Below are 72,089 nucleotides of genomic sequence, written 5' to 3' on the forward strand. Positions count from 1 at the left end.
ATGAAAAATAACAATTTGCTATTTTCTTCTCCATCATTACTCAAAGCTACTCTGGTGAGAATGCTCTTCTTTCAAAGAATCTTCAGATGTAGCCTTAAATGATTCAGTTTGCCCTTCTTCTGCAGCGGAGGGTCATTCCTTTGCCCCACCTCCTTTTCAGAGGTTTTCTAGTTAAGAGGAGAAATGAAGCAAAACAGCTCCCACCTTCACTCTTCTTGGTGTGCCTTACTTGGTAGACAATGTTTTACTAAACTCTGTGTGTCCAGTTACTTGAGGTTGCTTTAGCAATATTTTTTTTTTTTTTTTGCATGTGCAGGCACCTATCTCATCCTGAATCATACTTCAAAGAGAACCTGGTGAGCAGATTTAGCTGCAAGGACAGCTGGCCTGGCTCCTCTGTATGCATTTGGAGTGCTGAAAAACCTCTCACACACACCCCCAACCCATGTTCAAAAGGTTTTGTTTTCTTTGTTACCAGCTATCATGTGATGCAAACACTGCCTGCAGCAGTTGATTGACTAAGCTGGTGCTGTCACACCGAAAACAAAGAAGGGGCTTTGCAGTGATAGGGAACTGGCTCATATAGCACAAAAGGCTGGCAACGGCATATATAAACAAACAAAGGCATCCCCCCCCCAGCCCGCCCCCTTTCATTAATTAGATTCAAGCAGAGAAAGATTTTAAAATGTTTCTGGGTTGAGATGGAAATGGTGAGCTAATTTTAATTCTTGAGGTCCTTTATTCTCCCGTTCCCATCTTTATTGGACTCAGTGCGAGAACTCAGAAAACCTTCCCACTTGGTCTTCAGGAAGGGTTAGAGTGACATTAGATTGGTGCAAAGGAGAAGATTGTTTGGGAGAAGCTTTGCATTTAAAAAGGGATCAAGAAAAGCAAAGAAGTCTCAGAAAAGCTCTATGATGCTCTGGGAATTCCTTAGAAACTTGGAATTATTCTTCATTAGATTTTTGGTTAAACATTAATCTTTTGGGGAACACACTGAAGTTTTCAGTGACAGAAAGAAGTCAAAGTTTTAAAAAAGGGAATAAAAAGGTCTAGCACAGCTATAATAATCTGGATATTAAAGATGAGATGTGCCACAGGTTCCTTTGTCTGGTCTTGGAAATGAATTCTCTCTTTCCTTCTATGATATTTAATCCAATGAGATAAACTTAACCAAGCACGTTAGGATTTACTAGCCAGTTTTAAATCATGGTTTAAAGCTATCTTGGCTAGACATACTTTGAAAAGCAGGTTTCATGTAGATGAACTGTTATCACAAATTATAAGTAAAGCAATCCACAGAAGAGTGGGGGAATGACTTATCGCCAAAGTAGAGAATGAAAAGTTTGGCATTGCCTACTGAAGCACAACACCATAAAATTAGTTGTTACTCAAGAATTTTCAGCTGACATATCACTCATACTTAGGAAATGCCATAGTTGAGCTCACCTATTTACATAGGTGAATACAAATCAGAAGCACACAATCTGTGGTTGCTCAAACTTTTGCTGAAACTCTCATAACTCTTCCATAAAACTCCTGTTGAATTCTTATTTTAATGTGGTTCAGGGAATAAACATTTTAACTATATTTAATGATTAAATAAATCTTATTTTTTGTTATGGCCCTGCAATACAAATTGTAAAATTTAGTGTTCTTCAGGTTCAAAAATTGTATAACTCTGATAAGTATATAGCGCTCCAAGCAAAAATATGGTAGAAGAGAATCTTATTGATATTTTTTTTTAAAAAAAAATCTCCTTCCCTCCCTCCCTTCCTTCTCCTGCTGTTCTCCTAGGGTTTAAAATACTGTATATTCCTTAATTTTACTCCTCTAAAAATTTGTGAAATTGGCTAATTTGACTGATAATCAGAGTTTTTCATGACTGAATATGAATTTGAAACTGGATGTCTCTCATTTAGTCTAATACCCTAATCACTAAATCACATTGAGTCTCAGATTTCTTCTTTTCCAGAGCGCCTCACCTTTATATCAGTATACTCACAGACACTTTGGAACAGAGCTCTGAAATATTCAACAGATAGATTTATGGAATGTAGTCCATATCTATTCTTTTTTTACATCTACATTCCAAAAAGTTGATAGACATGGAGCAAGCAGAAGGAAGTCAATGTCTTGTTTCTTTGTACTACTATTTGGGTCTCAGATAACTGAGACATTTAGAATAAGACCGCTAAGCTGATATTTACATAAATTATAACTTCATATTCATAACTCCTGGTTTCTATAGAGATAGACTTGCCAGCTGCCTTTTAATTCTGGTTAACGAAAGTACCATTTTCTCTTTGCTATTGGATGATATGGTAGCAGCTGGCATTAAAACAAATGGGACCCAAGTGTATAACATCTGGAGGGATTAAGTTGGCTACCATAAGCAGTTGGTTCCGAAATGTGAATATTCCAAAATTTGAACTCAGTTTGAACTCTTGGTGGATCGAAGCATCTTATTTTGTAAGTTACTATAAGAAATGCTTTTACAGACCCTGAGGAAATAAAGCAGTGATGTAGTTAAAAAAAAGAGAAAGGTTTCCACCATTTAAAGCGCCCCATAAATGCCAAGCAAGAAGAAACAATTCAAGCACTTATTCTATATCTTTATGAGGCATTTGGTTATACATCTTCAGTTAGAATTTTACCAAAGTTGCAGTGTTATGTATTTTATTGGGAGTAGATAGGTCTCTTTGAAAGAAATCTCCTTCTTCTGTTTTGCCTGAAAGGAAAAAATGGAAGTTACTTGTGTCATTGCCAAATCTGTATCAAATGTAAAAATAAAGAATTGGATAATTTAAATCTTGGTACCTACTACTTCATGCTGTCATGTTTGTTTATTTTCAGCATGTTTCTTGACCTGAATAATTTCAACAATGCCCTTGACTAATAGAAACTTTTCTGTTATAGTTATTTCCTTCCTCAATTTTATATACAGATAAGGTATCCACAGCCACATAAATAGTGATGAAATTGGTAGCATACAATTAGAGCATATTATAGATCAGGGCTTTTCAACCTTTTCACCCACTGTACCACTTTTAGGATATGGCAACATCCAAGTATCACCAGTCGCCTAGCAAGGTGTCAAAAACTTGATGACAAAAAAAAGGAAAAAAGTGATAAAGTACAGGTAGTCCTTGACTTACAACAGTTCGCTTAGTGACTGTTCAAAGTTACAATGGCACTGAAAAAAGTGCCCCCCAAGCTACAGCTGAGCAAGACAGTGCCCGGCGGCGCTCTTCCTCCTGTCCAAGGTTTTCATTGTTGTGAGCATTTCTGTTGAGGATTGGCAGTGGGGGTGGGGTGGGGGGTGTTTGGTTTTTATTCCCCCCCCCGTCTGCTGGGTGGTTGCAGCAGGTTTTGGTCACTTCACATGACCCTAGGACACTGTGACTGTCATAAATATGAATCAGTTGCCAGGCATCTGAATGTAAATCACAAGACCCTGGAGATGCTGCAACATTCCAGCTGATCGGCGCTTCTTCTGGGCTCAGAAGTGCCAGGATCAGTGCTGCTTTCCAGCTGATTTAGGGCTCAGCAGAAGCACCAGGATCAGCACCGAGCTCCAGGTGGAGCCTGGCGCTGATCCTGGCGCTTCCACTGAGTCCCGACAGCCCCAAAGAAGCACTGATCAGCTGGAAAGCGGCACTGATCCTGGCGCTTCCACTGAGCCCTGACAGCCCTGCATCTCCAGCCATCTCTCACTCAGGCTTGTGCAGTGCTGCCACCGGTTCAGCTCATTCCCCTCCCCGCTACCACTTTTCTAGGATGGTCACGTACCACCTGCCAGGTGCCAATGTACCATAGGTGGTACCGGTACCACTGGTTGAAAAGCCCTGCTCTAGGATGCTGTAACCATCGCAAATATATGCTGCTTGCCAAGCACCTGAATTTTGACAATGGGGATGCTGAGATGCTTGTGTGTGGATCAGTTGTAAGTCACTTTTTTCAGTGCTGTTATAATGTCCAACAATCGCTAAATGAATGTTAGTAAGTCAAGAACTTCCTGTATTCCTCAAGAGCCCCCAAATAAACCAGGGCAATTTTGGTGCTTCACAAATATAATGTACAACTTAGTAGCAGATTGCATTCTGTTAGTAATCACAAACATGGCCCACGTATTTAGGTTTCATACACCTACTGAGAAAAAAGCAAGTGTCTCCTGGGCTCTGGTGCATCACTTAAGTGAGATGGGCAGTGTAGAAATTTAATAAATAAAATAAAAAATGTTAAAAGCCTTTCCATTGCAGATTTCTATTAGAATGAGGTTTATTCAAAGTTTAATAATTTGTGTGCAACCTATTCCTTAAAAGCTAATATATCTAGATTATAACCAGTGTCAGAGTAGTAGCACATATGGATATCAGCTTGAATGTTTCTCTAGAACACTAACCTAGGGATCTTCTGAATATATTTACAGCCAGACCTTTCAACAAAACTGCAGTTTAATTTCAGAAAGTGTTAAAATATATTGTACATCAACTTCTGACATACTACGTTAGTATATACAAATGGTCTCTTGAAACTGTATTTATGAAATGTACATTTTAATTTAAATACTCAGTATACACTGCACTTAATCTGCATGTTGCATTTATTAAATACATTAAAATCTGCAATGTAACAAAACGTTTTCTGCATACGAAATTCAAAACACCATTTTAAATGAACAAAAGATGGCTCACTTCATTTTTTTAAACTAGTGCATAACACACCAGCTCAGCTCCACCACACTAGCTGTTCTTTCTTTTTTTAATTTGACATTGTTCACAGACTATTACATATCACAATAAGAGTGCTGGATAAAACATGAGGTACGAAAGTGGTTCAAAGATTATAGGTCATGCAGATCATGCTAGACAGCAAAGAAAATGTGAATGAGAACACTAAATAAAAATACATAAAGAATGTGCATTATAAAATAAAAACTCAATTACACAGCTTTGCTTCTTTGGTTACAAAGTAGGTTGAACAATTTCACAGCTTTTTATTCCCCCCCACCCCCCAAAAAAATCATACGAAATGTCAAAAAGCAGAGGAATCATGGCAATTTCTCTATTAGAAAGTAGAAACAGAAATGAGCAAAGTTTTCTTCATCAAAATAGCCCATCAATTATTATATCACAATGACTGGCGACTACCTGTACAGATGCACTATGGTCTTCATACTTACACTATACAAAAATTTACATTCAAGCTGGATCTTAACTACTGAAAATAAATACCAAAAGGTAAATTGCCATTAGTGTTAGAAATAGGCCAGGATTCTTTTGTTCAATTATTGCCTAAACATTTTTCTATTAAACTCAATCCTGTCTATCAAGTTTTACTGATACTTACATTTATTTTTTAAAAAATTAAAAGTTCTGTGACATTGTTCATGTACATTATGAATAGCAGCCCTGTAATAAATAAAACAAATAAATGAAACTAATGTAGGCAAATGTTTCTTGTCATTGAAAGAACAGTGGCTCTAAAGATGGGGTTGTTACTGTGTGAAAATCCAAGGCTCAAAGTAATCCATGAGTAACGGAAACCTTGAAGAGCCTTACTAAAGCTCTTAAAGACCTCCACTCATGTGCATCAAACAAATGCAGATTTTTGCATTATAACTCCTTCTACATTTTCCCTTGTGCACTGATGGCATAATTGGACACCAACTGTGTTGTATGACATCTCAGTGAGGGAAAGCGCTTGCAGAATGATTGTCTAATACTGAAAAGGCCAAAACACACAACTGAAGCATGGCTACCTGCTTTCATATAAAGTGGAAAGAAGACCAGTGGCACACAAGGACAGATTGCTTTCAGTTCTTAATGAGGCAAGAAAGCTTTATGCTGAGGAGACATTCGGCTGCTGTGGAGGTTGCGTTGGCTGTGGAGGCTGTGCTATCACTGTTTGCTGTTGAGAAGTGCTACTTGGATTGGCCTGTTGGGTTGAGAGTTGTGATAACTGATCATTGTTTGAAAGAGATTTTAACAGTGCATTTTCCCGTTCAAGTAAAGAGTTTCTTTCAACCAATTCTTTTATTTGTTCCTTCAGTACTTCCACTTCTTCTCTGACTGCATACATCAAATGGCTTTTCACCAGATCCTGTAAAAGGCAAACCAATAATTAGAGAATTCCATATCAAGCTATTATTTAACTCCAAATAGTTGAATAAAACTCCATTATGAGCTTAAATAAGAAAAATAAAAATATCAAGAAATCTTACGTACACACATACCATTATATATAACAGTATATATTTAATACTGTTAAATATATAAAGTAAAATATCTTGTTTTGGGGGGAAAATAACTATTCTTAAAATCAAGCTACATATTAAACCAAATATGTTTATTTTTATTTTACTCAAAAGGAATCATGGCTCAATTGGGATAGAATCCATGGTGAGACGTTATGATATCTCTGAAAACATAGCCTATGCGTTTTGCTAATAGTTAACATCTCCATAGATATGAATGGGAACTCTTCACTGATTCTTAGCTACTATTATGAGTAGGGGAAATTCAAGAATGTGCTTATTTTTCTCAATGCACTGCTTTTTGATCTGAATTAAACTCCTCAGGTTTACTTTTGAAGAAATGAAAATAATAAATTAATGTTATATACGTAGCGTAAGTTGCTGGCTTTTTACAGGTAGTCCACAACTTACGATGGGTCACTTAGCAACTGTTACAATATAACTTTTAAAATTTAACAACATACAAATAATTACAATAATAATAAAGTTTAAAGTATATGGATATCCTTCTAAAAAAATGTGCCATGATTTCAATTAGGCCTTTATTTCATAGGAGCCTTCCTATGGAATTCTTTCAATGTGGCTATCAGTAACATGTTAAAATATTTTAATCTCATAGTTCTGTATTTTGAAATTTCAATTTGATTCAAGAATCTAACTGTACCAAATCTAATACACTGATTCCCTAAGTGAGTTCCTCTTGGAAGACAAGTCTGAAAATTTTGCTCATCATTTGTTTGTCTGTCCTTCTTATATTTTTATAAATATTAATCAGCAATCATAAGTATAGAAACTGTTTATTAATAACAATATATAATAATATTCTAATCTACCCAAAGTGTACTATTTTTCAGTATGAAAGGTTACTTTGATTTCTACTACTTTGTAGTACAAATAGAGAAAAATATACTGGACATCTTTTTTTGTATTTATTTATTTATTTTCTGTACAACCTGGCTGTCAGAGAAGCAAGAAAATGTAGTTTTTGGAAATGTAACCCTGTCGATCTATATGTTTAAAACTAAAAAAACTTATCTTAAATTTTTATAAACGAAAAGTAATTATTTTAGTAATCATATTTATATACAAATATTCTTACTCTTGAACTAGGTAACACATAGAGAATTTAGTCTTTTCAAAAGCAATTATTTTAATCATTTATTTTTTTTATATTTTATGTAAATATTAGTACCAAAGAGCTGACTAACAAATTAAAGAATTTAGTCTCTGGAGATGTAACTGTTGCCATGCTCTCTACATGGGGCTGCCCTTGAAGAACATTTGGAAGTTTTAGCTGGTGCAGAATGCAGCGGCCCAGACAATTAATGGCATTGGTTTTTCAGCACATGTGACACTACTGGCTTGTGAGCTGCAATGGTTTCCATTGTGTTTCCAGGTGCAATTCAAGGTGTTGACCAACACTGAGCAAAGGGACTGGGCTATTTATAGGATTATTTCTTCCCAATTGTTTCTACTTATCCCACCGAGTCTGGCAGGAGGAGAATGCTCTAGGTGTCATCGGCTAATCCAGGGGTAGGCAACCTTGGCTCTTTTATGATTCTTGGACTTCAACTCCCAGAATTCCTGAGCCAGCATAGCTGGCTCAAGAATTTTGGGAGTTGGTCCATGAGTCATAAAAGAGCCAAGGTTGCCTACCCCTGGGCTAATCAGTGAGAGCTGGAATGGTCCAGGAAGAGGTCATTTTCTGTTGTGGTGTAATCTCAACCACTTGAGATTAAGTTAGTTGTAACATTGCTTGTCTTTTGTAAAGCCCTAAAAACTTGGTTTTGTGCCAGGCCCGGAAGTGTGATAGAGCCCATCTCTTGGCTTTGTGGATGGTTATTTTATAAAGCTCAGCTGTCATGTGTTTTTATTTTATATTATATATATTTATTTGTTTTTATCCATTTTGCTGTATGTCGTATACAGTCACATATGTGAGATGGGTAGGTACATAAATAAATAAAGAAACAATGTCTATAACAACTTGAACACTAATGAATATAATTTGTAAGTTCACAAACCAAATAGTTAAATGCCTTCTATTTTCAAAAGTAATTATATTTAAATATAAATAATATCCTTATTAAAAATATGGCTAACAAATTAGGGAATTTTAAACAGAATTTCAATAGTACAATAATATTTTAGATGAAATAACAAATAATTCTGCCACAGAATTCAAACTGTATTTGTCCAGTTAAAATATTCAGAATGTGAATATTAATTACACAGCAGCAAGTATTAGAATGGATAGTTTTATTGCTAAATTTTTTACAAAAGCTCCAAATTATTTCAGCATTGGTGCTATTTTGCTTATCACAAAATTGCTAAATGCAGGTAACCATAAAACTAGTGCAAACCATAATCTGTGCTGCACTATGCTATTCTTTTGTAATTATTATTCTCTACCTATTAAGAATTTGGGACAAAATAGCTATTTATATTAAAATCTCCAAATAATACTCTTACAGTCAGAGACTATGATCAACACTGTAAGCAAAATAAAGTTGTTCAGAGTGAGTGACCGGCCCATAAATTTAATAAATAAATAAATTCCTTACTTACCATTGCCTGTTCTATTTTGTTATCAATGGCCACAACACTCCCACCAGATGCACTGTTCAAAAGAAAAGCAAAGAAAAGTCACATATGAGATTTGAGATCACTGAAATGCTATTCAGCAAAAGTGATGGAAAGGCAAAGTGTTCCATTATAGTTTCACAAGTCAGCACTTTTACAGCACTTTGCATTCAATGTTCTCCTATATTTTAGTGATCATTACAAACCTCTAAGATTGGCGAGTGTTAATTCCATATGCTCAGGAACAAGGAAGTGTGGTATCTTCAAATCATAGGCATTATATCCCAGAGAAAGTGAGACATATTTAAATCTCATCAAAATCGATGGGAACTGAGAATACTAAAGTTTTCAATAGAACTTAGACATAACTAGTTCATGCTAGTTTGGGCCCAAGATATTTATGCCAGTTTCTGGCCCTTGTGGAAACTGAGCACAGACCTCCTGAGAGTTTAAGAAAAAAAATATTGCCCACATCCTATTGGCTGTTATGAGCTCCCATATTTGAGCACATTAATATGCAACTGAAATAGTTCATAATCATAACCAAGTCAACCACTGTGTGTTTGAAAGTGACATTTTGATGCAAGTCTGCTAGATCAGTATGAAAATATGTAAAAGCACTTTAGTGGAAAAAAATAAACCAATTCTTTTACAATAAAATGACACAAAACTGATTGTTAGGAGAGTTCCAACTCATTGTAGAATACCTACAAAAGATAGTTGGCTTGATTAGCATGATCCAACACTTTAGCCTTCTGTTCAAGATATATGTTTGGAGGTAGTTCCAGATCATCATTGCTATCAGACATTTTACAGTATATAGAACCCAGGTTCAGTTCTAGTTAGCACTAATTATGTTTGCGTCATCCTGTGCCATGCTGATCAAAATGTCATCTCCATATGGTTTAGATTTTTAGAACATTTAATAAATATGCTATAGAAAAAAACCACGGTATTTGGCATATTTTTCAGAAAAGTATTCTGCATTCTCTACTACAAAGTTAGTTATTTTTCATTTCTTAATCTATTATTAGCCAAGGAACTTGGTTTACATGTAATTATTCATGGTTTTATAATCCAGCATGAAAATAAGGCAAATTCAGTGCTCTCAACTGGATATTAAAAAAGCTTCCTTCCATATTGATTTTATTTTTAATAATTATGTGATTTTTAAATAAACAATATATAATGCAAAATCTACCAACATTTCATGATCTTCATACTTTAATAGTTAATTACAAAAATAATCAGCACTGGTATAACTTCAAGTATTAATATTTCATTCTTTTATATATATGTATACTACAATGTCTCCTATGACAAACTATTGGCATTATTAAAAAAAGAACAATAACCATTGTAATAATTAAAACACATCTTTCTATAAATAAATTAAATTAACCTCAAAGGATTTGACTTTTTTCTTGATGTTCCTCACAGTAATATCAAAAGTGGCTTTTAATATTTGCCAACATTTAACTTCAACTTAGCTTCAGTGTAATAAACAATAATCAGTCTTATGTGAAGTACCATGTGCCTTGAGAATCTTTAGCCAATTTCAAAAGTAAGAGCATTGTCAAATTGTGATTAATCAGGTGTCTGGGAGCTATTGCTGAGTTGTGAGCTGGCACATACTAAAACTTAATTCAATTTTTTCAAAAGTTTAAGGAATATCAAAGAAACACCTGACTGCCAAACAACGTATCACTTTAAAGCAGAAATATGCAATTGTGCTTTGTATTTACTCTTGCTAAAAATCTGTGAAATCACTTCCAAATTTCTCAGATCCATAAGAAACATAGAGCACATAAAGATAAACGATATAAGACTGAAATGACTAAGGCATCATTAAGAACTTTCAGCACAGTACGTTTAATACTTGAATAATATATTTGTTCTCTCTATGAATCAGTACAGTTGCTCCAGGTGAATCTACACAAATTCTTAATATAAATGTTCAACATGAAAAGGTATAACATGTCAATTAACATGCACTCCATTTTCCATTGTTTCTCCCTTTCTATCATATAAATATTTACATTTTCTCTATTTATACTGTAATTGGGAGCCACCTCAAAACTCCTTGGTGAGATAGAATAGAAATATACTATACCAGTGGTGGCGAACCTATGGCACGTGCGCCGTCGCCCCAGTCCTAGGCCTTTAGCTGGGTTTTATAAAACCTTTTCGCTTTAGGCCTCCACCGCTGTGTACAAAAAATAAGGTTCAATCAATCAGTCAATTTCAACTTCTCGCGGGGAAAAAAAAGATCTTGCAAAGTTGGAATTGATTGATTGAACTTTTTAGTCCCACCCAGTCTGCTGTTACCACTGCAGCCACGCCCACCCAATGGGCCATGCCCACCCAATGGGCCACACCCACCCGGCACCTGACGATGCATAAGTGGGTTTTGGGTTGCAGTTTGGGCACTCAGTCTCTAAAAGGTTCGCCATCACTGGTATATGCGGTCACACAAGAGGATATATTTTACAATATATTTCTATCATATAGGAAAAGAGTAACTCAAATTCAAGACTAACCGGAACAGCAGTGGAATAACCCACACATTTGTAAAGAGTGTGACAAAAACAAGTCAAAGTGTGCCTTTTCTCTTGAAACGATCTCTCTATATTACATGTAAGAACTATTACAACTTAATGAATTGACTCATTTATTCCTAGCTCTGGCTTTCTAAACATGTAGTACGACTACTAAACTTCATTAGGACATTTAACCCCCCCCATTTTCCCCAATTTATATCAACTTTTTGTTTCTTTGTTTCACTTTTCAACCATTGCTTAATGACGTGATACATAAATTCAATAAATAATAATAATAATAATAATAATAATAATAATCTGAAGCTGGAGAAGCAGATCTTTTTTTCATCTTTTTATTTCACAAATTTACCTATCTTCTCTCTATATACATACGTAAGATGTTTTTCAAACACCTATAGAAACAATCATGTTTCTGGACTGTTCCATGATTCTTTGAAATAACCATCTAAGTTCAATATTGGAATACTTAAGAATCAAATGGCAAAACACTACATCCAATAGCATTATTAGGTAGACAACTGAACACATTACTTCTACATAGGGATGGATGGATGGATATATGATAGATCTGTGCAAAGATTTAAAGGCAATTTAATGTACGATTTTAAATTATTTGGATAGCATTTTTGATGTACTGAATCAGATATTTAAGATTCAAGGGCAGTTTGTAACTTTGAAGATTTTAGATTTAGTCTGAGCTCTCCATTGCAGCTTTCCTTTCATATATAGATAAAGCAGAGGTTTGACTGGCTTTTTAGCACTAATATAAGTAGTTTGCTGTTGAGTTTTTCTCTCATTCATAATCTGTCCCTATGACAATCTTTGAAGAAGTACTGTTCTGTCTGTGTCTCATTCTGATAGAATTTTAGAAAAATTTGCTGGGAGATACAGAAAGAAAAATATTTCTATTGAAAATCCTATTTTTTTTGTGACCCCCACCCATACATTTTTATCCTTCTTTGCCCTTAATACTCAAATTATTTGCTTGCGCTACAGCAGGGGTGTCAAACTCAATTTCACTGAAGGCCGCATCAGCATTGCGGTTGCCCTGAGGGGGCCGGGTGGGTGTGGCCAGTTCTACATAATTCGCATCAAGGGTGCCTATTGGGGCCTGGGTAGGAGTGGGACAGATCTGAGGGTCTCTGGCAGAAGGGGGTGGGACCAGGGGCAAGTGCCAAGGCATGGTCCACCGGGGCAAGTGCCAAGATGGCCACCACAAAATTGTACATTGGCTCCCGGCTGGCCTGGGCCAGGGCCAAGGCAGCAGGGGCCGTTCCCTCACTGTTTCCAGGATGGCTTCGCGGGCCACATGAAACCACTTCGCGGGCAGCATCCGGCCCCCGGGCCTTGTGTTTGACATGTCTGCGCTACAGTATGATCCCCCACTGGTCTCAGTGTCTGGTACTTTCTATTTTCCATTTCATTCTTCTCACTCCCATTAACCACAGCAGCAGCAGCAGTAATAACAGTTACATTTCTGCCACTTGTCACACTCTTTTGGTTGGATTAAGTGAGCCAGAGATAATGCACTTGTTGGAGCATCACAATACAACATTTTAATATTAGGCATGTGTTTGCGTACACGCAATATATGGTAACATAACACTTTTTAATTTATTTTAATGGTTGCCCAAACAGCTCCTTACTAGAATTAATAACCTAGCCAAGCCAGAAAAACTGCAAGTAAGAGTGATAAGACACTTTAGAAAGACCTTTCATTTTTATTCTAGTTTTTAACTTTTATTTTTATACTGCACTATGATACTTCCTGCACTTATACAGAACAACTTCTCTATAGGTATTGGATCACAGTTTTGGACACCATGACTTTGGAATAGTTAATATTTTTCAGGACAGTCTATGTCACAGGATTGGTTTTTTTGAATATAAAATTGGAGAGTGAAGTACCATACAAATTTCTTTACTTCCAAGAAGAAAGATATAATATTTCTAAATTGGTGGCATCTGAAGGCTACATTATTTTCCCTTTTTCATTCCCACTGTTTTTACCCTAAAAAAAATAATCAGAGAAAGTCTTTTTATAGATAGCTATGGTGAAATGCTTGACTATATTGGGCTGATACTTTGCAAACCATATCTACCATTGTCAGACCATTTTTGCCAAAGTTAAGTAGGTAAAGAAATTTATAGTAATTTTATAGTTAAATGTTTTATTAAACTGAACATCAAACCTTTTAAATCAATTATTAAATTCATTTATTACTGATTCATACATCCTTGGGTACTATCTAATAATCATCCAACTATTCAGTGAAATGGGAAAGTAGATGAACAAAAAAGTTTAAAACAAAAAATAATTAGTCCGAATGAATATATTAGTGGTAAATAGTAAAGGTTTAACATGGTAAAATGATGTAAGATATTAACTGATGAGAAACTTTCTTTGAAAGGGACATTTTACAGTCTTATTTTTAGAATTGCTACTGCCAATAAAACATTTGTATTACTAAGTGAATACATCTGAAACAGAACATGCTGGTGCACACAAACATTCTAGAACAGGCATGTCAAACTGCCGGCCCGTGGGCTGGATGCGTCACACCAAAACTGTGCCCACCCCATTGCCGGCAATGGGGAAAAAGTCACGATATGTCGTGCGACATCACATAATGTCACGAGTTTGACATGCCTGTTCTAGAACATCTGTTAAATACTACATGCTAATTTGGAGAAGTTCAGAATGTAAAGTGGTTCAGTAAGTACAAATCTGATCAGTTCATTTCCGAATACAAACTGAATGAAATGCTGAGTTGTACCGATTGGAAATGACCACTGGTTCAGAATTCTAGAGGCAGCATTTTCAACATACAATATGGCTAATCGCAAAGCAAAGAGCTATGACTAAATAGAATTGTCAGTACTAATGGACAGAATTTACTTCCCATTTTCTTGCATCTATCGCAAAGTCAGAATATACTAGGCCAAGCAGCAGTTTGATTGCTCCCTGGTGTGTCCTTTTAAAAGCTACTCCACAATCTCTTACTCTGAATAATTAAAGTAGTGAAAGGCTCCTGAGGTTACTGCACCTAGCAACAAGTGTTCAAGTTGTAAGAAAAAACATGGTGTCTTCCCAAAGGAAGCTTCAACCTGGCCATGGTGTTTAAGTCTTAAAACAATAATGTAAAATATATAAGATAGAAAGGTTTCTTCAAATGCCTAGCTGCCCAAGAACAAATATTTAGAGATGGCCTAACCCAGGAGTATAGTTATCTGTCAAAATCACATGCAGTTAGAGTCACAATGTGATCAGCAACTGATTTTACCAGCTGATCATCTCCAATATGGCAAGTAACAGCATATTCACATTGTAGATATGTAATCCGAATAAAATCATTATTTTCAGATGAGTCCACAAATTCACTTATTATGCTAGGGAGTCATGGCATCAAAAATTTTGAGAACCTCTGCACTACAATATAGCCTAATCTGACCCTATTCACATCTCCCTCTTGTCCATGAATACTACTAAACTGTATATATAAGTATTGACTTCTAATCAGAATTTCAAAGAAAAAAAACGCTTATATTAAATTAAAAGCAATTTTTATATTCCTGAGGATTGCTTTAATATGAAGCATCTGGACAGACAGTTGTGAATCAATGCTACTTAGATAAAACATTTTGGCACTAGAAGTGAGGTGGGCTCCCATTCTGCTGGTTTTCTGGAAGAAGAATGTCAAGGCCTGGCTTTGGCAACTGGCATGAGGATCAAGAGTGATATGTTGATAAATGAAAACAAATAAAAAAAGAGTGACATATAACCCTTGGGATAGTTGGTGGCATGAGGACACCCCCTCCACATTTTTAACCTTTTAAAATTATTTTTACTCCTGTTTTTAACTTTGTTTTAATCTGTATCTCTTTTTATGGCTGTATGGATCCAATCTGGGTTGGTCCCCAGGACCAGAAGTTTAGTCTTCCAAGATTTTGGACTTGTGCTGGAGCTCATCCTCAGGGAAGTTCTCTCCCACTAGAATGTGTCCCTTAAATGTGATAGTTGGTGCATACATTTGATAAAAAAATGATAAATAAAAACATCACAGAATTCTGAGTTATGGATACATCCACTACACTACAATGTAGTTAGATTCAAAGGTCAATGAATTAAGATTCAGAGTTTGCTTCCAGTGTCGTTCAGTGTAATTCAGCTGCATTCCCTCAGAAAGTCTTGTTTGGTTGAAACTCTTCTCCTAAAACTCCACATGATCAGGAGATTCCTAAACTTCCAAAATAAAGTTGAAGGGACACAGAGGTGTACCAATGATGGGAAAGGAAAAGTTGTTCTTTCTTCATTCCACCAGCGCCTTTATGGACTGAAGGAGCCTATCAGTTCACAAAATGCAACATTTGCACTCAAGCCATAAATTACAAAATAGTATGAACAGAAATGTCTGAAAAAATGAGCATTTAATAAGATTATAGTCCAGTGATAGCGAAGCTTTTAGAGACAGAGTGCCCAAAAACCGCCCCCCCTCCGTCCCTGCTCTGCCCTGCCCGCTGGGCCACCCACCACCTCCACGGCCCGCCACAGGCACGCCCTCCGCCCGTGCCCTCCAGCATCATCTGCGTGTTACGTCCCCACTGCCCGGTTACCATGTCCTTGGCTGCGCTGCTTTGCGTGGGCCGTGCCTGGGGGTGACTCTCCTCCGGGGGGGGCTGCTGGTGAGGGGGCCCTGAGAGGCAGGGCTAGGGCAACGGTGCATGTGCCCACAGAGAGGGCTCTGAGTGCCGCCTCTGGCATGTGTGCCATAGGTTCGCCGCCACTGTTACAGTCTATGATCAATTTTTCCTCTTTAACTGTCACATTCATGTTTTCTATATTTATCAATTTCAGATTAAAGAAATCTGATTCCTATCTTAGCATATGATATGCAAAGCAATAAAAATATCATATACTGTACACAGCAATATATGATGTCCACCTCCCATGTGAAAGAGGAAAAAAAATCTGCCATGAAAAGCATTTATTAAAAAGACTATGAATTTCCTCATGAAATCCTGAGTTCTTGATAGCTCTCAAGGAGTTTTTGAGATACTAATGTTGCCTCAGTGGAGCAAGACAAGATCTTCACAAGTTTTGAAAGAACAACCTGCTACTGAGCATAAGTATGAATCTGTCTTCAACCAGTTCCATCTATTCCAACATTAGCACAGAATTGGAAGAGATACTTAGACCAACTCCCTACTCAGTGTAAAATTTGCTAAATTATTTTAGACAGATCTCTAACAGACGGTTTATTCCATAGTTTGACCACACTGTCCTTTTTTGCAGGCTATATATATCCAGTGCCTTTAATAGTTCCTCTTAGAACTTAGTTTAAATTGCCTTACCATCTTGGTAGCCCTCCTCTGAACTCAGTTTATTCTTTCCTTACAGAGACATTTGCTTTCCTCCAGTCTTCTGAGTTCTTGCTAGATCTTCAGGAGTTCACAACAATTATTCAGAGTTAATGTAATAACCTCAATATGTAACTCATCTAGTCTTTGATATTTGAGTTCATTTAAAGTGGGTAAGTGTTCTTTTACCCTCATCTCGCCTAGCTTGTGTTGCAGCTTCTTCCTTGCATTAGTGGCACAAAAGTGGTCAAGCAGGGCTTTATTTCCTTTCAGAAAAAAAGCATTGAAAATAATTATGATATTCTGCATTCTCATCTACTATTATTCCATTCCTTCTTCCCCATAACAATTCTACATCCTGTTTGCTTTACTTTTTGTTTCTGACATACTCAAGAAGGCTCTTTTTCACTCTTTGGACATTTCTGACTTCAGCACCTCCCAAGTTTTAATCTTTCTTATACCATCTTCATATTTTTAGGATCCTCCTTTATCCTTCTTTGGTTACATGTTCTTTTTCCAATCTCCTATTGTACTATATTTTGTTTTTTTGTTTTGTTTTTTTTAATACACTAGCAATGCCTTTTTTTCTATTTGTGGTAGAATACCAGAAATTGAATCAAGCTTCTATCAGTCATGTCCACTTTGGTTCAAATTTGCAATGAGTGAAACTGATAGGTAGCAATATTAGGAAATTTCATTTTGCTTGCAAAACTGAATCAGAGAGATGAATATTACTGGATTCCTCTTTGACCCCTATATTGCTCATTGTCTTCATGCAGCTAGTAGATTTGAGACCCAACACCCAAAACCACAGAATTATCTTTTTCTCCTTAATCGTATGGCACGTTGAAACCCCCAAATGTGGAAATAAGCTATTTAAGAGTACTTCAGGATTTCAATCTCAATATTGAAAACAATAGCTTTGTAAGCTCTTTTGTTATAACTCTATCAGTTATTCAGATTATTGTGATTTAAATTCTGTATTTTTTAACCTAAAATGTGTTCTTTAAAATGTTGAAATCAGCAAGCACATGAATTGAGCAAGCTTTAAGAAAAGCCATTCAGTTTTCTTTGCTTCAATACCACAAATGCAAACAATGATGCTTAATGTTCAATTAGCAGTAGAAAATATAAAACAGACAAGAACACCATAAGCCTGAAAAGCCAAGATTCCAATCTTTTAATATTGGAATTACTAATATTGTGAGAAAGCAAATTGCAGCTGTTGAATTAGTAACACAACTTTGACAAGTGATATCCTCAAAGTTGAATTAGTTGCAGTTTCTCGCCAATTGCCTGGTTGTAATTGAATGATCTTTTAATGCTTTTATTTATCCATGACTCAATTTGTAGATTCATGTATAATTGTTATTTTGTCCAATCAATATAGATCCCATATTTACTGTTCTTAACTCTGAAATTTAAAAGATTTTGATTTTTTTTTTAAAAAAAAAACCCCATTAGTCAGGCAATTATTACTGATAGTTTTCAAAAATTAAGTTTGAACTGTTGGTAGCTACAACTGATAGAAGTTCTCATTCTAATATCAGTGAACATCTAATTTAAAAATACTCTTCTCCCAGAAAAAGCTTGTGATATATGATATGGAGCAAGATTTCACACGGCCCAGAAGAGAACAGTTATATAACTGAGAAATTTTGGGATACTTTATTTCCCTACTTGGCAAATAAACAAGGAAAAGAAGATACTAAAATGAAGATATTACTTGATGACGAGAAACCTGCACAATGCAAAGCTCTTCATGCATACTTAAGCATGTATGCTTTCCATACTTAAATATTCATACCTATCCCAGAGGTTCTTTGATTCCTGTAACTTGTTCGAATGAAACACTTGGTAGAAAGTAGTTGAAGGATTCCTATGAGAGCCAGGAAATGAAACAAGATTGAAAATGAACAATCTGTTTTGAGTAAAATAATGTGTTCTAGGTTTAAACATTTAGATAAGCTAGGTTCACAGTTTAGCAGATATGTAATAGATAATAGAGAAACAGAGAGTGTGTACAAAATATATTTCTTAGGGAATCTTTTTCCTTACATCATTTTTAAAATGCGTCAATCAAATGCATCTAGGATGCTTATAAGCAGAATACAATGATAGTTTTTATGATTCACCTAGCCCTGATATTTAAATGGCACTATCTTCTAAATGGAGTGTTGTCTTTTATCACCATGCACTGATAATATGAGTACGAAAGACAGATCATGCTATAGAAATGTGAACAAGGTAGTTTCTACAACTTTTAAACAATGAATTTAAAGACACACAGAGGAATGGGAATCCAAACATAAAATCTTATGCCATTAACCAGAACAGTTCATATTTGCCAAGCAAGTTATTCATGTGTGATTACCTAGAATAAAACCACATCCACCTTTCCCAATAAGTAATTTTCTCAAATTATCAAGCTCAGTCTTAAAAAAAAAAAGAGGGAAGTCTAAAAAAATAAGTTCTAAACTGTGATCATTCAGCCAACTGGTGCTATGTGAGCAAAAATGAGATAGCACAGAAAAAAAACTGACAACCTCCATGCTTCTAAATACAGAAGCTGGATTAGGAATAAACTCCCTTTACCTGAAGATAAAGATGAGAGGCACACATCCTTCACAGAACTTTGATCACAAAAACAGGACAACACTGTATTAGAAAGGCAAGAATACTGTATAACTATTTAGGAATTAATTTTATATGCATTTCAGCTTGCAGAATGATGGGTTTAAATGGACTGCCAAAATCTGAAATAATTTTCAGATAGATAGCAGAAGTGTTTTATCAGTAATTCTCATAATATCTGTACTTAACGGAGTCAGGGCAAGGAACTCTTTTCTTAACCATTTACTATCCCATAAGGCAGACATGTCAAACACAAGGCCCGGGGGCCGGATGCGGTTTCATGTGGCCCGCGAAGCCATCCTGGAAACAGTGAAGGAACGGCCCCCACTGTCATGGCCCTGGCTCAGGCCGGCCGGGAGCCAACGTACAATTTTGTGGTGGCCATCTATGCTGAAACGCATTCAGTCTTAGCTCCAGAAGGCCGTCTGGAAACAGCGAGGAACCAGCCCCTGCCGCATTGGCCGCAACGCCTGGGTGCATGCTGGGGAGGTGTCACCCTTTCTGAGAAATGAAGAAATGCACCATCGCCTGGAAGTGGCCAGCAAATGGCCCTTGTCTACTTCACATATCCGGCTTGATGGGCTCCAGGGGAGGGGTTTTGGCAGGCAGTGGAGCGCTCTCCTCACAGCGCAGAGAGCTGAGCCGGGTGGCGCAAATCTGATGAGAAGTGCAATGCTGCCTAGCCCCCAGCCTGCCCAGTTTCAGCAGGCAGCAAGGTGCAAAGCTGGCGAGCTTCGCACCGCCCGGCTCAACCTCTCGGTGCTGTGAGGAAAACACCCCACTGCTGCTGAAACCGGGCAGGCTGTGGGCTGGCCAGCATGGCGCAGGTAATGTTGACTCTCACGCTGCTCATGGCATCCCCTCCCCCAGAGCCCACCATGCCAGATATGTGAAGTAGATGAGGGCCATGTGCTGGCCACTTCCAGGCGATGGTGCATTTCTTCATTCCTCACGAAGGGTGACACCTCCCCAGCTGCGTTTCTTGCCTGTTTTTCTCTCTCCCTCATCTCAAATATTTTCCTACCACTCTATACTTAGGAAGGAAGGAAAGAAGGAGAGGGAGGGTCTGAGGGAAGTCCTGCCTTAGTCCTGCCCTGCTGCCCTTTCACCATCCCCTTGCCCCCTCCTCCTGGCCTATCCCGGGGGTCTCCCATCCTATTGCTAAGGAAGCATTGGATAGAAAGCTGGGTGTCTCCTCCCATGGAGAGGGAATGGCCTCCCTCTGACTTTGCCCTCATACCCATCATGAGCAACCTGGGTAAGGAGAGCAAGCATAGCAGCAGCAGCCTTGAGGAGGAGGTAAGTGCAGCTGGGCCCTCCCTTGGGGAAGTGGGGCTGGGCTTGGTGCTGCGGGTGCTCAAGGGCCAGGCTGGGCATTTGACCTCTGCTGCCCAAGGCTCCGGGCAGCCCGTGCCACCATCCAGGCCCCCCCTCATGGACTGAGAGGAACAGTGAGACTCTTCCAGTGGACCATGCCTTGGCACTTGCCCTGGTCCCACCCCCTTCTGCCAGAGACCCTCAGATCTGTCCCACTGCTGCCCAGGCCACCACAGGCACCCTTGACGCGAACGATGTAGAGCTGGCCACACCCACTCCATCCACGCCCACCCAGTAGGCCACACCCAGCCGGCCCCCCGAGGGCAACCGCAATGCTGATGCGGCCCTCAGTGAAACTGAGTTTGACATCCCTGCCATAAGGGAAATCTATATTTTCAGCTGTAATCTGAGAAACAGAAACCTTAGCTTAAAAAATATCCTACCTTACTTATGAAAAATCACACAGAGAAAAGAACTGTTTTTCAATAGACAAATTTTCAGTGGGCTGATATATTAAATTACTGATTAAAATTACATTATGTTGCAAAAACTAAATCTTGAATTTGCATAATTCTTTGATCAGATGTTGAGGATTCTCCATTTTCAATTCCTGCAGCCTCTAGAATTACCGACAAATTGGTACTACTGATAGCCATGGTTTGTGAAAACAGAAAATTTCTGACTATAAATCTATATAAATAAAAATGTAAATGTTCGTTTGTTCAAAATCTTAAATCTCCGAAAGTTCTTCACCGATTGCTTTGAAATTTTGACACAACGTTGCATTCGAATACGCGCGTGTTTTTATATACCTACTATTATATAGATGTCACACCTGTGACAGGTAAAAACATGCTTTTTAAAAAAAAAACAACGCCATCTGTTGGACGTAAACATATTACAAACGTGCGCTTTCTCTTTTCTTTCTTTTCCATTTAACCAGACTGAGCCACAGCAACGCGTGGCTGGGTACAGCTAGTTGTGAAATAAATTTATTAATTTATTTCCATCATTATACTTTAGAATTTACATGCAGTACATGTAAAATAGAAAGGAAGCAGGCACACAAGAACCTGCTGGAGCTTGCTCTTGTAATACTAAATCGTAATTTCATATTATATTTTAATGTTGACATAATTGAATACCTAGCCATACTTAAGGAAATATCACATACAAAATTCAAGATAATCATCATACAAACCAAATGCAAAATAGAAACTATTATAAATCTCACAAATGCAATTTATGTCATATAATGGAATGTTGCCATTTTTAATTAACAAGGACTACATATGTATTTTCTCAGGAAATACTAGTTTGCAACAGAATCATTAGCATCTTTCTACAGTTTTCCTAGACAACTGCAGTATTTGGTTAATATGATGTAAGTGTAATTTAATGAATTAAATTCAGATTAAAAATAATTCCTCTCTCTCGTCCACAGTAGTATTATTCTACATTATGGGTATCCTTTTGACTTGCCTGAACTTGCATTGCGTGAATGTATATAAATCACACAATAATGCTAAAAGTTTACAATCTTGTGGGGCTACATGCAGTTTGTGGGCTGTGGGCTGCACATGTCTGTTCTACATAATCAATAAATATTATTTGTTTGAGAAAGTAAAATCTATAAATTAAACCTTATCAATATATTCTGATAAAATCTTGGTTAGGTAATATTAGATAAAGAGAAAACTAAATTTGATAAATTAAATAAAAATATTAAACACAGAAAATAAATTAGGGTTAGTTTACTTCAAAAGAGAATTATAGGATGACTGAGATTTGTAGTACTGTATAACTTAGCTGCACATAGCTAAAATTAACCAAGACACTAAGCTTCTTAACAAGAAGAAAACCTCACTGTGTAAATATAGTAAAACACTCATGGAACTAAAACAATGAACAAAAACTATATAACATTATGGTACATATTTTCTTACAGAGACACCGATTTTCTGGAAAAAAAAAGAATCTGAACATTTTGTATTTATGTAGTATTCTTACGTTATATTCTGTGGGAAAGAGCAGACATTTTAAAGTATTGTATAAATCTATTTTTTTACATTTCCAAAACAGTTTAATTGGAGTATTCAACTAAGAAATATTAGGTTTAGTTTAATATGAAGGCATAGAACATCATCTTTTCATTAGCATCTAAGATATTTGCACCTAAATGTGTTCTTTGGAATCATGATTTGCTAACTTTTTGAATACAATGTCTTGCAACTGAGTAAGATAAACACCAAGGAACAGGGTGGTAAAGTATAACAGATATAGGACACTTGAAAATAAAGTTAATATTCCAGTAGCACAGTAAAAAGTTATTGCTTCAAGGATATGAAGATTTTTTTCTTAAGACAAAAAAATGTCCAACTACTATGAACAGAAGGAAGTTTATTCAAGCAGTATTTGTTCACTCTTTTAATCCACAAAATGTATCTTCAATGTAGGAAGCATGGAGATACTCAGAATGGATGACTCAATTACCCATAATCTCTCCAAGGGCCATTGTAAAGTTCTATCACACTCAAACAAGGGGTATCTCCCCAATTTGGGACAATTCTGTTCCCATCAGTTCCAGAGGGCTATTTGTGAAAAAGGCAAGTGTCCTTACATTAACTTTTATCTGTCTAATCAATTATAGTAAATTTGTTACTATTTTTAAAATGCATGGCATATAATTACACAGAAACATTTAGGCACCCCTCCTGAAGAAGGCATAAAGAATGACTGAAAGACAGCGGGGAAAATATGTTACCAAGGCAATGATCAGACAAGCATGACTTGAGCCCATTCCACGAAATAAACATAAGAAACTCATCAGATAGACCATTTCCTAATTCACATGAAGATAAAGTGTGAGAAGAGGGAAGCACATTTACACTTGCAAGATTCTACAGTATTACTATGGCTATTCTAATAAAAGTAGTTTTAGACCTATATGGCATTGGTTTCCTAGTTTGGTCTACCCTACTGGGCTGGGATCAATGTTGAAAGTCTCTTATTCTTTCTAGGGAGGCAGTAGATCTCAGTATTATTCCTGGAGATAGTTTCCAATTCTTAAGGTACACCACTATCAGCCAGGCAGCATACAAAATGCCATGATGCAGCTAACACAACATTTGGACAGAATTTACCTCAACCTGCAGCAGCCTGCAGCACAACCAGTATTTCTGCATTCTCATGAGAACTTGCCAGAAAAATTTAGGGGAAACCAGGATTGATTCCTGACTTTCCCAACTCAAATATGAACTATTTATGGCTGGCAACACACAGAGTTGCTCAAAAAGTGTACCAAGATCACTTCTGTGCTGAATTTATTATAAGTAACAACTACAGCTGGCAACGGGAGCATATACATGGACCACAGACATGCAGGTAAAAGCGGGCTAGAGTTTGTGTGGCTTTCTACAGAATTTCTGCTGTCTCCCTGATCTTCAAAGAAACTTGACTTGAAGTTTATTGGCCCCTTTCCAGCTAAACGTGTGACCACTGATGTGTTAGCCTCAATGAAGATTCTGTTTTCCATCAGTCTTTGATTATGAGAGAGGCACCTACCCACCCTATGCATATCTATTAGGATGACTCCAGCTTCTATCATACTGGTATATGGAGAAGAGTACGAAGTGGAGGCTATTTTGGACTCTGAGACAAGGGCAAATATTTAAATACCTGATCCAGTGGAAAGGCTACCCAAAGTAAGAGAGATTGCAGGAGACTGTGATAGATGGGGCGTTGTCTTACCTGAACGCCTATTCTCAGCACGGAGATGGAGAATCCACCAATGGGTTAGCTCTGTCTTCCTGCCCATTAGACCAAGTCAGCCAAACTTGCCATGCCCCTCCTGGGCTAGGACACACCCAGTATTGACGAGGGCGAAAGGGACTGACGACAGTCCGACGTGATGGCTCCCAGACCCCTAACACTGGCCTGACGGACCCTAAGGGATGGGAGTGGATTCTCCATCTCCGTGCTAAGAACAGGCGTTCAGGTAAGACAACGCCCCTTCTCCAGCACAGGAGATGGAGAATCCATCAATGGGACATACCAAAGCCCTACTGGGAGGGAAGCAGTCAAGGCTGGACTCACGTCCCTAGATACTACCTGCTGAAGGACCCTCCGTCCAAAGGAGGCGTCTGCAGATGCAAACCAGTCTAACTTATAATGCCTGACAAATGGGGAAGGCGAAGACCACATTGCTGCCTTACAAACCTCCTCGATGAACGCTTGTGTGGCCACGCTGCGAAGATCGCAGCACTGCGAGTGGAATGTGCCGTGACATGACTTGGGACTGACAGGGAAAGCGACTGGTACGCCTCCGCAATGCAAGTCCTGATCCATCTGCCTATAAGTTGAGGCAGACACCTTCTGTCCCAGAGAGGCATGGTGAAAGGAAGAAGAGTGCTTCAGATTTGCGGAAGGACGCCGTTCGCTTGATATAATAGCGTAACGCCCTGCAGACGTCCAGTGTGTGCCACTGTCGTTCCAAGTCATGGGACGAGTTTGGGCAAAAATCCGGTAAGACAATCTCCTGGGCCCTATGAAAAAGGGTGTTGACTGTGGGAATGAATGTAGGGTCCAATCGAAGGACCACCCGGTCCCGGTGAAAGATACAAAAGTCATCCCTGACCGACAGAGCCGCAAGCTCAGAGATTCGCCTGGCTGACGTGATAGCGACGAGGAAGGTGACCTTGAGAGACAAGGACCACAGAGCATAAGTTAGGAGAGGCTCAAATGGTGGCTTGGTAAGGGTCCGTAGTACCTGCGGTAATTCCCAAGAGGGATACCTATGTACTACGGGCGGTTTTGTGTTGGTGGCGCCCTTGAGAAAGGAGCGTAACCTGGGATGCTGGGGCAAAGGAAGCGAACTGGCACAAGAAAGTAAGGTCAATAAGGCCGCAACCTGCCTGCGGATGGTATTAGGCGCTAAGCCCTTATCAAGGCCTTCGAGCAAGTACTCCAAAATCTGTGGAATCGTCAATTCTAAGATATCCAGTTGCCGCCGTTTGCACCAATGGCAAAAATTCCTCCATGTGGAGTCATAGATGCGATTTGTTGCCGGCCATCGGGAGGCCTGAATCATGGAAATCACTCCCGATGAATATGATTCCCGGGTCAGGATCCGGCGTTCAAGTGCCAGGCGGCTAATTGCAGCCACTGGGGTTCTGGGTGTTGTAGAACCCCCTGGTGGAGAGACATGCGATCTGGGGGAATCCTCCATGAGGGAGAGCGGGAGAGGTTCACAAGGTCGGCGAACCATGAGTTATCACCCCCACTTGCTCCTGCAGCAGTTTGCAAATAGCTTCCGGGATCAGAGGGAGAGGGGGAAACGCGTAAAGCAGGCCCCCTGGCCAAGGAGCTCGAAGAGCATCCACTCTCTCTGCCCCTGGGGATGTGAACCGGGAGAAAAATCTCAGAAGCTGGGAGTTCGCGGGAGAAGCGAACAAGTCTATGACCAGTTGTCCGAACCGCTGCGCTATCTCTGCGAAGAGGTCCGGGTGCAGACGCCATTCGGAATGATCCACGGTCGACCTGCTTAGAAAATCCGCCTGCCGGTTTGCCTCCCCTGAGATGTATTCGGCCGAGGGAGTACAGGTTGGTCTCTGTCCAGGAGCCCAACAACTGGGCCTCGGCCATGAGGGCCCTGGACTGGGTACCCCCTTGCCGGTTCACGTGGGCCTTTGCCGCCACGTTGTCCGTAAGGACTAGCACGTGTTGCCTCGCAACCTTGTGGAAGTGGCGGCGAGCCAGATGGATGGCTCTGAGCTCCAACCAATTGATATTGTGTCTCATGTCTGCTCGGGACCATTGGTCCTGGGCGAACTGAGACTGAAGGTGTGCTCCCCAGCCGAACAGCCTGGCGTCCGTCGTAAGCGTGAGCCGGACAGGTTCCTTGAAGAATGACCCTCTGGCTACCGCTGGCGAGGACCACCATCGGAGGGACCGCAGGGTCTGAGTAGGGACCCTTACCCTTTGGTTGGAGGAGCTGGTGCCCGACCTTTGGAAGGGGAGCAGGAACCATTGGAGGTTCCTGGAATGCAGTCTGGCCCAAGGCACTATCGCTATGCATGAAGACATCGTTCCCAAGAGTTGGGAAAGCAGGGCCAGCATCACTACGCGCTCCCTGCATATCTTGAGGACCAGGATCCGGATGCTGTCCCGACGTTCCTGGGATAGGTAGACCTGGCAACTGACTGTGTCTATGATGGCGCCCAGGTGCAGGAGTCGGGTCGAGGGGACCGTCTGGCTCTTTTGAAAGTTCACCGAGAACCCGTGCTCTTGGAGGACCTTGATCAACAATGCCAGGTCCAACTGGGTCGCTAGAAGGGAGGACGACTGGATGAGAATGTCGTCCAGGTAGCATTGAATGCGTACCGGCACCAGTCTCAGGTATGTGGCGAGCACCGCCAGGATTTTGGTGAACACCCTCGGAGCCGACGAAAGGCCATACGGCAGGGCCCTGTATTGGTAGTGATGGCCCATATAACAGAACCTGAAGAACTGCCGGTGGTCGGGGACGATGGGGATGTGGAAATACACTTCTGTGAGGTCTATGGACATCAGGAAGTCCCCGTTTCTGACACTGCTTAAGATGGCGTTTGCATCTTGAATTTCCGGTATGCAATGTGGGAATTCAGACCTTTAAGGTCCAGAATCGCCCTCCATCCTCCCGAGGCCTTGGGAACCACAAAGAGGATGGAATAGAATCCCCTGCCCTGTTGACCAGCCGGCATCAGTTCTATGGCTCTTATGTCTAAAAGATGACGGACGGCCTCTTGCATGAGGACCCTTTTGACTGGGTTCGTTGACAGGGGGCAAGAAATGAAGTGCCTTGGCAGACTGGACACAAATTCTAGGGACAGGCGTGTTGGATGGTTTGGAGGACCCAGGAGTATGTGGTGGTAACTTCACACTGGTGGACAAAGAGGGATAGCCTGCCACTTATGGGAGGGGCAGCCCAGGAGTCACTTGGACCTTCTAAAAGGGCGCCCCCCCCCGAAAGGGCCGCTTGCCCTGATACTGCTGCCTGGGTCTGGGACCCAATCTGTCAGACGGACGATCCTGTCTGGCCGTGAAGGGACGGGGAGGTTGTGCGGACCCAGAGCCCGTTCCTGACCGAAAGGACTGCCTGCGTGTGTACGGGTTAGCATGCCTGTCGGCCCACCTGGTGAGGTGGATCAGCACCTTCCGCTTGTCCTTATTCTCAGTCAAATAAAGTGCTAGGGCCTCCCCAAACAGCTGACCTCCCTGATAAGGGGCCGCAGCCAGATGCTACTTGATTTGGCGTCAGCTTGCCAATGCTTGAGCCATAGCATCCGCCGTGCTGTGACATTGGATACTATGGTCCTGGAGGAAAAGCTGGCCACATGCAATATTGCATCAGAGACATACTCCGTCGCTGCAACCAGTTTGCTCAGGTCTTGATAAGTGTGTACCTCCTCCAGAGGGAGCCTGGCTTGGAGTTGGCGGAGCCAGAGGAGAGAGGTCCTGGCAAAAAAGGATACGCAAGTGGCCACTCCTACCGCCCATGCCGCCGCCTGGTGAGTCCTGTGAAAGGTCAATTCCCATCTCCTGTCCTTAGACCTCAGCGCCTCTGCCATATCCCCCGACACTGTGGATGAGGACAAGAGAGGGGCCAAGAGTTCATCCATCGTTGGCACAAGGTGTCCGCCAAGTCTGATGCTACGCTAAACAATTTCCTGTCCATACCTGCCAGGGGAGGGAAGGTGCCCAGAGAGACCCATTGCTTCCGAACAGTGTTCAAGAAGAGAGATGGACAAGGAACATGGTGCTGAGCTACGACAGGCTCAAAAAACACCGGATTCGGATCTGAACGGGGAGAAGGGTCTGGCTGAGGGACCCGATCAGGACCTATGTTGGCTGTCGTGCTGGCCTTACAAAGCAGTGGCAAAAAGAGGGCCGGGTTAAAGAGACCTCCAAATGGGGGAGGATCTGGGGAGAGGTCCTCCTCCAACCATGGAATGTCTGGTTGGTCGTACTCCGCAGGAGAAGCCCTGCTATAAGAGGAACGGGAAGGTGAGGGAGGACCATGGTACCCAGATGCATCCAATTGGGGAAGATGAGATGGTATTGATGCCATTGACTCGGCCCTGGGCATGTGGTAAGACCTGGCGGCAAATGCCCGGTCAATCGCCTGAGAGGATCAGGACCTGAAGGCGATCGTCGGAAGTGGCGCCTTCGGTCTCAGTTACCCTGAACCCAGCGGCTGTGGGAGTGAAGGTGGCCTCTGGGCCCGAATGTGTGGCTCGTGGTGCCAATGGTGGTTGGTGGATGGTTGGATCTTGGTCCACCTCAGAAGAAGAGAGGTGTGTGAGGATTCCCTTCGGGGACCAGACCCCTTGGGCGGAGGGTGAGGGCCCCAGGAGAAGGTCAAAACCCGAAGCCTCTATCCGTTCCTCCTCTGCCCTGGCCAGCCTCTGCGCTTTGGAGAATTCCTTCTCCAAAGCCTGGTGTCTCCTGCTAGCCTGTTTTTCCGCCAATTTGGAAGGCTTCCTTGCAGAAATGGTCTTTGCCTTGGCCTTGATCCTGCCTGCCGCCTCCTATTTGGAGGACTTGTGCCTTTTACGGCTAGTTGATGGGGAGGTGTCCTTGGGTTGGGGCACTGTGGAGTCCTCCATCCTTAGGTGAGCTATCTCAGGAAGTGCCGAAAGGGAGCTCTGGCAGTGGATCAATTGACGGATTAGGCTAAAGCAGTTGTAGCAGGGGATGATATTACTAGGTTCACCCTGCTCCCCTGGCCACCTGACCGGTAGTTGAGGAAGTCTGCTACCCCGAGGGGTCCGATCGTGCCTACGTCCGCGGCAAAATCACCTGCGTGATGAAAGCCTGCTTGCTCGTAGAGCGCTGGTAGCAACGAGGTAATTTAATCAGCACGCTCGCCGGGTGGGTTGGATCTACAGTAGCGGCATAACCACAGCTGTGGTGACAGCCAGCTGATGCGTAGCCTGCTAACTGGTGTCCAGGTCAAATAATTGTTCGCCAGTTAGGCCTGAGGCTAGGTACAGAGTGGACTTTGTTGCTTAATCTGTTGTCTCAGTCCCCGATGGGATGGGGTTGGAACAGAAGAATGACCAAGAGAGCAACTGCAGCGGCCCGCCACGTGTTCAAAATGTAGTCGCGCGGCATGGAATAGTACAGGCCTGGCCTGGCTGGCGGCGGCCAAAATGGGGGCCATGCCGATGTTATTGGCGCCTATGCAACTACGAGGGAGGAGTACAGGCCAGGCAAGCGGCAGCCAAAATTGCGGCCGCACCACTGATAGGAGTCTTCGGCCTGTGCAACAATGGAGGCCTGACGTTCCCGGCTTCCATGAGGCGTGGCCAAAATGGCGGTCGCGCCTATCGGCTGCCGTAGAAAGGCGCGAAAAACCCAACAACAATGGCTCCATGGCAAATGCGTGAGCCCTTTGCTGCCTTCGGAGGAGAGGCGCGAAACTGCCGCCGATGGATCTGCGGTAATCGCGTGAGCCCTTTGTTGCCTTCGGAGGGAAGAGGCGCGAAAACTGCCACCGATGGCTCCGCAGCAATCACGTGAGCTTTCCCTTCCCTTGGATGGGCGCTCAAGAGTGCAGCCTCGAAAAATGCCCTCCCCCCGGGTGTCCGATTGGCAGCCGCGCTCGCCCACAGTAGGCAAATTGGCGGCCGGAACGATTCAACGCTAAGCCAGAAGGAAAACCTCTTGCAGCGTCCCTGGGGAGTTGGGGAGAGATTGGGCTGCAGCGCTGAGCCCAGCGCTGAGCAGCCGAAAGGGAAAAGCTCACTTAGGGGGGAGCTGAAGCCTCAGCAATAGCCCCAGAGCCCTGGGGAAAAACCACCCCTAAGCTTCCAACAGACGATCTCAAACAGCGCTGATTCTTTTAGCGTGAATGCTAAAAGAAAAGATAGAATCCACCAATGGAATTAAGCTCTATTACCTGCAGCTAGATTGGGAGCCAAACTTGTCACATCCGTTTGGGCTGGAGACCAAGTCAATACTGGGTATGTCCTAGCCCAGGATGGGCGTGGCAAGTTTGGCTGACTTGGTCTAATGGGCAGGAAGACAGAGCTAACCCATTGATGGATTCTCCATCTCCTGTGCTGGAGAAATGCATATTCCATAACTAGTATGCAAATCGTACTGAAGATATGAACTGTCTTCCATTACAAGAATGGGCAAATCAGAATAGGCAAAGTCTCACTTCTATGAGTTATAGTGGGCCATAGAAATGACAAGTAGGAGAAAGGTAAAATATCTCAGTTGTATCTACATTCATGATGAAAGAATGGAAAGGGGAGGGAACAATTAGCAGAACAGGAAGATGAAGAACAGCCTGTGCAACAGGAAGGGGAGGGAAGTCAGGGCACAAATGAGTAACAGAATTTGTTAAGTGATCTGGAACAACTGCTGGCAGAGAAGGGAACAGCACACCTGCATTTCATTCTCATGGCTCGACTCTGGAAATGTGGAAAGAGGACTAAGGCTGACAAGAGAAGGGATGTAGAGGGCAGACAGAATGGTCCTGAAGGACAGTGGGAAGATGTGTTACCAAGGCAACAATGAAACAAATGTGGCTTGAGCCCATTCCAAAAAACAAATTTAAGAAAACACTTTGGACAGGCCCCTCCTTAAATCCCACCAAAAAAAGTGAGGAAGAAAGCACAGACTTGCAAGATACTGTTACTATAGTTGTTCTAATAGCAAAAATCCAGAGGACCACAAGATAGCAATAGCACTTAGACCAGTGGTTCTCAACCTTTTTAATGCCGTGACCCCAACCGGTCGTAAGTCGAGGACTAAACCGGTCGTAAGTCAAAGACTAAACCGGTTGTAAGTCGAGGACTAAACCGGTCGTAAGTCGAGGACTTTCCCTGCCTGGGAGCACCGCGCATGCGTGGTTCCGCCCCCTGCGCCGGCCGAGGCGTAGCTGGCAAGCGGCAGAGACAGAGCAGGCCGACCACCAGCTGGCCCAGCCCAAGGGAGGTAAGGCACCCACCGGAAAAGGAGGAAAAAAATGGTGGACAAAAAAAATGGTGGACAAAAAAAATGGCGGACAGCCTTGCTTTGCGACCCCCATGAAATGGTCGATCAACCCCAAATGGGGTCCCGACCCACAGGTTGAGAACCACTGACTTAGACTTATATACCACTTCATAGCGCTTTATAGCCTTTTCTAAGTGGTTTACAGTCAGCATATTGCCCCCAACAATCTGGATCCTCATTTTAGCGACCTTGGAAAGATGGAAAGTCTGAGTCAACCTTGAGCCAGTCAGAATCAAACTCCTGGAAGTGAGCAGTGAGTTAGCCTGCAATATGCATTCTAACCACTGCGCCACCATGCTCTTAAGAGTAGTTATGAGACCTATATGGCATTAGTTTCTTAGCTAGGTCTACCCTATAGCACTGGCATTGTAGGTTTCAATGAATCTGTAACTGAACAGAAGTTGACACAATAATATACTATACTATGCATATTTGCTCATTGAATTGTCTTTAGAATTATATATTTTATATCAAATTCAACTAATTTGTATACCATAACTTAGTATTGTTATATCTACTACTATTCCTCTAAAATACTTTTTCAAATTTTATCTTATTAGTGGCCCCAGAGATTATCTGATCTTATTTATTATTTATTGAGCGTGTGGCATCTACAGGTCATGCAATCACTGATATACAACACTATACTCATTATACAGTGATACAAATATAAGTTTAAACTATGCATCAGCTATACACACACACAAGAATATATATGCATATGCACACATACACACATCTTTACGACCCTGTAATCCAGGCATGTCAAACTCGCGACGTCATGTGATGTCGCGTGACATACCGTGACTTTTCCCCCATTACCGGCAATGGGGTGGGCGCTGTTTCGGTGTGACACATCTGGTCCACGGGCCGGCAGTTTGATATGTCTGCTGTAATCCCTTAATTCAGGGTAGAGTCAGGGCGACTGGATGAAGCTGAGCATTCACTGGCCGGATGACCTTCCTGAAACCACACAGAGTTCGCAGCAGATATTTTCTCTTTGAACCCTGAGAAACATCTGCTGCTACCTAGGATTGAACTCTCAAGCTTCCGAGTGGGAGGCAAGCATCTTCACCACTAGGCCACCACGGCTGAGTATGCGTGTGTATATGTGTGCATATACCTATATACATATACATATGGTATATCTATATCTATATAGAGAGAATGTGCACAATACAATATTCAGGATAAAATATTAAATTAAGGTAAAACCATAATAAAGTCACCATAATATAGCCCCATAGTCACAGTAGGATGGATGTTACAATTCAATATATAAGGAAACAAACCATCTAACTGCTTCTGGTGTGGCTATGATGAGACTATCCAAGGTGCCTTGCAATTTCTGGAGGGGACTTCTCAAACTATATGTATGTTCTGATAATATTAGGGGGTACACTACTTCCACGACGATACACCGTGAGTAGCTTTCTGTTTTAATGGAGCAGCTAAGAGTCTACACACACGGCAACCAAACTGGATATTCCATCTCTCACAGCCAAAAACTACAGTCTCAGCAATTAGATTATCTGAGCTAAAATAATGACTGCCCCAAATCTTCTATGGAGGGTCCATAGTAATTTTTTTCCATTTCTAACTTCCTGAAAATCTAGACTCTGTAATCAAAGCAGATTCTTTATCACTTGGCTAAATATTTATTTCTTTGAAATCATAATTCAAGATGCCAGATATTCATTGTCCCCTTTTAATTTGGAAAGGGGACTTCTATGAATAATCCTATGAAAGTATTTTACTGAAAAGAAAATATCCACTGAAAATAACAGCAAAAAAGACTTTCAAATTTCAAGAAAAAGAAATCTTGCATATATGAAGGATGATAGTAGCTCAAGTGGAAAATTATAAACATTTTCCATTCAGAAAACTTGGCCTGCCTATTGCTGATTTTTCACAGAAAGGTAGCATGTTGTTTCAATATGCCTTCTCTATTTGGACTAAAAGTAATTTTATTTGGGTTCTGCTGGAACCCATGAGTGGTTTCTTTTTCAAATTTGATATTTATCAAATAACATTTAAGCATTTTTCTTCCACCATCTTACATAGAAAAATATTCAAGAATTGGTTTTACTGTGCTGAATCAAGCATTTATTTTCTAAATCAACTAAGACGCCATTTATTTCTTTCCACTTTTCTAAAAATCTACTAAGCAACACTACCTTATTGTTGTTGCAGCTTTATCATATCAGTCAAGTTTTAAAAGGATAAATAATGTGAAAAATCTTCAGTAAGTTCTTATATCTCAAATGTTGTTTAAAATTTTCATGGCAAAAAAATTTAAGGGTATAGTTTTCACATCTGAAGTTCTAGGTGACTTGGCAATGTATGTTTCAATTCTCTATTTCTCCAACTAATTGGCAAATATAAGATTTACACATGATGGAATTTTCCTGTGAGATCTGGTAAAGTTGGAATGTAGATCTCCTTTTGTTTTTAGAGGCTAGAGCTAAACATAATATTTGTCCTATTAGATTAAGTTATCTAACATCAGTTATGTGGATCAATTTAGCTACAAAACACTTACAAAGCTAATAATTCTTATTCTAAATGTCTATTTCAACACTATTGTTAATCTAAAGAAATAATTTTAATGACTTTCTTCTCTCATTGCAGTAATCTCTAAATGTTCAAAACAGGGTAGTTAAGTTGGAAAAGAAAAGTAAAAATGGGACAAACTCTGAATGTCCACTTAAATACATTTGTTCAGCAAACCTGAGACTGAATTTTTTCTTACTAACTATATAGAACATGATATGAACAAGACTCTGAGTTTTAGATCTCCCTTAGGCATGAAAACTGGGAGACTTTGGATCAGTCACTCTCTCAGCCCAACCTACCTCACAGGGTTGTTGTGATGAAAATAGAAAGTAGGAGTATTAAACATTTGCCACACGCACTCTCTCTCATATCTATCTACCGGTATCTATCTATCTATCTGTCTGTCTGTCTATCTGTCTACAGATAAAAATATAATTATGAATTCTGATTTTTTTAAATTCAAAGTTACAAGAGAGATATTAGCTGAAAACTGAAGTGCAAGTTTATAAAATGATTCCCATATCATAAATTAATGACATAAGAAAGATAGGGTACGATATCCTTTTCTGCTGGAACATGAAAGCTTGTTATTCTGTTGGAAGATAAAGCATCATCTGGAAAAGCTCTCCAACTAAAATGATGGCTTACCTCCAAACTATCCCAGTCTCGTTATAGAATAAATACAAGGAGACTTCTTGTGAACTGAACTGTATGATAAGCATTTTGTTAATCCATATGAACTAATACGGGCTTATTAGCCATATTAAATATATATTGCTGTATTTCAAAATTACATTTTCCTAATTTTAAGTGTTAGAAGTCTGGTCCTTTTTTAACAAGAGGAGAAAATTCAAAGTGGCTAGACTTATGTTTTTCAAATAAAGACTTTTAGAATAATTTTTAAAAGGTAAACTATTAAGATATCTGATCCAGTCATAATAGTCTCAGCTTTAATGGGGATAAATATTTCTAACTTATGGCAACATTCAATCAGATCACAAAGATTTTTGGATGTCACTAAATAGACAGCTTTACTCCATTCAACAAACTTAAAATCCTAAAAAATTTACTGCACTTATGGACTGGAAGTTTCTTTAAGTCTGACTATTTCAAATGCTTATGCCAGCTACTTCAGAAATGGGACTATATAAATATTATACTTTTTCCTTCATTTCATTTGCTAATATTGAATCTACAATCATCATTGCCTTTTCAATGCCATGTCATTTCTCTGCTACAATCTCAATATATTCTAAATTTATTTTTCATTTGGGATGATTCTAGTTCAGTCATCACCATCTACAGGCTGAAGTAAATGAACATAAAATAATAGAGATCCCATTTTTCATCAGTGCAGTAAGTCTATTAGGACTTGATTATTGATATTTATTCCATGGAATCTCTTCATGGGTATAAAGAGAACTTCTCTGATCAATTATGGCAACACAAGGTCTTTAGAGATAAATACCAAGCTCAATCTAGCTCTGTAACTCGGTACCCAAAAAATCCACTGTATAATAGAAATAGGGAAATTTGCTTATCAAATGAAACCATATTAGAAAAAACTAACATTTTTAAAAAACCTTTATGAAAAATATTAAGTATGTATCAAAAGTCAAAATATTTAATATAATGGTTTGTTTAGAAGAGAGAGGATACATACTGATATTAAAAATTATTATTTTGGCTAAATAAGACTTGAGGTATGTTATTCTAATAAATAAATGGAGGCAATTTTAGAAATTTTAAAATTACTAAAAAGAATGTCTAGAAGATGGTCATCCAATCTTTTGACCTATTGCCTTGGGCAGCATAAAAATATAATACAGTTAGTGTACATAAATAACAAACTTTTTTATTTGTATTTTTTATCTTGTGGAGTTGCATTAATAACTGTCAAGGGCCACATGTGGCCTATGGGCTGTGGGCTAGACACATCTGTTCTAGAAAGATAATTATACAAGTTTAATAATATGCCAGGTACAGTAACTGCCACTAAAATTTAGGACAATCTAATAAACTATTCCTTGCATTCAGTTTCTCCTTTAACTATATCCCAAGAATTGAGGTTTCAATTCCCGAACATTTTAGACCATTATGTTTAATAATGTAAAATATCAAGTCTATAGTTACAGCATGTTTGGCGTATATTATGAATGTAATAGATTTAGAAAGGATTGGAATGAACTTTAACTCCCACATATTTTCATGAATGTATAAGAAAATACATTGTTGTTATTCCATACAGTTAATTATATAGAACTACAGTGAATCTCAAAGGATGCATATAAGCCTTGAACTGGGTTCATAGCAAAAACCAATTTTAGAGAATGAAAACTTGATGGTTATACCTGCTAGTAAGCTCAAGAAACAACTAGGAGGGAGAAATCAATAATAACAGGATGTGAATAAAGCCTAGAGCCTACTATTTTCAGTTTGTACAATCATTTGTAAATCTAGCCTTCAAATAGCATATATAAATGCTATGAACGATGGATTAAGAAACCATCATCAATATTAAAGCGAAGTTAAGTTTTTCTTCCATGAAGAAAAAATCCTCAAAAGGTTAGTTTTACCTTTATAATATTTTATCACCAATTTGGACACTAGAAAAATACATTTTAAATATAACACAAGGATAGTTTGTGAAGAAATTCTTGCAAATTTTCAATCATCTAGTGCAGGGGTGTCAAATTGCCGACCCGTGGGCCGGATGTGTCACGTCAAAACCGCGCCACCCCATTGCCGGCAATGGGGAAAAAGTCACGAGTTTGACACCCGTGATCTAGTGGGTAACTGCTGAAAGTTCACATTGCAGACATTCATTAAATTCTGGGTTGTAGCTCATGCAGTTCTATATTGATTAACTAAATCTTTCCATCCAGTCTATGGTATTATTACACCATGTATCTACCAATTCAAAAATAAGAATTTAAAATAAGTTTTCACAAGAGCCAAAAGTATAATAGTGAGTTAGTTATATTTCTTAAAAAGTCTCTGGATTTAAAAGAATATAACTTTAGCAATCTAATATATGCTAATTTGTTTAAAACAATTTTTATTTGAATGCTATGAAGCATTTACTAATTTAAAAACTAAAAATGTAGCTTCATAATTTATTAATTTAGTATATCCCATAGAGGACATTTATTAAACCAAAGTAGAAAAAGTATGTCAGCTTTGGAGCAAGCAGATCAATCTATTTTTCAACTATATTTTTTCAGATTTAGAATATTTGCATATTACCAATTCAATACCACATACTGAGATCAATTAACTGAATGTTAAGATTCAATTATGTCATAATCTGTTAAACAAAGTTTCCTCTGTTCACATGACACTAAGCCAAAACTAAGCAATTGCTTAGAATGTATGAATCCAGTGATTATGTAATTTTTCTGCTGATGAATATGAGACCCACCCAGAATTCTGAAGACCATCGATCAGAAGAGACATTATTTCCAATGCAGTTTTAAACAACCTTGATAATGGGTTACAATAGCACAGAAACTATAATAGTTTAATAAGTAACAAAACAATGTTATCAACAGGATCTGTGCTTTGAAATCCCTCATATTAAACAAGACTTCATTTTGAAGTTCCTACCTATCCTATATCTTTCAAAAAACAAATAAACAGTATTGGAATACCTATAAATTGCTTCAGAACTAATTCCAGAATTGATTTGTAGTAGTATTTTACTTTAATAGGATAGTTTAAAAACTGATATTTTGATTACACTGCTGAGTTATTTTGTTATAGAACTTCTTTGCCTCAAAATTTAACTGTAATAGTAGCTAAGCAGCATAATGTAAGTACACAGAAATAAGTAATTACCTGCTAAAAATAACAGGCTTCTCCTGAGCATCCCACACTGTAATATCTTTAATATTTAATGCAAACCAATTAACTGGAAGAATCTTAAGTTATAGTAACCATATAATTTTTAAACCAAGCAAAATGCTACATCTTTTAATTACATTATTAAAAAAAACCATTTCTCCCTATTTTTTTTTACAATTTATTTCTTGCTTTCCCACACAAAAATCATGCTTCTGCTGTAGTGGAAATTGCATCATAGAAAGGAGGGAAGAGAAAGAGAATATGTTTGAACATTATGTACATATGAGTACACTATTAACATACTGTCAGTTTTGAGATAAGGGCTGTGTAAAACAGCAATTTCATTTTCATTTGGGTATACACACATGACCAGAGATTATTTAGAAATGAATGAATTATACTATAAGAATAATCAGAAAATGAAATGGAATCAATTCAAAAATAGGCATTACATATACATTATTCCAAGATACCATGAACACAGGACTTTGACAAGCACAATTCAACTGGAGAATCAAAACTGTAAGCTTACAATGATGTGAAAATTCAGTGAAATTTGCTTAGACTTGTCCTGCATGTAAATCAGGGGTCTTCAAATTCGGCCCTTTTATGACTCATGGACTTCAACTCCCAGAATTCCTCAGCCAGCATGCCTGGCTGAGGAATTCTGGGAGTTGAAGTCCATGAGTCATAAAAGGGCCGAGTTTGAAAACCCCTGATGTATATTAAAGCATTTTATATTGATACATTAATCCATTAATGCTTAAACCTTGTGGATATTAATAGCAAAGTTGCCATGGGATTTATCTTTTATTGACTTCAAGTTATGGAAATAAGACCAGAAGTTAGAATAAGGATGCATAATAATACAAATACTCTATTATTGGATGGTTTATCTTTTATAAACCACAGCAATCATGAATTATATGTAATATTCAACTGATGATAGACTTGTCAATTGCTCTAAACTACAAAAGTCTCTTGTTGCATTTAAAGGTAAATAGATTTGTTGACAAGATTTCATAAATATAGTTTGCTATTTTTCCAAGTGGAGAATTTTTATTTCATGCTTACAACTTAAATGGAACAGAATATCCTGGTATAGATCACAATGCTGCATGACTGAAAGTTTTTTTCTTCTAGAAATAAATATTTTAGGGAAAGTTATTGTATATTTTTAAAGAAACCCAACAGAGCAAACCTATACATATTAACTGAGAAATCCTGAAACATATTTCCAAAGTGATTTTAGGATTGTAAATTTAGATACAAACTATTTCTTGCTCTACATTTTTAGGTTTACTTACATTAACTTTTATAAAGCTGTGTCAGAACCAGCGTCTTAGAGTTCAAGAACATTCAGCTTTACAGAAGAGAGACAAGCATTTTCTGCATATCCTGATTTTTTTAAAATCTTACTTTACTTTTGTGATTACACATTTTACATATAAACTTCTTACTGAATTGTATTTCCTTAAAGCATTTTGATGCTTCATCGAATGAGGGAGCTCTACATTTCCAAATTTGGTACTTTGTTCAAAGAACCCATTTAGAAATATTTTATGTATGGAACTCCAAAACCTAGGAAAGGTCTGATACAACTTATTTCAAACAAGAACATATTGTTTATTTTTAAAAAAATAAAAATAGCATGATAAAATTGCAATCCTAAGCAATTCCTTTTCAGGAAGCCAATCCCATTCAATTTAGTGTAGCATGCGTTTCAGCAAACATCCTTTAAGGCAGAACAGTATGCTCTTAAGATTTTATGTTCCTTATGAAATAACCACATATCTGTAACAATGATAAAGGTTCGATTAAAAAAGCAAGCCAATGTGGAACCTTCTTTACCTCTATGATCTTCTTTTTCCTAAGAAGTACCTTTTGTTAATATCTGCAGATTTACATTAAAACTCCTAGAAGATATATATTCCAGACTATATTTATTTCCTCATATAGATGTTTCCTTTCGCTGAAAAATTATTTTTTATGACATTTGTGAAAATATATAATTAGTAATTTGGTAGAATAAGTTGACAGTATCCAATTAATAAGGCTAAATTTAATTATTTCTAGTTCATGCTTCAGAAAAATGAAAGTATTTTTCAAGTTACCAAATGTACTCATAGATTCAAGAGTTACTGTAACTCTTTTCAGCAGAATGGAAATTGATCTTTTTTTATTTAATGTCTGTGATCTCATTTCCTTAAGATCTTTGTGAAGTTTTCCACATAGTTTTGCAACATAAATAGTTTAGTAATGAACCAGAGAGGTTAAAATTTATCCTACTTATCTTATCAGCAAGTACCTTGAAAGAGATTTAACATGTATTTAAACTCAATAAACATTCCAGTAAAATGTGTTTCCAACCATTTAGAAAATATAAAAAATAAATACCTGTCTTCATCACCATCAACAGGAATAGATATGCCAAAAACAGTGCTGGCAAGACTGTTCATAGGAGTAGTTGCAGGTAAATTAAGAGGGTTTGTTAAACTGTCCGGAATAGGTGGCTTCACGTGAAGTTTGTTTTCAGCAACAAGAGAAAGTGGTGGTTGAGGTAGGGGTTCAGATTTTCTTCTAGTATCATCAATCTGGCCTACAGGCTGTGTCTGAAACTGTCCAATGTTAGATTGTGGTAGATTCGTAGGTACACTACTTGTGCCTTGCATTAATGGAAGGCCAATATGTTGCTGGACAACACTGGAACTTCTACTGACAGTTGTATGGCTGGTCAGCTGAGATTGGACTAAAGTAACAGAGGCATTTGGCATAGTAACAGAAGTTGTAGACACATTAGGCACGGTAGTACCAGGTACAGCTATAGGCACATTCTGAACTCCAGAGACTATACTGTGTGGAGTACCAGCCACTTGACTGCTTCCACCCATTTGCTGCTGAGTCATGGATTTCTGTTGAACAGCCCCTGCATGTCCAATGCCTTGCTGTACCACACCTCCTGGTTGAGAAATGACAGTCTGAAGTGGAGTTGTCAGGCCACCCTGCATTAGCCCAGATCCCTGTCCTATTGTTTCGCCTGCTGGTGAAGCAACTCCCATCACTGGTGCTAGAGGTGAGGGAGTCTGACCAACTACTTGTGCTGCTGGAAGACTGGAAGCTCCAGTGCCTGTGATTGAGCCAGAAGCAGCCTGTTGAGTAGCTCCTTGAGACTGCATTACTGTCATATGCTGAATGTACTCTGGCTGACCAGAAGTCTGGGCTGACACCATGTGTACTGGTGGAATCTGTGACTGAGAGTAGGCAAACTGCTGAGTCTGTGCCACTGGTACATTTGCTTGCTGTACCTGTTGTTGTGGCATAGGCAAACCTGGCTGAGCTATTGCTACATTTGTAGATGGTAAGCCTTTCCCATTAGGCCCAGCTTGCCCCATGCTCTGTGCATTTACCTGTGTCTGCAACAGAGGCCCCATCACCTGCTGGCCTGCTACTGTGGCTCCTGAATAGATTGGCTGAGCACTACTGTGAGGCTGCTGACCAATAATAAAATTAGGCTGCTGTGGAGACGGCTGGTTTATTTTCTCTGGCTGGAGTAGCTGTGAAACAGCAGTAACAGAACTGTCAGCTAAGGAGTCAGGGCCATGCACAGAAGTTACCACACCTGAGACTATCAACGAACTACCAGTAGCACCTAAGCCACTGTCTCTATCTTGAACAGCTTGTTCAAAAGTACTGTTGTGTCTAATGCAATCACCAGTCCTGGCTAACACAGCCCCACCATCCGAGTCCCGATCATAGTATTCCATACACGTCCATCGTCCCCGTCTATACGGCTCTCCAGTACCGTGGTCTAGCTTGATCACTCTGAAGCGAGAACTGCATGCGGCAGCAGCCGTTAGAGGCATGGCTGACGGACCAGCAGCTGGTTGCACACTGCCGCCTCCTGTCGCTACTGAGCAGGTTTGGCTGGCAGTTGCTGAAGGCATCACAGTGCTCCTGGGAACCGCTCCTCCATTGGCAACAGGCACAGCAGGAGAAGGCGGCTGTATCCCTCCAGAAGCTGCAGCAACAGCAGCAGCAGCTACTTGGCCATCCAGAAGCAAATTGGGAGAGACTGTCCCTGGAGTCTCGGCATCACCCACATTGTTGAGAGTTTCCTCGGAGGAGCTGCGCTCACAGACATCTTCAGGTCCATAGTCAGTGGCACGGGACACATCAAAAATCTCTGATGAAACATCCTCGGTGCGGGATTCATCCGGGTCGTCCAAGCTCTCGGTGTCCTCCGTGATGCTGCTGGCCACCTGGGCCGTCGTCACACTTGTGATCTGGAAACAGCTCTTTTTCTTGGCCGGCATCTTGGACATGGCTCCTTCGCGAGAGAGACGCGAGTGAGAAGTCAGGGGGTTCCGCCCACCTGCCCTCGCTGGAGTCGACGAAAAACTAGGGAAGGACCTTGAGAAGGGTCCGAGCTGGCCACCACGCAAGCTTGGCCGGGCGTAGCGAGGAGGAGGATCACGTTCTCTCTACGGCGCAGTCGCTGGCGGTCTCGCACATTCCTCCGGCCTCCCGACGCAGTCCGGGCTCAGCAGGCGGTCACCAGGCCTGGGGTTGGAGACGAGGCAAAAAGAGAAGGGGGGCGGCGGCCGGGCTCCTCCTCTTCCTCCCCTTGAGTAAAGCGGCGGGCCCCTCGGCGGGCGGGCGGCGCCGCCACCACCACCACCACCTCCTCCTCCTCCTCCTCTTCTCGCCTCTCCGCGAGTTCCGCTGTCCCCTTTCGCAGCTGAGGTTCCTTTCACAGCCGTTCTCGGGTTGCGCGGTCGGGGTGGCGCTATCACTCAAGCCGCTCCGCTGCCGGGCTTCCGGCCAGACCCGGGCTTCCCAAGGCGGGCCAACGCCACTGATCTGTCCGCAAGCTTGCCGAGAGGGGCGGCGGCGGCGGCAGCCGGCGAGGCGTCCCTGAGGCGCAGGCCGCCCTGCCTCCCCGTTCTACCTGGAGATCAGCACCAGACGCATCATCTTCTGGGGAGGAGAGAGAAAGAGGGGACGAGAACGAGTCCGGTCACAGCGGCCCCCTCAGGCGGGCGGGCCTCCTAGACGCGGCGTTGTCGCTCGCTCCGTGCCGGCAAAGCAATTTCCCCGTCTGCCGAGCCAGGTGGCAGCGAGGCGGAGCGGCCGGGCTCCTTTCCCCCTTTGCTTAAAGCACCGCGCACGCTCCGTTCCCCTGCGCCGCCGAAGGAGCTGAAATTCAAACTGCTCACTCCCCTCGCTCAAGATGGGGCTCAAATGGAGCCGCGGGGCAGCCTGGGAACTGGAGCAGGGCTGCTGCTACTGCGGCAGCCTCGCTGTCTCCGCCCCCACGCAGGGGCGCGCGCTGACATCAGCACCAGCGGACGCGCCCCTCTCCAAGTCGAGCGGGTGAGAAATTTCATCCGGCCGAGAAAGGGGCGGGCAAGAGGGAGGGAGGGAGGGAGGGAGGGAAGGAGTGGAGCGTGACTTCTCTGAGGCAAAACCCCTCCCCTTCGCGATCGTCACGTTAACCGTTTGGAATATTCCACTGGCTCCAGCTTCCCCTCTCTGCCTCTCAGCAGACTTGGTATCTTCCCGGGTTGGGGGATGGGGTGGGGAACGAGGGTAGTAATGATGTGATTTCTTTTTACGTCCGTGCTTGTGCTCCACGTCGAAGTTTTATCTGCCCCGATTGTGGCATTTTTATCTTTAGGATGTGACACGCCCGACTAAGTTATACTATAACTTTTACAGCCTTCCTCCTTGCCTCGAGGTTTTTTTTTTTTGTTTTTTTTTAATGAGGAGAGTGCTTTCCCTACTGCCGGGACTACATTTATGAGTCTGCTGGGTTTCAACTGGTTTGGATCCGCATTAAAACCAAATGTTTACCCACTTCCACAATGGACTTCCCTTGTAATCTTTCCCACACTATTTCACCCAGCTTTGTGGCCCAGTATGGGAAAACCGGCCAGAGCACTAGTCGACGAGACATTTCCATGTTTAGGAAATTTAGTTCCTTTTCTGCCACGTGGTGTTATCCAGGATCTGGCAGCCTTAAGTAGAAGGACATGCCTCATCAAACGGGGCACTACGTTATACTGGTGTATACTTTTGACTGAAGATCCCCAAGGCAACAGATTCGGGGCTGCCAAAATCCAGACAACCACTAGATGGTGACACAGAGGTGTCTGCATTTTGGCACTTCAGACAATCCTGGACAAGAAGCTCTACACCAGGGGTAGTCAACCTTGGCTGTTTTATGACTCGTGGACTTCAACTCCCAGAATTCCTGAGCCAGCTGTGCTGGCTCAGGAATTCTGGGAGTTGAAGTCCACGAGTCATAAAACAGCCAAGGTTGACTACCCCTGCTCTACACTAAGTCTGATCCCTGATTGAATAGATGTTTGTTACATATATTTTTTTTAAGATTTTGAGAGCCAAATTAACAGTTCAGAATATTTGCCTATGCAATGGTAACCCAAGGGATCAAGCGCAATTTGTTTCCATGAAACAAATGAAAATGTTTAGGACAGAGCCTTGGGCATTCTATCCTGGCCAATGTGTGGTAAATTTCAATGCACAGGCACCTATAATTCAGTAATCAGTGATAAAGTATGCTGGGAGAGGTGTTTTAGGATCTGGAGGGGCACATATTGCCTTTTTGTTTATTAGATGTGTTTGCTTGGTTTATTTTTTTAAAGACTAAGCTGCAATTTCGGCCTTTTTCGCCGAGCCCTGAAGGCCCATCTATTCCGTGCGGCCGGCTTGGCGTAGTTTGATTATGTTTTAGTGGGGGTTTTGTATGGGGTGTTTTTAGAACAGGCCTGTTATTTAATTTGATTTTAGCACAGAAACTATTTATTTATTATTGTGGTTTTTAGTATCGCCTGTTCACTGCCCTGAGTCCCGTAAGGGAGATAGGGCGGTATATAAATTTAATAAATAAAATAAATGTGCAAATTACTGGTGATTTTAAAGGAATTAAACAAAGTTGATGGGAACTACCAGATGAGTACAGATTTGGTTCACTTCCCAAATGTTCAAATTTAAGACTATCACCCTTGTTTTAGCATTACTGTATCTTATAAAATACAAAGATTATTTTGTCTTTGAAATATTTTTTCACACTTTTTAACTGCCCGTCTCTCTAGAGAGGGGCTCTGTGGGGTGTACAATTTAATCGGCAGCAATGTTATATGCAGAGCAATGGAAAGATTCAGCTTTATCCACTATGGAAGAATGGTTGGTGAAATTGACATCTTGCTGAGATTGATAAACTCACTTTGATTAGAGAAACGATACTATCTACATTTATTGCTGACTGGAAACCTCTCATGGGATTTTTTCATAAAAATGAATTTGTGATTTATGGTTTTGATGATTAGACAGGATATTTTCTTTCTTGTACATTTTGCTTTCTCTTTGCTTTCTTTCTTTTTCCTTATAATAGTTTGTATTAATTTTTAATCTTCTGTTTAAAAAGTTTTAATGATGTTATATGTATATATGTATATGTATAAATTTAAAATAGCCAGTAAAGTATATAATTATAAACAAAATACTGTCCTATTTGAAACAGAAGTACCTCACTGCAGTTAAACCATGTCCGCATCATTGATTGCACTACTGCAATGAACAACATATGGGATTACATTTGAAGATCATATAGAAGCTACAGCTGATTCAGTATACAGCAACCTGGTTATATGGCATGTTTTGTCAAGAGCACGTTTCACCTATGTTTGGGCCCCTATATTGACTTTCAATGGGTGCAGCCTAAAATGCTTGCTTTGAACTATAAAGCCATATATGGCCTGTCACCTAGATACTTTTCAAAAACATTCTTCAACCTAATCTGACCACGCCAATTGAATTTGCACCAAAAAAAGGGTTAGGATTTTCTGAGTCTGAAAGACAGGCTTATATATACCATTTGTTAAAAAGTCTTAATTAGATCCTTATGTTCATTTTAACTTCCACCCATTGCTTCCCCTTCCCTAATTTAATATAATTTTCTTGAAATAATATTTCTCAGTTTTTGCTTCACCTTTATACCAGCATCTCTAGGACCCACTCCAATTATGTTTTCAGGCAGGATACTCTATGGAATCCACATTGGCTCATGTTAACCTATCAGAGGCTAAGGTGAATCATTATTACTAGTGCTATTGAAACTATTCACTGTTTTTTATATCTTGGACCACCAAATATTTTACAATGGAGTTCCTTTGACAAGTACAGCATTTCAATAATTACAATCTTATCTATCTCAAAAGGTAAGTTCTTAGTCCTTCCTGCTGTCAGTGATAGTTTCTCAGGACTTGGCATTGGATTTCTTATACATTCTATATATTTCCTGATTTCATATTCAAAATTAAATTATAATATATATGGTGACTTTCAGATCTATTCATCTGTCTTTATTTATATTGTATGAGTATGTCTTTTCATCTGCCTAGACAGGATTTCAGATTGGATGTGCTCCCCAACTTAAACCGAAGATGAATGAAACAAAGATTATTGTGTTCTACACTAATCTTCTTATCCCTTCTTATTTTCATTGGAGTTTCAAGTTGCTTGTCCTGCCAATTGTTAGGCACCTAACAGTTCACACTGGTAATAGACTGTCCTTAAAATCTTTTATTTAAAAAATGTGAAAAGCTACTGTTTCCATTTAATGACAATTTACAGTTATCTCACTACTGAAGCAGCCAAGATTTTGGTTCATGCCCTAGTTGTGTCCTGCTTGAATTATTATAGCATCCTGTTAGTTGGATTCATAAGACCTTTTTACCATTTCATTTGTGTTCAGAATACTGTTTATACCATTCTGGATCTTCCTTATTTTGTCCCTACATGTTTTTATAGTCAATTGTTATAATAGTTGGGAATTCGACAAAGATACTGGGACAAATTTATGCTGTTGACACATATGCTCGCCTATGGGCACACCCAGTTATTTGAAAGCAAGTGACTCATGAACACATGCTGTTGGCTCAATTATTGGGCCATGGTTATTTGATTCTACCACATACTAGACTAGCTATGTTGTGTTTAAGGGTTTTTCTGGATGTGTAGAGGACCAGTGCCAGGATTACATTTGGAACTGGGTCATTTAAAATAATAATTAAACACACTAGAAGGCTGCTTTTTTATGGATCCCTATGAGGTTGCTTTAAATAAAGTTTTACTTGTTACTTTAAATATTTAAAGGCTAATCTATAATTAAAATAAGAAGTCTCTTATTTTATATTATAATGTTAATTCTAGGTTTATATTGCATTTAGCACATAGTAAATAAAACTATCAATCCAAATCAGTGGGTTCAAATTACAAGAAAAAGTATTTCGACCAGCATCCCCCAACATTTTCCACCATGAAGACTACTACATTGTTACCAAAACTTTTTAAAGACCATCATAAAGTATATCAATCAGTAATATGGCATCAGCAAACACTATGGCCCATATGGCTTGTATAAATGTCATCCATAGGAATCCAAATTTAATTTAAAAACATTTCCTTTTATGTTTAAATAACCATAATGAACAAAATAGAGTCCTCAAATTCATAAATCAAATTTTGCAAAGTTTTATGATCTCATGAGAGGAATTCATTAGGAATTCATTCATTCAGCACTGTGTGAAGTATATTCATGGAACAGACCAGCACTGTGTGAAGTATATTCATGGAACAGATTGGGAACCACTGATAAATACTTGGGAACAGATTGGGAACCACTGATAAATACAAAATAGTAGGAAAGATTTTAATATTTCCTTAGAATGTGATGGCTATTCTTCTGCAGTATCTATTATTCTATTAATTGTTCTGCTGTTCTGTTCTTGTTCTGCTACTCAAAATGTTGATCTTCATTCATGTAGGCCAACTCTCTAATCTGAACCCTATATTTCTTCTTGTAGTACATGTATAGGATTAGAGGATTCTACTATGATTACTCAGCTTCCTTAGTTGGTCTTAATGCATACATGTCTGGCCCAAAGCTAGAGATGTGAGGATGGTGTATTGTAATTTACCAGCATGATGATCTATGAAAATAATAAAGATTGATTTGATTTGTTTTCTCAAAGTTCTGAGAACCAGACTGGTCAGACTACCGTCCCATTATTAGAGATACACTGAATTTAAAATATTGGAGAAATGTCCAAATAAATCAGTTCCAAATAAACCACGAATCATCTTAAAGGTAATTTGGACTATAGGGAAACACAGAGAAACAGAGTACAAAAATGAATGTGTATCTCAAAATCTACAATTCCACTACATTAGTGGAAAGGAAGACGTTTTGCAACTGACATCAAATTTTAACGAATGATTCTACTGGGAATGTCCTTCCTTCCTTCCTTCCTTCCTTCCTTCCTTCCTTCCCTCCCTCCCTCCCTCCCTCCATTTTTATAGCCGTCAATCTCACAAAATATGATTCTGGGCAGTGTACAATAAAAAATCATAAAATACTCAAATATAAAATAAAAAGCGGAAAAACATAAAAGATAAAAACCCAAGATAGTGGGGGAACAACCATCATTAGGTGGCTCTCTAAGGGACCCCCAGAGTTGATGGGAAAAACACTTTATGAGGACTTTCTGAAAGGCACATGTGAATGGAGCCAATTCACCTCAGGGAGAATGGAGTTCCGGGAGTGGGGGGAAGCAATACAAAATGCAAACATTCTGGATCCCACCAGATAGAACTGTTGGGTAGGCAGGACTTGCAGTATATTCCTTTTATGGAAAGGAAGTTGGAATAACATGGTGCAGGATTGTGCCAGATTATTGTTTGCTGGTTTTCTACCTCAGAAGACTAAAATGTCAAAATATTTTAGTAGAGGATTTGAGCAGGTGCTACACTCATGCTTTTTTTAAAAACCACCCTTGTCCTATTGCATTCTCTTGTTGTGTTTGTACAAAACATATAGTATGAATCACAAATTAGATTGTGATTGCAAATTAATTGATATGTTGGCCTAGAAGGCCACGTGGATCCAGATGGTTTACTTATAAATTAAACTCAGAAAATTGTAAGAGAATAAACAATGGTTAAGTTAAATATGGTGACAGTGACTTGCAAACCCAATCTTTGTGACTTTGATGTCAATTGGATAGAACAGGAAAAAGACCCTAAAGTGCTTTTTCTTTATCACTTGTGCTAATGTAACACAAATTAAAGAGCTAGCAAGTAGCCCTACATGCATAAAGAATCAATTTTGTAACTGTTAAACTTGGTTTTGGTTTCTGTGGCTATTCTTGAAGATTTCCCAAAAACTTCAACTGATGCAGAACACAGTTGCGTAGACAGTTCTTGGGACCCCTAGAGTGGCCCATGTTACACCGCTGTTCCAGGAGTTGCACTGGCTGCTAGTTTGCTTCTGGGTCCAATTCAAGATGTTGTTATCACCTTCAAAGCCCTTCATGACATGGGTCCAGGCTATCCGAGAAACTGGCTCACTCCAGTGGGATTAGCCTGCCCCACCCAGGGTGGTAGAAGGGGCATGCTGCAATACACAGTGTAGTGTAAGACAGGTAACTATATCCTGATCCCCTATTAAATTCTACCTGCAAACTTTTTTCCCAACAGTAAGTCTACAGGATTTATTAGTTAGACCAAAAGTAAATTAGCACAAATAATTAGGTTATCAAATATATACAAAATCAGGAGGAGCTTGGAAGCACTTTTTTAGACTAACACATTTTATTAAAAAGTATAACTTCATCAGATGTATGATGAAGATATATGGTAGGGTTTGGAAGACCATGCATGGTACAATAAAAAATTCTAACATTTTTGCTCCATTTTTCATTTCACAATGTAGGATATTCTGATTCAACTTAAGGCAGTGTCATTCATTGCTAAGTGTCACCTGTTATTATGGTATGAAGTTCAAATTCCTAATTTGAAAGAATAAATCACTGCTTCAATCCATACACATAGTTTGCATAAGGATTCTAATTTGAAACAATCCCGAAATGTAGCTTTTTCATAGTGAAGTAGGGTATAGTGATAAATAGCAATAGCACTTAGACTTATATACTGCTTCACAGTGCTTTATAGCCCTATCCAAGTGGTTTACAGAGTCAGCATATTGCTCCCAACAATCTGGGTCCTCATTTTACCGACCTTGGAAGGATGGAAGACTGAGTCAACCTTGAGCCAGTGAGACTCGAACTACCAAACTGCTGGTAGCCGGCAGTCAGCAAAAGTAGCCTACAGTACTGCATTCTAACCACTGTGCCACCAGGACTCTGTTGTCAATATGAATTATTTGGCTGAGATCTGGCTTGGCCTAAGGAAGGAGAATGGAAGTTAACAAGAGATGAAAAATCAAAAGACAATAAAAGTTAATAGATGTTGGGGAAGAAAAGACCAAAAATGAATAAGATGCACAGACTTATTAACATTTCCTGAGAAACTATTCCCTTAACACAACTGACACTCTTTTAGCTTTATTTTATAGTCAGGTTAATTTTTCTTGATGCTACTCCAAAGTTGGGATCTCCCCAATGTTGGGGGAGGTATTCTTTTTTCATTTACCTGACACAAATTTATTTTAGAGAGAGGACCACTAAAAGCAGAGTTGGGCACTGCATATTGCTTTGGGGCACAGGTTTCCCACCTCTTTTTTTTAGAAGATTCTTCCATACACTGGTAAAATGTGAATTGTACTTTTCAGCTAGACTTAGGAAAACTTTTCCAAATCTTGTTGCTAAAGTAAGGGGAGATATATGTATACCTGTAGATGACAAGATGTGCACCAAAAAATCTAGTATGCCATTATCAAGGCTCAGATATAATATACCTGCAGGGCTGAAGCATAGGAACCGTGGTGGCAAAGTGGTAAAATGCAGTATTGCAGGCTAACTCTCCCCACAGCCAGGAATTCAATCCTGTCCGGCTCAAGGTTGACTCAGCCTTACATCTTTCCGAGGTTGGTAAAATGAGGACCTGGATTGTTGGGGGAATATGCTGACACTATAAACTGCTCAGAGAGTGCTGTAAAGCACTATGGAACAGTATACAAGCCTAAGTGTTCTCATATTTCTCTGAATATTCTGTATTCTCCATGGAGAAACTGACAATATGTAAGGGAGGGTTTTCCAGTGGTGAAGGAACGACAGTGAATTTATTTGGGATGAGATAGTGTACACATAAACGGGAAATTAAATGACTTACTCATCTTATCACCCCTAAAATATGGCAAGCTACACCTGTTCATCCTTTTACATAGTTATTAAAAGCAAATGAACTTTATTCTTATTTGGCATTTGGCTATCCTAAGCCTCTTCCCTTTTATTATCAGGTCTGTAGTTATTCTTATATATAATCATCACCTTTATTATAGCTTGCTTTTTGCACACCATGCATGGTATGAAAGATAGATACTGCAGCAGAACCTGTTCCTGTGTATTTCAGGGGCAATACATTTCTTCCTATCTAGGAGCTGTCAAAGGCATAATAGCTCTGCCAGAAAATGGAAATAATTCTCCATATACCAATCAACTTTGGCCAGGCCATGTTGGTGGGATGGCTTACCTATTCACAAGATGGCTATCATTTTTAAGAGAAGACTTTAGTAGTGCATAGACTGTTTTGTATATAGAATTCTATTAGCATATTATATTTTCCTGTCTAACAAGATTAGAGTAAGCTTTTTTTATCCTGCCCTTATTACTTTATAAGTAGCTCAAGGTGGTGAGTATATATAATACTCCTTCCTCTTATTTTCCCCACACCCTCCCCTGTGAAGTGGGTTGGGCTGAGAGAGAGTTACTGGTCCAAAGTTATCCGCCAGCTTTCATGCCAAAGTGGGACAATCTTTGGATACTCAGACTCCTAGTTTTTAGGCCAGCACTTTATCAAATTGTTGTTAAAGACATAACTAAAAGGGCCAGAGCACCTTATATCAAAACTAAATAACACAGACATGCATTGTTTAATTAGAAGTACAGTATACATACTATCATAATTATAAGTAGTTAAACACTTATAACACAGAATTCAGTTCTGTGTTAGTGTTTGCATATTTTTATACACTAGAAATAAGAGTAATTTTGATAATGTGTGAAAAAATAAAGCAAACAAAACAGTTTTATATTTAAAGAGGGGGAAATGTGCATATACATGATTGAAATGGCCTGGCAGTGCTTTTTTAGAGTTCTGCTTTGTTAGGGCCCATAAATGGGAAGGTTAGGCAAGACAGATTAGCATGCTGTTCTGTATTTTACACAGAGCATTGCTTCTCAGTCTGAACATTAAACACAAAAATAATGGATTTGCTAGAGTCTGGAACAGTCCTTAAGTTAAGAAATAAAAGTCCTACAAAAATTAGGAAAATTGTCTTCCAGTAATGTGTTAGGCCCAGGAACTTGAAGGACTGTGTGTATGTAAAATATTTAACTGCATCAAATACATGTTCTATTATTTTCAAGAAGGCTGCATCTGTAGTTAGGTTGTTTACATTAAGTAATAAACTTCCTATCTTCTTTAGTTTACAGAATAATGATCATCAAATGATTTGGGGAACAATATTAATTCTTCATTTGAACACATGCTATTTGCAACATTTATTTATTAATCATTTTTATATACAGTAGATGCCCATTTCCTTCAAAGGGGCCTCTAGGCAGCACACAACATGAACATATTGTCAAAACTTTTATTCTTAATACACACACAAAAAAAAACCTGAGACAAAATCAAAAGAGAACAGCTGGCTTGGAGTTTTATATTATTCACACTAAGATGTGATATATACATTTAGACAGTAGGTAATTTTTTAAATGAAAACTTTAACGACATCACACTTCATATTTATAGATTAGCCTTTCCCAGATTAGCTCTGGATTTCAATTGCCATAATCTCAACAACCATGACCACTTGCAAGGAAGATACTGTGGGAGCTGGAGTAAGTTAAGTTGCCTCTCCTTGGTCATAAGGCTGGTTTGCTGAGCTTTAATAGCCATTAAAGACAAAAGAAGACACACATTTTAATCAAATTTGCATTTGCTAATTGTTTTAAATGCACATCTGGGAATTATAAAAAAAAATTCTATTTAAATTACTGCAATTTAAATAGAAATATTCTGTATCTCACCTTATAGGGAAAATCAGATAACCTATTGATCTCACATTGCTGCCTAATGCTAATTGTTGATAGGCAACTTAAATTTTTATCTTTTAAAATTATTTGTTATCTTCACATTGGACTTGAACTAAACAGCCTTTCAGACAGAATAAGGCTAAGCAACATTTAACTTTCCAGATATTGGTGAGATATTGTTAGAGCTAAATATCTGAAAACTTCACACGATTCCTGAAATAGATGGTCTCGTCTACTATAAGTTCATTTTCAAAAAGTAGGATATTTGGTCATGCTGCCTAGACTACAAATTGCAATCATTAGGAAGGCTTTAGTGGCTTCTGTAGTGGGATTAAAAGAAATGAAGGTCTGTTATATTTATGATTCTTCACTCTGATGTTCCTTTATAAATGAAGAGATTCCCATATAGGTCTGACAGGAACTCCAGTCTGGCTGAGATTGTTGTATTTGACTGTTTGTCTCAATGAAATGTGTTATTAGTGCCATGTGAATGTATTCCAAGTTGTATTATAGTCACAACACATTTTGTGCAATTAAGTCATGGAACTGCCTCCTCTTTTTCTTCTATAGGATATTGCAATGAGAGGGCTGGTTTGATGTAATTGGGTCCAAGTAATTAGGCATGACAATTCTTTAAATCCAGTACTATTATTATACTAATTAGTTGTGCCTAGGTTTTTTTTTGTTGACCTTTGTATTGTCTTGAATTATATATCCAAACGGCTGTCAGTCTTCCAAGGTAGACTAGATTAGGACACCAAAGTCACGCATGTTATTACTATTTTTATTATAAGATTATAGTAACAAAATCTTGCCAGTCTGAATATGCTTCCTCCCCATTCCCTTTATCTTTTTGAGAACTAAGGAAGATCTTATCTGAAATGCTTACTCGGGTTACAGATCTGACTCGGACCATGATTTCTTTTATCTGAGTATTGTTTTGGGTTATGACTTTTCCCTCTGTTCCACAAGGTTATTTCTCCTACACTTATCACATTAGGTAATATTCTGAACTGAACGCTTGCTTAAAGGTTTGTGGTATTTTTATTATTAGTGTTTTAAAAAAATCCTTTAATGTGGGGTTTGAACCCACTGAATGATTTTGTATGATATTGTTAGGTATTTAGAGGGTTTCTTTAAGCAAAGTATGTGAATATTAATCAAAGGCTATGTAATTCTGATCATCATTTTTTGGCATTTTGGTTAATTAAGAAATGTCTAGGTCACTGATTATTGATTTATTCCGCCATTCTGAAATGGCTTCTACTTTAGTTAAGTTTTGTTGAGTTATTTCATTAGATTTATGTGTTGAGAGATACATAGTATCAAGTACATAGTAGGCTAAAAGAAGTTTTATCAGCATGATTGCATTGTGATACAGACACCTATTTTCTGGTTTTTAAATTTCATTAGTCTTACTTAAAAATCAAAATATATCAACAGATCTTGGAATTCTACACATGCTATTATCATACCTCTGCCCTAATATGATTAAGTTAAAATAGTACATTAAAATTAAACAATGTAGCAAAATACTCAAGTTTATTTTTTTCCTAACGATTCCCCATTGTATGTTGTAATGAAATACAGTGCCTAGTGCTTCCACAAAAGACTTATTTTTTTTAAAAAAAAGGCCTATATCTTTTTCACTGACCATTGAAATTATTTGTTTTTGTCAAATAATTTTATTTCATTGAGCTTATTAGGCACTAAGATTAATGCCATAGTAATGCTCCTGATCACATGGTGGTTGTTGGCTTTTTTAGCATTTGTCCCACATAGTTGGAGGGTCAGCTTGTTTAATAGTGCACTCATCTAGCTCATAAGCAAAGCTATCAATTTATGATGCAACAAGGTTGTTACAGAGGCTGACACTAATTTGGGCTGAGAGGGTGTGACTGACCAAAGGTCACCCAGTTGGCTTCCACAACTAAGGGAAGACTAGAATCTGAATTTAATTATTACACTACACTGGTTGCCTATTTTCTACCTTTTGGTGTTTCCTAATAACTTACAATTGGTCCTCTTAGGTGTATTATTTAATACATCATTGAAAACCTGTCTACTTGAAATGCCTTTTCATGGGTGCCCCTTATTTTGATATCTTGTTTTATTCATGTTCGACGGCTCTGGAATTTTTTTAAAAAAATATTAATTCTGTAATATTTTCATACAACATCTTTGCTTTTAGATTTTCAAGCATTACAATTTTCTGTTTTGCTAGGATGGGTGGATAACCTTATTTAGAAGAAAAAAATCCAATCACTGATGCAGCATGAAATTTCTGTTTTTCATAAAGATTCACACTTAGTCTTCAGCATTCCAATTTACTGATCAGATGGAATCCCTAGTCATGTCCAGTTTAGTCCAATTTAAAGAGCAGTACAAACATATCTGGATATCTTATATATAAATATGAATCATGTATTGTAATTAAATATTGGCAGGAGATGACAAATTCCTTTTCTTATCTGGAAGACTTTATAAATCCTGTAGTAGTAGGACAAAAATATGGCCTGTAATGATTCACTATAGGATTTTTCAAATCCATCATATTCAGGATGAAAAACAATGTTGTTTTCACAGATTAATTTGCTTATTTGCTCATCATACAGACAAATAAAATTAAAAAGTCTGAGTAATCTAGATAAAATAATACAGGGTTATAATGAGCACTGTGCCTCATGGAACCTGTTTTCCAACTCCTTATTTGATATTTAAATGATGAGAATAAATATACATAATTATAAGGTAGTTGTGTGTCTCCTATTTTTGTTCTCAATGGAATGAAAGACTAGATGACCTATAAGTTACAAAGCATCATAAAAGCAGCTAGTGCAAATTGGAGTTGATTGGGGAGACTCAATGAGTTACCAGAGACTTGGCTAATGAGATTTCTGTCCATCATCCTCTCCTGGCTAAAGAGGAAATGGCAACTCACGGTATATAAAAGGATGGTTAGGGATCATCCAGTTTTCCTGAATGAATAATACTCAGCACCAAAATAATTCCATTTAAAAGTATGGAAGGTGGGTGTGATTGACATGTCCAAGCCCTTTTTTTTCCTTTAAGAAATTATGGAGGTGGCTGTAGTGTCAGAGATTGGAAAAGAGTAAATGTGCTATCTTCCAAAAGGGGAGGAAAGGACTTTTGGCAAAGAAATGGTGAACTGAAAATGGCTCTGCCAAAAGTGAAGTTGACAACTATAGTTAAATGAAGACATTTAACAGTAGACTGTTTCTACTCATCATGTTTTCTTCTTATCCTCTCTGAATAGGGAGAAAACATGAGATTTCCCAAAAGTGCTCCAGACAGTTGCTCTTTACAAGGAGACCACAAGACCGCAGTCTCTGGCAGTTCTTGAGTTAAAATCCATACTTCTTCAAGTGAGAAAGGTAGAGAAACACTGATCTACAGAATAGTTTTGGATCAGCTCTTCCCAGCCTGGTTCTTTGTTTGGAACGACATATCTCAAATCCCCAGATTGAACAAAGTTTTTCAAAGCCCTTAAGTAGCAAATGTAATTCAAATGCCATAGTTTTGAAATACCAAACAATTTTTCAGTTAGATCAACTATTTATTATTAAATTGTCTATTATAGGTGATCTTTCTTATTAGAAATAAACTCAAGTATCTATTTCTGTTTACATAATCAACAAAAAAGTTCTGTCATGAGATACGTTGGATTTCCTTTTTGATGTAATTCAGCTTCAAGGTGAAACATTTTTCAAGGGTGAGAAAGCATGTCAGTCAAAGCATTGAAAGATGGGACTCTTTAACCTTATCAATCCATCTTATAGTTCAGGCCAGTGATCTGATTCATGAGAACTTCACCGATGCTTTCTTCTTTGAAAAAAATCTTTAAAAAATCTGTCTTTTCTCAATGGAAATGCTTGAAAAAAATACTTTAAAACTGTGGCATAGCATTAGTGATTCTTTCAGGTTCAGTGAAGACTACTACTAAATCTCACTTAACAAACAGTGCTTTTTTCCTGATTTTCTCCTGACATTTAAGATCAAAGAATGATGTCTATATAATTAAAGGTATGTGAGACCAATTGTATATTAAACTTAGATGTAGATGAAAGAATTTTAATACTAGAATATAATATATTACTATTTCTCTTAAGCAATAATATGATTTATTTGATCTTTGGTTTCACATATTGCATGAAAGAGTTTCTAAATATTGGTTTGATATTTAACATAAGGTATACGAATGTAATAATTGTGGTTTATTCAATAACACATGATTAATTAATTCTGACGTAGTACTGTATGTTTGAATCTAGTAACCTAGACTTGGTGGCTACAGACACAATTATTATTAAGACACAGGAAGTTTCACTAAATAGTGATCCTTTACCAATTTGTGAAAGTTCACAAATTTCAAAATATGCTTTTTAAAACCACTTTATGACAGAAAACACAAACAGACAGAAACCTAGTGAGGAAGAGGAATGAAAGAATGTTATTATCTTATATTTGGGGGAAAATAATAACTTCCAACTAGATTATTAAGAACATTAAGATCCTCAAGGTGTCATACTGCTTTTCCTCACTTCCCAGTTATAATCAAATCCTCTAATGAATCAGAAATCATTCTAGACAAGAAATCAAATTTCATCCATTCAAAATCAGTGTAAGTTTTTTTTATAGGACTCACACACCAATCTTGTACTTTTGATTATTTAATACAATTCTTCCTATTCTTTCTTTACCTCTGGATCTTCCTATAATAGATATACCTATAATAGATGTATAGTTTGCATTCCAGAATATGTAACAGTTTGCATTCTGGAAGAAATTTCTCTTTCAGTGTTCTTTTACAATAGCAGACTTTCGTGTTAAGTTTTTGGTTGCCTCACCTCCATAGAAAGTAAAATTCTTCTAGACATTCCTTACCAAGAAAGAAGATAAAATAAGGTTTACAGAAATCTCAGCAACTGGCTTGCTTTCCTTCTTTAGAATATTCCAAGTTCTTAAGACAGAAACTTTCTTTGTCTTAACTCAGGGCTTCTGTATGAACAGTGATGTAGTTGTTCTCTTATCTGATGCTGGAGGTATATTCACCTGGTTAGAAGTTCTAAATATACAATTACACCTTAGCAAGTTGAGTAGCATCACATTGCCACAAGGTGAGAAAATGGAAAAGTACTTCCACTCTCAGCTGTAATTTCATAGTTAGATTTTCTGAAAGCTATAAGGGGGGAAAACCCCTATTTTTATGTTAAATCCACCTTAGTAATTGTGGAAGTCTTAAGTATTAGAATTAAAATTGCAATAATGTATTATTTGTTGAGCTAAATAATTTATCTGGGAAAGTTATGAATCAATGCATAGTCCTGTCCAAAATATTATATATTTATATCTTAATATAAAACATAAATATAATAATAATTTATTAAAAATATCATAAAAATATAAAAATATAAAAAACATAAGGACAGGTTTTTTTCTCCATGCTGTCACTCTGCTTAACAACTAATTCCTACAACACTGTAAAGCTGTATTACTATGGTACTCCTCATCTTTCCTATTACCTATCCTTATCTTCTTATGACTATAACATGCTGCTTGTATCTTACAATTTATATTGGTTTTTTTGTACCCTAGTATGATTTATGTTGTTTGCTTAGCTAGTACTCTATGACTATCACTAAGTGTTGCATCTTATGACTTATGATGAAGTGTTGTATTTCACGATTTATGATGAATGTATTTCATGTTGTATATGATCATGATTACCACTATTACTTGTATGTACACTGAGAGCTTATGCACCAGAAACAAATTCCTTGTTTGTCCAACCACACTTAGCCAATAAAGAATTCTATCTTTCTATCTTAAATTTTCAGTGCAAGTGGAAGGACAATGTTGAAGAAATGAATGTTAATTTTTTCTTTCCATATTTGATCCTTGCTACTCTCTTAATGACATTTATTAGTCATTTCTTAGGTAATGTTATTGTGGGTTTTATCCTAATGTAAAATTGGGGTTTATAGCTAATCCTTTAATATGGCTTATTTAGGGATCTCTGGGATGCCAGGTTAAGTAGAGAAGCAAAGACTTTTAGTAGGATACCAGGATATATCTGTCACAGGCTGGCTAAATCATATTCTATAGATTCTATGCAGTGGTGGGATTCAAATATGTGAACAACCGGTTCTCTGTGTGGATGCCGCTTCTGGAAGTCCATTCTGGGCCTGGGCAACAAAAAATTAGCTACCGGTTCTGCCGAAGTAGTGCGAACTGGCTGAATCCCACCACTGATTCTATGGGATGCATTCAATGTTAACTGGGTGTGAGATTCTTGGTGTGATAATTTATGGCCGCCACATAATATCAATTGAGTTTGAAACATTTATTCAATGTATTTATCAGTTTAAATAGTAAAAAGCAATATTTTAACACTGTAATCCTATGCCAGTTGGATGTAAACATATGCAGACTGAACTGAACAGTAAATTAAATTCCACTGAAGTTTATAATTTATTATTATGCTTAAGTGAAACTCCAATGGGATGTAGATTAAGATGACAAACAACAATTGGCCCAAGCCACTCAGTAAATTTCAAAACAGAATAAACTATTAACTTATCTACGCATGGTGAAGATAACTTGATTTAAATTCAGTGCAGGGGAAGCCAGCAGCATTAGTCTGAAATGACTGAACAAATTAGAATGTTGATAGTAAAAAATAGAAGAACAATTTCAGAAAGACCCTGTTAAAAATGCTATCAAAAGGATCTAATTATCAGTTCAGAAGACCCTTAACTTAAAAGGCTGCCATGAATAATTTAGTAGTTTACGATAGATGGCATTTATGTCAGTCATCTATTCAGATGGCATCTTACTAGGCATTCTGCTTATGTTGTGTGAATCTTCCATTTTAGGTATATCTTTTCATTTCACTAAGGTTTAAATTTGGAAAGTGAGATTTATTTTCTTTTAAAAAAGGTTACAAGGTCATCTGTTCAACAAAAATAAAAGAAGCTGCTTCCCTTTTATGGGAACTTCAGCAAAAAGTGGGTTCATCCAAACAAACCATAATGCAAACTTAAGAATGTATATTAATATTTCAAAAGTAGTCTAAGGATATTAGGTTAATTGTTATTGGAACATCTAAGAGGTATCTGGTCAAGATTAACACTATCTGAACTGAAGTGTAATATAGTGAAGAATGTCATGCATATAAGAATGCAGAGATAAGCAGTGGAAAGTCTGATGTCTGGAACTGTTTCAGTTGAATTCTGGATGAAATGGAAAACATCATAATTGAAAAAGCATGATAGAAATATGTATTTAAAAGCTATGACTTATCATAGGAATTTAATTAACAAACAAACAAACAAACTGACAGTTCATTTCATCTTATGCCCTAAAATATAATCTTCCACAAAGTCCTCTGCCAAATTTGTTCATTATTTCTTCCACCTTTTTTTCTTTCCATATATATGTAACTCCCCAACACTCCTTATTAAAAAGAAAAATTGACTGCACAATATGTTTTAATTGGTAGAGCTGAGTCAGACATCAGAAGAACCTTTTTTTCTCACACAGGAGAGTTTGTGTTTCTTTAAAGTTGAAATGTTATGGACATTTACTCAAATATGTGGAAGAGTGGTTGCTCACTCGTAGATATGCTTTGCATGCAAGTGGTCTCAAGTTCTACCCTAGTGTTTCCAGAGAGGGGATGCATAAAGAAACATATGTGAGATGCTGCTTATTGACCACTGCTGCTTTTTGCAATACCTTATCTGAGAAAAGTTTTGGAAAACAGCAGAACTTGAAAATTTGCAAACTCGTTTGTTATCATTTGTGAGAGACATTTCCCACTGTGAAAAGTAGTCTAGTAGAAAAACAATTAGCTAATAAGGACTCCCTACCTTCACAAAAAAAAAATTCTTCCCCTTTATGTAAAAAAACATGAGCAATGGATTAGAATGTCACCTCCTTAAACTACATTTATCAAGGTTTCTTATTTGAGAGTAGAGTATCAACTAGAATTCTCATGTGACAAGCTTAACCTTTCTTCTAATACATAAATATTACTAACCAGAACTCTGAGAGATTCTGAACTTCTGTTCCAGACAGGGAGGAAAGAAGTCTGGCATGATTTCTGTTTACTTTATTATATATAATATGGAATTTGGATTGTATCCTCCTGTCTCCTAATGGTCTAGCACAGCAATTATTGTTTTTTATTTAATAAATAAAATAAATATTTATGTAATAAATAATGTTCTATTTGGAATTCAGCAGCTTTCTACCATTTTAATTGGGATTTATAGTAAAATATGCTGGATAGAACCTGATACCACTTTTAATGTAATGTAATGTAATGCCATGTAATGTCATGTCATGTCATATATCATAACATAACATAACATAGATGGAATTTTTTTCTACATAGAGTTGCTTCTTACTACTACAGGCTTTGTAATATATAATAGACTGTATATACATGTATCTAGCATAGCAGTTACAGCATACTAAGATGCATACAACACTTAGAAATACTGATACTGATTAGACATAATCCCTAGAGGAATTAACTGTAAAGCAGTAATTTATGATAGAAGTTTATCCATATATCTGGGACTGGTGCAGTTTGGTTGTTTAGACTCAAGAGCAAGTATATGGAATTTTAAGCAGGTCTGTTTATATTGCTACACTTTTTGTTGATAATGCCAATGAAGCACACCGTGTGAGGAAAGTTGTAGTGATAGAACAACTTGGATTTAACACTTGCAACACTTGCAACTTGTGGTATTCCAAATACCGTAACTTTTAGCATTAGGTTAAAATATACATTAGCATATCCAACATGCTTCATTTAAGTCAAAGACAATGTGTCTTCAAAGGAAAATTGATAAAGAGGAGCAGAAATATCAGCTTGTAGCTACTCTAGATTATTCAAATATACAGGGTGGGTTTAAATGTAAAAACAGATTCATTGCTGCAAAACTCAGGAAAACAGCTGTAGTAACAGATGTACAAGTAATTGCATTCTTTTCTTCATGGTGTCCCAAGAGTATCTTTCAATATCCTGACAATGAGTGAATTTGACCTGGAAAATATACACCATGCCCCAGACTTGCAAATGGTACTGTCTGATCCCTCTTTGCTAAAGCTGAGCAAGTGGCATTACAGTTTTGGTGAGGATTCCAGAAAGCCAAGAATAACATCTGTTGCAGCTGTGATATGGGACATGGTGAGAAATGGTGGCACTTTGTAATAACTACCAAAAATAGTACTTTCTAATAATTGATGTCAGGCTGCTTTGTTTACTATGCATGTATGCTGCATTAAGCTGTCAAACATGTTTTTCTTAAGAAAATCTGATTTTAAAATGCGTCTTGATACTGGAGGAAATTTTGTTATGCGTATGTAGCAAATATTATGTATGTGTGGCTTCCAGAATACTTTTCAACTGAGCAGTGCTAGAGTATACATTTAAAATCGATGTTTATTTGGGAAGATGAATGTAGCTCTGAGAAAATCTGACAAGGATGATATTTTCTTCAGAGAACAGAACAGAGAATGTTTGTTACATAGGACTGGGTTAGGAATTGAAGCTAGCTGTGGATCTAATAACAGAATTCAGAAAATTTTAAATAGTCCAGCAAGAATTTCCAATTACCAGTTGTTTAATAGCAATAGAAACCCAGTAATTCTTCTCTCCACATTATATTGCTGCCCTTAAAAAGTCTTGAAATTGGGGTATTCAAAAATAGAACTTTGTGTGAAAGGATTTGACTTCTGTTCATTTTTGGCTGTGAAAAAAATCCTGCATTTAGAATGTTTTAATTATAAGTGTGTACTTTTTTCATCAAATTCCAGTTAGGAAGTTTCTAATATAAATGAAGTATATCCTGCAAGCTTGAAGACCATCCTAGGTATAGAAGATTACCTCTCCATATAGCTTAATACAATTTTCCTTCTTCCGTGCAACTATTAGAATACACAATTCTTTTTTCCTATGCATTTTTGCCTTTTTATTTTAATAGTGATAAGTTTCTTGCGTTCAGAAAGTAGCAATTATTACTCACTCCATGTGTGGGCAATATGGTATATCAAAGTGGAGGCAAAAGTGTTATTTTTATAGCCCAAAGATCATCTGAGGGCAGCATACATGCTTAATAGCAGCAATTCCCAGTGAGATTCCCAAGAAGAGTAAGGTTTAAAGGTTTAGGAAATAGTGATAACATGCCCGCTCTCTTAACTATTGCTCCTTTCTTAATTCTGAAACTGAAACTGAAAACTGCAAATTTCCTAAGGAATATTTTACAGACATATTACATGAAAGTTCAGTTTTGATTGTTTTCTGGGGAAGCTTAGTTGTCTGAAGTAAAATATTTTGGTAGAAATGACATTGACAGATAATAGAATGATATAAGTTTGAATGCTTTTGTATAAAAATCTCTTGTGGTGCACCATAACCTTCCATACAAGAATGTGTGTTCTTTTCTCTGTGTATATGTGTGTGTGTATTTTTCTCCTTCAGCCTGAAGATTCCAGCTTCTAAATATGTAGCTCAAATATAGTTTTTGTATAGCAGTTGTCAAGCTAGTAATAGCTGAAGGTAAATGAAACATTCCTGCCAGATGTCTATGTCATTCTGTTTCCTGAGAGTATAAAAATATTGGACAAGTGTGCTCATGATTCCTCTCCAGTCCTGGTGTTTGATAAATAGTTCCTTAAGTTCATGTTTTATTTGGAAAAGCATCTAAATATGTAGCCTGCCTATTTAAACTACAAATTTGGATAATTTGTTTTGACTTCCATCAATATTGCCTTAGCACCATCATGCGCTCAAGCTCCCTCTCACTCATTCACTTACTCTCACTCTATTTCTGAAGTCTCAAATTAGATCGCCTAAGAAAACAATTCCTTGTCTTTTAAGTTTGTTGAAACTTGCTGAGGACACAGTGTACAATTTGACCTAGTTGATGTTTGCTTGGGTATACATTTGACCAATTTTGTTCAGAAGGAGAATTTGAATTGTCCTTAAAGGAGCAGTAAAGCCACAGTTCATTAACTGGCGATAAAATGCAACACATGCTTAACTTCAATAGTGGAAGCGAGACATACACTTTTATACACTTTTTCAGAACTTTACCATAAACTCAGCTCATAGTTCCCCAACCATACAGCTTAATCTGCTTTGGGCTGCATTGCAGACAATAGAATTAGTAAAGACTACATATCAAGTAGTACCCATTGCTAATCATTGTCATGTAAGAGAAATTCTCAGTTGAGAATCTCATTTAAGTTTTCTGAAAGCAACTGATAGTTTCCAGTACTGTAATGTATTGATCATCGCCTCCTGCTAAGATGGCAATGTCTCCCATACTACAAAAATCAAGCTTCTGTTTGAAGGTAATTCAAGTGATTCTTAATGGGTTTTTTTACCTAACTGCAAAATAAGGATGGAGAGCAAGAACCCTGAAATGGCCCATTAGCAGTAAGCATAAATAAGGAAAGAGAACAAGCAGGCAGACCACCATCTCCCTTAATAGTGTGAATTATATTACATTTGTGCTAAACTATAGTGATTGATTAGAAGTTGCATTCTTACTCTAAGTGTACACTGGCTTGATATAAAGTGATGTACAGTATCTTCTTTGAAGACAAGGCATTTGTTGTGGCAATGGGTAAATTACCCCTCAATATCATGCTATAAGAGGATAAAGCCCACCTGGACTAAATGATATAAAATAACAGTGTTTCATTCCCTTCTCTTTTCCTTTTCCTGACCAGAAAGGAACTGCATTCAATGTTTCATCACAGTCAACCAAGATGCTTGTGAAACATGCATGTTGGAACAACAGTGATTTCATATTTACTTTGTTACTTGACTCAGGAATGTAGCCCATGCTTGTTGCACAGCTGTTTATTTGACTGAGGCAATTACTGTATGCACCAACTTTGCAGTTTCTCTTGGCTGTCAGTTCTGCTTAGAGACAAATTAAAAAAGATGACTGTGTAACTGAAGAGAAAAAAGTTACCGGCAGAGCAATCCTAAGTGTTTTCACCGATGGAGTGCTTTGGAGGCACTTTATACTGCTACAAATCCACAGAAGCCAATTATGGGTGGTCTGCAGTTGTCTTTACTTCCACAGACTTGATGTGCTTAGCAAAAGGAACCCAGATCATTATATGAGTAGCTGCAGCAAGATAATTCCTCTCACCCTCACCAAAGAAGAAGAAAAAACCCCAAAACCCAGCAGGGCCATTGCTAGCATAGAAGGCACCCTTGTAGAGAATTCCACTTAATTTCCTCTCCCCATTGTTTTCAACATTCAAAATACTGTTTTCTTCTTTTCTTTCTTGGATGGTTTCTTTCTGTATAATGGGGCCACGCACCCCTCCATCTGATGCTCTTGTGTGTTGCACAATTTACATACTGGGTTGCAATGGATCTATAACTTGGCACTTTGCATGTAGACTCTTCAGACAGGTGGAAGAAAGTAATGAAACGTTTATCTTTTTTTCTGGCTCATATTATCTGGGCTGCTCCAAAGAAGTTGTAGAATTGTCAGATTAATGTTCTTCTCACGGAACATAAAGTTCGGGAGTCAGAAGAAAGAATGAAACAGTAGAATTATTTTCCATTTTCATTTCAAATTTATTTCATTTACAGTTCAAGGTGACTCGACTCTGAGCAGCTACTATGAAATGCTTCCAAACTCATTCAGCATCCTCCTGTGGAAACACCTTGATTTATCTGAAAGTCCAACCATACCACAAATGAAGATGGATAGATGTTTGGAGAGCTCTGCCAACAAGAGGGAAATTCTTTAATTGATCTAATTTCTTTGTCAGGTGAAAGATGAAAGAGGATTCTCACTCCTGTGGACATGGAATCCCACCTCCAGCAAATCTCCTTTCAGAACTTCCTGAGATTAGAATCCCCTCAAATAGCTAAATGGGAAATGATATTCCTCCCTCTGTATTGGAGCAATGCTTTTGCTGTCCAGATCCAGATGTGGCAATAATGATAAAAATGGTTTTGAAGAAATCCCTTGTGGACAAGAATCTTCCTGTGGAAAGCAGATTCAATTTCAGATTCCCTCTCCTACCATCCCACCATTTTCATTTTACTTCTGCATAGTAGGGATTTCATCATGGTGGAAGAAGTCATCACTAGACTGTTATAACCTACAGTCTCTTCCTTCATTAGTGTCACTGGAAAGGAATGGTCTGGCAACACCGATCTTATCACATGTACTTCAAATGCTGCCCTTGTTCTCATTCCTAAGCCATAATTTACTCAGGCTCTTCCTGCTACTTTATATTGCTATGTTCTATTTCTATCTTAGGCAATCCATAGCATTGTTACCAGGTGTTTTTGTCACCAGAGCAAAGGCTGCATTTCTCTATGGTTTTGTTAGGATTTTTTTTACTTTAAAACTATATGGTCATCAATCTTAGCTTGTCTCACGGTTCTACTGTATCTTTATTTTTGCAACAAGTAATATGGTCCCCATCCCATTCATGTAGGAAGCACCATTTAAGGCACTTCCAGGTTCAAAGAATTAGCCAGTGACATCATGTTGCCTGTAGGAGCTCCTGTCATGTTCCCATCAAGATTACATGGTTAGGACGCTGAATTGGAGGTTAGCAAGCCCGCATTCAAGATTTGAGTGCTGCTGTGTGGTGAGTGAGCTCCTGTCATTTGCTGCAGATAGTATAGTAAAACTCACTCCTATGAATAAAAAAAAATGTAAAAAATGGATAAAAGGTAGATAATTTTTTTTAAAAATAATTTCTTTCAAAACCATTGCAGAGGTTGCTAAATTTGTACATTTGTTCTCAAGGCCAATAGAGAGGGTCACTGTCCTAATTTTAATTTTAACAAATTGCTCAAGAAGATCAGACACTTTGCCAATGTTTGCATATCTGAAGATCCCCACCTGTTCAAATTCTGGAGCTAGTACTGAGTTTTAAAAAGTTTTATTTAATATTATTTTGAATTTTTTTATATAATAGACATAATTGTATCTATTGTTGGGATATTGAAAAAGTTTGTCTGTGATTCTTTCCATGTTTCCCACACACAGATCTTCCATCTGTGGTAGGAAGTCTGAACCAATCACCTGAAAAACTATTACTATGCCTTCACTTTTTTCTTTCCTAACATTTTCTGGCAAGCGCAGGATCCATCTTTTTCGATCTACCAAGTGATCCACTGATTGTGACAGAAATTTGCCTACTGTCTTGTTGCCCAAGGCTGATGTCATGGGCTGAAGAGGATATCTGGCCCAAAGTCACCCAGCCAGCTTTCATGCCCAAGGCAGGACTAGAACTTACAGACTTCTGGATGTCTTTCATAGCTACCTTCAATATTGGTCATTTAAGGAAATTACACTGCTATGGGTCTTTTTCCCTGATGAGTCAATTTGCAGCATAAGCTTGTAGAGTATCATTCTTTATGGTTTTCCCATTTCCTGCCAGCCATTATAATTTACCACAGTCACCTAGATACCACACTTAAGTTGCCATAAATAGGTGAGATGAAGTCATTAGTAGATTTTGATCAACATAAACAGTCTGTTTTGCAGTAGTTTTCAGAGCAAGTCAACAAGTTATATTTTATTTTAAATGTCATTAGGTTATAATAATAAAACTGTGATTTTTAAAGACTACATAATCTTTCAATAGAAAATATTCCATGATTATTATTGAGATAATTTACAATCACTTGGAATAAACAGAACACCAAAGCATCTTTGGAGCAAGTCTTGAAATATATACATGGCCCTTATGGATATATTCAAAATAGGACTAAAATAGACACTTCCAGCTGAAGTCACCAGGTATAAATTCAAAATTTTGTCTTGAGATTTGAACCTGAACAACATAATACTTTAATGGGTACACCAAGAAATTGTGCAGCCTTCAATGTGGAATTAACTAATTTCCCACAATTCTGGCATCTTACCAATATTAATACTATGATTTTATGGGTAGAAGAATGATATATTATACTGTGGAGTCTTTGATGCTCTCATAGCTTGGTTGTTTGCTTGAAAATATTTCATTACCCAACTAGGTAATATCAGTATTCATGAGTGTGGAATTTGCTCCCTCTTTATACACAGTAGCTTGTTAGTGGGGGTGTAGTTTTCTCCTTGGTAGTATCTTGATTGCTTTCTGCTTCATTGTTTGTCTGCTGTTAATCCCTGCTTATTTGGGTGTTGGCTACTGGAGAAGTTTAGTCAGGTCTTTTTGCTTCCTTGTTAACCTTTTTATTCTCTTTTTGAAAGGTGTGTAAATGTGATTTATTCCTATGTGTCTATTGATGGCTCATTTTTCTGATTACTGAGCTTCCAGGAGTTCCCTAGCATTTGGGGATTTAGCTTGGCCTTCTGTTTTTTTTCTTTTTGGGCTACTGGGTCTTTTGGATCCCTTAAGTCTTAAGATGTTATGGAGGGCTTTGGTTGGTTTCTAAGCTATGGTGATGTTATGTGGTTCTAATACTATAGTCTGTTGATTGTTCCTGAGTTGTTTCTGCTGTATGGCACTTTTGCATAGTTTATGTTGGTTGGCTATAGTGAGTTGACTGTCAGGCACGGTTTGATTGCGTGGCTGTTTGTTGCATGGCTATCCATTTTGCTGGAAAATGTTATATAGGTAATCTGTTTCTCCTTTTCTGGTGTGTGTGAGTTGTTGCAGTGGGTTTGTGCTCATCTGAATAATGTTCTTACACAGCTCCTCTTATGGAAGGTTGAATATTCTTGTGGGAGGTTGGAGATATTTTCTTCTATTGGAATATATTTTACCTCTGTTGAGGGAAAGGGCATAGATAGGTCACTCATCTTTGTTCTTCAACAAGAGAGAGTTATGGGAGTTTTCAGAAGAAACTTCTAGAGAGCTGAGATTCCAAGGCTCCTATTATTTATTTCCTGATCTAGAAGATTATCTTTACCTTCCTCCTACCCCTACCCCCAACCCAAACTTTTTATTTGTTAATGGAAAAAAAGACTATGGCACTTATGAAGAGGAAGAATGGGAAAGGAGAGAGAGTTTGCCAAATCTTGGGTTTTCCAAACTATTCAAACCAAAACACACATTTGGAACGTTGAGGGGAATGTTACAAGGGTTCTAACAAACTGGTTGCTATGGATAAAAGGCTGCCGATTCAAAAAATGTCAGCCATGCTGGGGCTAACATTTGTTAACGCCATTAAAAAAAAGTCCCACTGATTTAGCAGAAAGCCAGCTAGTGAGAATTATTCCCACTATAACTTCTAGTCCTGAAAATATTTCTTATGATCTTAGCATGTGTCAGTCTTTTTTTTTAAATAGCTTTAGACAGGCCTATATAAAATTATAACCATCCATCATTTGTACTTTTTAGTAATTCTTTCAAGGTTCATGTAAGTTCCAGTAACTTTCTTTGAAAAAAAGTTGATGCTGCAGCAGCTCCCATGTTGCTTTATAGTGTAACAGATTATTTGGTTGGAAAAAAATGCACAAAATTAAAATAATATAATGTAATGGGAGTCTGGTAGTCAAACAGAAATTGTCTGTACATGGGGCTCTAAGTTTCATTTAAAATTGTACCCTCAAACAAGTGGTGGGATTCAGCCAGTTCGCACCAGTTCAGCAGAACCGGTAGCTAATTTTTTGTTGCCCAGGCCCAGAATGGATTTCTGGAAGCAGCAACCACAAGGAGAACCGGTTGTTCACATATTTGAATCCCAAACTGTTTTTAAAAGTGAGAGATCTGTTGTAAAGATCGGAGACCTTGCGAGAACATGCAGGAACAGTTTAGCTACTCACTTGTTTCTCTGATTCTGTCACCTGCATGCCACAAGGCAAGCAGGAAGTCTATGAGTTTTGTACTTGGCAGTTCTGCCACTAGCATCATTTAAAGAAACTTTCTTAGCTGACAAGGCAACAAAGCAATAAAATTAATCAATTTCAACTGAACTGAAACCTAAGGCAGGAAATACATTCTGTCTTGATGCTTTCTGTAAGGAACTTGCAACTATATTAGAAGCAGAGGGATGTGTGTCAGAAAAAAAATCAAAATATGTTTTCAGATCTATGAAAAATGAATAAATCAAATGCTGTCCAAAGGGCTTGAGACTTTTGTCAAAATGTCTAGACTCTAGAGCAAGCATGTCAAACTGCCGGCCCGCGGGCTGGATGCGTCTTGCCGAAACCGCGCCCACCCCATTGCTGGCAATGGGGAAAAAGTCACGATACATCACGCGACATCACGTGACGTCGCAAGTTTGACATGCCTGCTCTAGAGCAAGTTTTCCCCACTTTTGTTTAAGTGAACTCATAACACACATTTTAAAAAATGTGGATTTTGTTTTGTGATGATGTGACATTGTTGTTATCACTTTGCTACACACACAAACAACCTAACCTGAAAACACCTGAATAAGCCATACTGTTTGCAAGACTTATATAGCCACTCCCAGGTGTTTGTTGAGGCACGTGCATTAACAGCCACTATCCTTCAAAAACAGAAATTTCCCATGTGCTTCCATGTGCTGGGAAAATACTCTTTCAGCCATATTAAATTGAAGGCTGTTTTATTCAAATACATATAGTATTTAAATTAATCAATTTCCCATTAGTTTAACTTCCTTATTTCTATACAAATACTTTTGGGGCAAAATTATTGGATTTAGAAGTTTCAAATCTTTGAATTTATTCTTAGGAGAGAAAGGAGCTAGTTTTGCAGAATTCCTGCATAAGGCAGCTATCTTCTTCAGTAGTGTGTCCTGTGTATTTTCTCTTGCTTTTGCTCAATATTTGGCAAGGCTTTCCATAGAGTCAGATTGTAGTAAACAGCTTTTTTTTAATGATCCAGTCACAAGAAATTCCTCTTGTTTTCCATTGTGTGCAGTAACAAAGGATATATAAAGGAAGTAACCCCTCCTCTGGCATAGATCTTAAGTTAGGAAAAGCAAATACAAATCTGAGCATACATTGCAAGAATCAGATAAGACTGTGTTATTTTCTTAATGATTCACCTAGTCACTGAATGAAAAAGGGTACCATACAATTTCTTTTGTGAATAACTAAACACAGAGAAGATTTAAAATGACCTGTGTAGACACTGATACTTGTGGGGTTGTATTAGAAGTAAAAGTTGTCAGAGAACCTCTGCTGTGTCCAAGTCTTTGGAAGTTAAGGCAAAGCCAGCCTTGAAATCAAACAAAACTGTCCAATAGATACTATGGAAAATTGGTTTGTTTTCAGGCACATATAAAGATTTTGCTTAATCAAGCTACGGAATGGTCTCATTTAACATCTTATTTCATGAAGTAGACAAACAGGTGCTTCTGGGAAGCTCAATTATTAAGCTTGCTTAATAATTTTGCAAATATACTCACCAAGACTGAATGAGTTAAACAATCCAACCAACAGGATATATTGTAAAATCTTATTGCTATAGATTATAGTGTTTTTTCAAAATTGGCAATTTTAAGATGTGTGATCTTCAGCTCTCCAGCATGCTGGCTGGGGAATTCTGGGAACTGAAATGGCCAAGGTTGGAGATCCCTGATCTATACTGTCCTCTGCATGGTCTTCAGAGATTTGTCCATTTGTCCCTGATCCACTTCTGATCATCTATGAGCTGAGTAGTGGAGAGGCCATCACTATTATTAACCTTACCCTACCCTATAACACCTGAAGACAAAATGATTTAATTCTGTGAAAACACCATCCTAATCAGGATCATTAAGTATTTAGTCTCTAGTTACTTCTAAAACATTAACTGTAACTCACACTTTGTAATGCCTTATTTTGTTTTTAATTTTTATTACTAGATTTACCAGATAAGAAGATAATTTCTCCCTTGCCTACCCCAACAATT

The 72,089-nt window shown here is 38.4% G+C and overlaps 1 protein-coding gene across 2 annotated transcripts; it reads right to left on the minus strand.

The window, feature by feature from the left end:
* Positions 1-4,451: 4,451 nt before the first annotated feature.
* On the minus strand, positions 4,452-42,479 carry TSC22D2 (TSC22 domain family member 2). Of its 2 annotated transcripts, XM_015817701.1 has the most exons (4): positions 40,555-42,479; positions 18,569-18,640; positions 8,828-8,879; positions 4,452-6,105 (listed from the first exon to the last, which is right to left on the minus strand). In XM_015817701.1, the coding sequence occupies exons 1-4, from the start codon at positions 42,477-42,479 to the stop codon at positions 5,845-5,847; spliced, it is 2,310 nt and encodes a 769-aa protein (XP_015673187.1). In that variant the 3' UTR covers positions 4,452-5,844. The 2 variants fall into 2 exon arrangements, with proteins under 2 accessions (XP_015673187.1, XP_015673195.1); XM_015817709.1 differs by lacking the exon at positions 18,569-18,640.
* Positions 42,480-72,089: the final 29,610 nt, after the last annotated feature.

The sequence above is a fragment of the Protobothrops mucrosquamatus genome, unplaced genomic scaffold (assembly GCF_001527695.2).
Source record: "Protobothrops mucrosquamatus isolate PMUCROS unplaced genomic scaffold, P.Mucros_1.0 scaffold_129, whole genome shotgun sequence".
In the NCBI taxonomy this organism is placed as follows: domain Eukaryota; kingdom Metazoa; phylum Chordata; class Lepidosauria; order Squamata; family Viperidae; genus Protobothrops; species Protobothrops mucrosquamatus.

Excerpts from the sequence above, each read along its gene's own strand:
- TSC22D2 (XM_015817701.1), bottom strand. The coding sequence starts at position 42,479 with ATGTCCAAGATGCCGGCCAAGAAAAAGAGCTGTTTCCAGATCACAAGT. Across the intron at positions 18,641-40,554 it reads GTTGATGGTGATGAAGACAG|GAATCCTTCAACTACTTTCT; the intron begins GTATTTATTTTT and ends TGGCTCTCATAG. Across the intron at positions 6,106-8,827 it reads ACAAAATAGAACAGGCAATG|GATCTGGTGAAAAGCCATTT; the intron begins GTAAGTAAGGAA and ends TGCCTTTTACAG.